This window comes from Argiope bruennichi, chromosome 8, assembly GCF_947563725.1.
Source record: "Argiope bruennichi chromosome 8, qqArgBrue1.1, whole genome shotgun sequence".
Lineage (NCBI taxonomy): Eukaryota > Metazoa > Arthropoda > Arachnida > Araneae > Araneidae > Argiope > Argiope bruennichi.
The window spans coordinates 73,209,372-73,281,460 of NC_079158.1; the positions used below are offsets into that span (position 1 = coordinate 73,209,372).

The following is a 72,089-nucleotide window of genomic DNA, read 5'->3' on the forward strand; positions in this document are numbered from 1 at the left end:
AAATTTTCAAAAGTGTCCACAATTTTGGCATTATGGTGACTTTTTCTATTTCCCATGACATACGTAATGACAAAAATGTAAATTTCTGCAGGATCGATGTACAAGGTGTATATTTTACATAAGGTTTAGTATATTCAATGTTCCGTAGAAGACAGTTTTAAATTAACAGCATTTATATTTATTAAGGAAAATTAAAATTTCAATGGACATTTGTAGTTTCTATTTTCATGGTTTTTGCGAGTATGCATAGTTGAATTAATGTAATCGGCAACACTTCTATACAACGTGTCACTCTTATTCCCACATTAGTCATCGAAGTGCAGCAGATATTGTTCCCTTATTTGGGAAGGTGAAAATTCAGGACTTAACTGGGGAGATGCAGTATTTACTCTCAAAATTAATGTTGTTGATAGATAATAATAATGTAGTTGAGATTTGAAGTACTAAAATAACCGCCATACAGTCTAGACCTGGCTCCAAACAGTTTTCATATCTTTGGAGCATTAAGGAACGCTCTAAGGGAAGAAGATGCATGGATGGCAAATATGTCTAATAAGAAGTAGTTTCTCACCTTTAAGTCATTTCATGTTGGAACTACAATTACGCATGAAGAAATGTTCACAACATTTACTCTGGGCACCGGCAATGATAAACGTACCTCTTGGTAACCCTGTACTTGCAATTTATTTTGATGGAAAAAAAAACACCTTAACTATTAAACGAATTAAATCAAAATAATATTGTTGAACTTTGAAGGAGGAAATAGGTGAATTCAGGTTCAATCTGGTATCGTACCTGATTAAATGGGAATTCACCTATTTCGGCATTTGGATGGGAAATGAGATGAAACTTAGAATAATTTGAATTATTATCAGATCTGAAAGGTACCTTTTATTTTTATTTAAGTTCTATCAATCGTAAGTTTTCAACAACATAATAATACGAAAATATAAATATGAAAGTGTTCTTGGTATTTTGCTTTGCAGTTTATACAAGAAATAAGAAAGAAAAATTAAAATACCAAGACAAAACAAAAGGGAACAATATAAGACTTATGAAATTTCAGTAGTAGAAAATCTTTACAGCAATTTGAGGCTAAATAAATGTTGGGGTAAGAAAATTGTTATCCTAAATCAATATATACTGATCTTAAATGAAATAAATTGTAATTATTGGTTCCTTCAAAGCGTCTGGATCTTGAAATCTATACAAAATCTATCTTCCTATCTATCTGAATCTATACAAAATCAGGATGCCACACTTGGAATCCTATTGTGTAAATACTGATATCATTATTTTTTAAAGTTTCCATAAATTTGACGCTCCTCAGAACACATATTTAGGCATAGGGCTAACAAATTTGCAACAAAAAATAATATTTTTTTGTTTAGTTTTGCATTTATATTTTTGCATAATTTAAATAATAGATTTCAATGTTTAAACGAAATTCAAATTGTTTAAATTTTTTCATTATATATTCCCTGCAAGCCATTTGAATATGAATATGGTTACTATGTCAACCATATTCATATTCAAATGGCAAAAGCAAAGGGGGGTTTGTTTACATACCACAAATTATATTCAGAGCACAAAGTGCTATCGTATGAGATATTTCAGTGAATTCATTTTCAGATTCTTGAAAAACCTTAACGAGTTCTTGAGCATGTTCATTAAAAACCGGCAAGAAGCCTCTCAAAATATCAGGATGGAAACAACGGTTTAGCAGCTTGCGTCGTGGCTTCCATATAACATATGGACTGGAAAGGAAACAAAAATTGTTTACATAGTTTTTTTAATTACTGAGTTTATTACAAAAAATAGATTAAATCCTGATACATATTTAAGAACATATATTTTAGTTAAGAGATAATTGCCAATTTTTAATTTATTTTTTTTGCACGTTAAATTATTAATAAGCTTTTCAAATATAATATGGGCCATTTTGTTCATAAATAAACAAAATAAAGCCTTATTTATAGAATAAATAAATTCATTCTATATTTTTGTAAAGTGCCTTGCTAATATTATAAACCCAGGTTAAACAAGAAAATGTCATTCTGAAAGTATAAAATACATTCTTCATAAAAGCATACAAAATTAGGGGCATAACAGCATACAAAATTAGGGGCATAACAGCATACAAAATTAGGGGCATAACAGCATACAAAATTAGGGGAGATCGAATAACTGAATAAAAAACAATTATTCTAGAGCTAAAAAAATAGTTCTAATTTAAATAACAGATATCGTAAAAAGAGTTGCTAAAACTAAAATAAAAAATGACATTTCTAAAGAGCATACCTCGTAGCTAAACCATTACCAAATAATGGTCTCATGAACTTATAGATCCAACTCTTTTCTTTCATCTTATCCCCTCTCAATGCTTCCTATAGGGTAAAAATGATTAATTTGTCACGTTATTTAAATCACTATCCTTGTTTATCAATGTGTATTTGTCTTTGAAACGTTTGGTTTACAGTCGTGTTATAGGGTGAAATTATATGTCAGATCTCAATTTTCCAGATCTCCAGTTCCTTGGTTATTATGTCTTCTTTAATGTAACTTAGAGAAAATTAGTATTCATTAGTAGTTTCAATAAATTAGGAATTATATGTTGATTGCAAAAATTACACTAACGTATAACTTAAGATAAGTTATGAGTTAGTTTAGTCACATTAACGTCCGGTTTTAAAGCAACACTAGGTCTATTTTCGGAGGGACTTCTTGATTTTGAGTCGTTGCCAGATGATGAAGACAACACTTTAGTTGGCACCTCCTCACCAGCGGGTTGAAGTTTGAACTCGAAGAATTTAATGTGCACCTGACCCGCTGATACGACGGTTCTTCAATGAAATTGGATCTAGGAACGGAAATCCATCGTTTTCAAACCGAGACCTCACCACCAGACCAACACGGTACATGTGTTGGCTCTGAAGATGGAGATAAAGTTTTTTTAAAGTGAAAGAGAAGATGTTCTTCGTAACTTACTTTTGTTCTAAATCCATAATACCATAATATAAAATGTCAATTCATATAATGTATTTGATCAGTTACAATTTTTGAAAGAATCTTTAATGTTGTAACACACTAACGATTTATTGCAATTCTATTTAGGATTTTACCAAACAGTAAAAATCCGACATATTGCCTGTTTTCAGACGCCTAAACTTTCTACACTTATGGGCATAAGTCGGATTTGATTTTACTAAGAAAAGAGAGTAGATAATAAATGAAGGAAGTGTTTTTTATACTAAGCGATATATAGAAACATAAGGCAATTTCGAATTACAGCAAAATAGAACGATTATTACAAAAAATTTGAAAATCAGCGTCCTAGTAGAATCGTTAAATAAGGAAACTCGATAATCAATGGTCTCCAAGGAAAAGCTGATTCTTACTCTCTACGTATCACCTCTATACGGATTAAAATCGGGCAGAAGTGATAAGCACGTAATTTTAAAATGAGTAGTAATTTATATTGATTCAGAACAATAAGGAAACAGTTTAAGTTCAAATTTTCATACTTTCAAAAACTAAATCATGTTAGTTTGATAAATCTTAGCGCTTTTACTTACCCAATAAAATTATATAATACGAACCTTTACAGCCTCAGCTTTGACAAGAAATACAAAAGGCGTGTATAAAATCCAGACACAGAACAAATGTTTCTTCTGAAAAGTTTTATATACATTTCTCAGTACATCTACAAATTCTGTAGGAAAAAAACAACACAGTCATTAATCAAATATTGCAAAGAAGAATTTTTTTGTTTTGTTTTTCAGAATTTAATAAAATAAAATGCCTTGTAAATTAATTTTCTGTTCTTACCTAAGATACTGCTGGAAGTAATTCTGAGTTGATGAATTTTATAGTTATTGAAAATTGAATATCTATAAAATTCATCAACTAAATTATATATAGATCTTTAGTAATCGTTTTTTTCACACTAAATTATTAACGAAAATATATTATATATACTAAAGGAAATCATCCACTTAATTAATAGGAAAACAAGAGTATGAATTTAAATTACTTATACTAAATACTACTATTTTGAATATTTGTAAGAAAATTATAACGCAGCATAATTGTTTATTTTAGTTATAAGCATAAGATGGACTTTTTTCGTTGAGATAGCTTCATTAATCATATTAAGAACTGAAATGCCTCTTAAATCTTATACGAATTTTATTTTTCTACTATTTCTATATCTTATATTTAAATACATCTTTAGCTCATGATACTTTATCTGAGAATTAATAGTTTTAATATGGTACGTATAGATATTGCAATTTCGTGTCGATTGTTGGCACATTAGATTATATACATTTAAATATAACAGTATATTAGTTAGAAAATGAAGTAATATTTTTCAGATTTCAATGAATTTCCGTAAATATCAACATTTTTTTAATCGAAATTTTGTTTTCCTCCGTATAAATCAGCAATTGTTTTTAAAAGGATTAATTTGATTTCTACCTTTTCTCTTTTTAAAAAAGTGTTCATTATTTTGCAAAAAAGTGATATTAATGACATTTCTTCGATTAACTTGAACATTAGCACATTTCAAGTATCACCTTATGAAATATTTATACATATATGCATACATACATATTGATAAAACTAAACATTCTTGATATTCATTTAAATTTGAATTTAAAGTACTTTCTTTGTATTTCGTTTCATTATATTAAATAAACTTAATCTGTAAGAGATATAAAAAATGAATCATAAAATCGAAAATTATACTTTACTTTATTAGATTATATTTGTATTATGCCATCAACATTATAATTTTTATAAGCGTCTTCCGCGTGAGAAAATTAAAAACGCGGTCCTTTATAATAAATTTTTAAATCAAATTTCCCACATTTTATATATTATTTTTAACACAAGTCTGAAACTCTGTAGGTATCTGCAGAATTTTTTTTTTAATGGTTGCTTCTTTTCGTTATCAGGGGCATGGGATATCATTCTCACTTTGACAGTGATTGGTTACCACTTGCCGTACGTTTTCAAATCATCAAATCTTACTTACAAAGGTAGAGATTATAATGTGGCAACCTTTTTAAAACTTGAGCGCCAATGTCACTAATTAATGAGTGATCGCGTATAGCACACAACCAAAGCAGCTTATCTTGACTTAATGAATTTATAAAATCAATGATATAAATTAACGTATCTTCGTAATTGCAAGTAATAAATGATATGAAATTTGACACAGACATGTTGAAGTTATATTAGGAGGGAAAAAAATAGATCACATTTAAAATAGAAATAAGGAATGAATTTATTTTTAAATAGATTAAGAATTCTATAATTATTTTTTCATGAAATACCCAAATAAGTCTAAGATATTAAAATATATTGAATACAGATTAGGGTATCTTAAGTTCAAAATTCATCAAGATTTTATTAATAAATGAAACCTTAAATAAATGAAACTTCAAAAATAATAAATACTTACTGAGATGTATCGAGTATTTAGATCCTAAATGTCTTAAATCTATCAATTCCCCAATATCTCCAAGAATATTAAAGACACTCGGTTTTCTTCCTGGCATCAACCTGCTATATTTATATCTCCAAAAAGAACATTTTAAAAGGAACGCGAAAAACATCCCTAACAATATGTAAAATATAAGCAGCAGCATTTTATATATCTTGCACACAAGAATTCAAACTAACTCTTAATGTATACTTCGTTAATATTGTTCCCTTTTATAAGATAATATTTCATAACACAACTGAAAGTAAGCGAAAATTTATATGTATCTTAGACTATCGATTCACGTGACCTTAACTATAATCTTAAGGGAAGCGGAAAACTTTATAAAAGAGTCATATGCATTCTTTTCCATTCTTCGTATTAAATATAATCGATCTTAATTTTTGATTTTAAAATATAATTTAATGTAATGTAAAGATACTTACATTTTAAATTAGCCTGAATGCAAGAAAATAAAGGAAGTTTTACCTAATTTAACTAAATTTTACCTAATCTTTTTCTAAAATTTAGCCATTTTGCAAATAACTATTCAATTCAAATGTAATCAGGTGCACTTTTAAATAAAAATGAAGCGCTTATATATAATAAACTTAGAAAGCAAATATTAATTCCTTTGTTTAAGAAAGTTTCGTATCATGGTTGATTTTCTCTATTATTTCCTTATTATTCTAATGCACTAGAGATGAAAAATTTGGATAGTTTTTTTTTTTTTAATTAGGAAAGATTTTTTTTTTTTAAAATTTGATCCATTGTTACTTCAAAAATAAAGCATTTAATTTTATTAACTTACAAAATTTAAAACAAAGAATAAATGGATTTTTTTTTTTTTTTTTTTTTTTTTTTTTTTTTTTTTTTTTACAAAAATGTTAAAATTTCTTCCTAAAATTTGGCGCTTATACAAAGTTATCGAAATGCCTTCTTAATTGCTACTAGGGCTTAATTGCAATGAAAAACTGTTATGATTATCGACTTTTAGTTCGATTCCTATTGGAAGACTGCCTATTGTAATTGTTCTCATGACAAGACAGCGGGAAAATTTCTTCAGTTCTTCATCGACAATTAGAGTAATTCTATTTTAATTTTAAATGGCTTTGAATATGTTATAAGAAACGTAAATGTCTCGAACTCGTTCGTAAATGGCTCATTTAACTCAAAGAGGTTCGCAGTGGGGAGGAATTGAAATTTCCATTTCGCTATAACTTTCTTAACATTGAAGATAGAAAAATAAATCTGATTTGCCAAATTAGTAATTTATTAAGACAAATAATTTTTTTACTTAAAAGTTTTCCATAACTGCAATATCTTAAAAAGTTAAGGATTGAAAAGTTATTTTCGAGTCCAAATATTGACAGTTTCTATCATCAACAACTTATCTTGCCAGAGAGTAATTAAGATGTAAAGGCCTTCCTTTATCTTCCAGTTTGCCGAAAGGAATTTTTCATTCCCTTGTGGGCATGAATTATTGTTAAATGTAGAGAATAAATGAATTTACCATGTATGTAAAAAGATAGAATAACAAAAAATACTTTTCGATATAATCGCTTTGAGATTCTAGCATTTGACATATCGGTGGACCAAGTCTCTGATCCACAGATAATAATGTTGACGCCAGTGATGTGAAATGGGCCTTAGCCTTCCTTTAAAATTTCTCAGGGATGGGCAGATCAGGTCTAGATCAGAGATGGACAAACTTTTTCGATCGCGGGCCAAAAATCGAAAAAAAAAAAGGTTGGCGGGCCAAGATCAATTTTTCTAAAATTTTAAAAACAATATAAAAGTATTAAAGTTTAAATATATGTTAATGAGATGAATGAAATTGAGATTTCATTTTTAAAAGTTGCTTATATTGAGGTTCGAAGTGAGATGCACTGATTCTAAGGAACGAGGCTAAATGCTCCTCTGTCATTCTACTTCTGAAATAATTCTTTCGAAGGTTCATAGTTGAAAACACTTCTTCACATATATAAGATGAAACAAACATAGCACAGATTTCTGGTCTTGAGATATTAAATTCGGGAAACTTACTTTCGATAATGATTTGTAAAACTCTAACTTTTGCATATTTAGAAACAACTGCTTGAAATGATTGTTAGATTGCAACTCAATTAATTGAAGCTGCAAATCGATCTCGCTGCTTCACAATTTACGTTGAAAGGCATCGCAAAAATATTCAATTCTGTTTGAATGGCACTGAAATCTTGAAATCTGCTTTCGAACTCAACATGCAATTTTTTCAAGCCATCTTCATTATTCTTAAGCTTCTCTTCATTTACTGAGGGTATTGAATTTAACATCGGGAAATGAGACGAATCGTTTTTAGCTAGTTGCCCAGCAAACAGATTAAGTTTTAGTTTAAAAGCTTTGAGATGAGCTCAGATATCGTCGATAAATTGATTTTTCTCTTGCATCTTGACATCCAAGGTGCTCATATGACAAAAAAGATCTATGAAAAGTCCGAAAGCCATTTTGTATCTTCTAAAATTTCGCAATGTCGTCTTTCAGCTGCCAAACTCGCTCAAAAACACATCCTGCACTAACCCATCTTACTTTCATGTAATACAGTACATCAGAATATAACGTTTGCATGTACTGAAAAAAATCTTGAAATTCCTCGTGAGTAAATCAAGGCAAATGCTCCAATGAAAACCCTGATGATCAAACATCTGTCAGTTTGACACGTATGCGGTAAAACTTGGTATATGTTTAACATAGGTAGTTCTAGTGTCAAGTAAAATTATAGTTACTCCATGCAAAAACATTAAAAATTAAAATTATTCATTTAAGTGAAATTCTTTTGTGCCTTTCTTAAAATTATAGAATTGTACATGATATTAACCGAGATATATATTTTCAAAATGAGAACACATATACAAACATTCATGTATTTATTATTTAATTAATTATTTTTATTTTAATAAAGATAAGTAATATCTATTTGTATATCATTTTCAATCATACTTTTTGATAAAAGTTCAGAAGTTAAATCAGCCTAACTTGTATTAATAATTTTTCTGGCCCTTTTTAAAATGCACTTTACATAGAATAATTAAATAAAGCAAACATTACAGATGTTCTGTATCATTTTATTGTTGTCCGACTATTCTACGAATATTCTATTCTGTATTCCTCACGCGCAGACGCACATTCTTCTTTATTTGTAGAAACTAAAAATATCCATTCATAAAATAGCTAGGTATTGTATAAAGCAATTTTTATTTAATGTAACACATATTTAATACAAAAAAGCAGCAACATTACTTTCAAATCACTTTCTTGGATCGTGGTCTAAATTTAACATAAACTGGTGATGAGGGATGTAACGCAACTTGCATTACTGGTAAAACTTTATGCCTTTCTTCTAATGATTCAATGGTAAAATTTTTCAAGATAGTTGCAAGAAGTATCTTAATTTCCATCATTGCTAATCTGTATCCTAAAAAATATAAAAAAGAACATTATATTCACATTAAATTGCATATTTCACTTGAAACATATATCGTTTCCTGCGAAAAATTACTATTGGACAATAATAAACACATAGTAATGCTTCTTATATCATAACAGTATTGGCAGTTTTTAATTTATATAAATCAAAACCCTTCCACAGATGTCTTTTACCCGTAGCTTTACACGGGAATAAAAATGACACCTCGTTGTTAATTAGCTCTGATTATCACGTGGCTTGTTGTCATTGAATACAATAATCTCCTGAGTATCTCCAAGTTGTTATTTTAACAGTATATTGGCAAAAGTCTAAGTATGAACAAGTATAACCGAATTATTCTTTTTCAAAGTGTTTGCTGTTATTTTTGTAGTCATTGACTCTACATTTCTGAAACCCTGATTGAAAAAATGTGTAACGCTGCAGTTAATTTCTACGTATTTCGCATTGAAATGCATTTTGTATTGTCTAAAACGAAATATTGTTATTTAAAAATAAATGAACAATACTCAACTAACACCTTCCAGGAAAAAACATACGGCCATTCAATCCAGATTTTAATAAAACTGTAATGAAAAGGGTTGAAAAATGCGAAATATTAGATGATGATTCTGAAATTAGCGATGCATCAACGATTATAAGTGATCATGAAGAAAAAAATGAACAAGAAAGTGAAGAAAATTCGGACATAGATTCAGAAGAAGAGGAAGACTACATGGTTGACATGGAAAATTATTTCTATGGGTAAGGAAAAAATAGTTTCAAGTGATCCAAGAAGCCATTAGTCAGTTCCCATTCCCGGAAGCCTCAGCATAATATTTTTTTGAAGCTGCTCAGAATTCGTTTGAATTTTCAGTGGCTATATTTGACTGAAGATAAAATCTGGCACTACATTTTCTTGGCCGACATGTTGCTTATGATTGTAGAATATACATATCTTAAATTTACAGCAAGAGAAATATAGAGATCAAGAGAAGTCATATTTGCGTGATTTGGATAAAGTGGAACTAGGCGGCTATATAAGTCTACTGTTTTACATTGCTGCTTTTATATTTGAATAATGCAATAAGAATAAAGAAATATTCTTCAAATAATATTTTTTTTCTTCATTTTTGTTTGTTAAATTTTAACAATTATTGACGTTTGTGCAATTTCGAAAAATCTAAATGAAGTAAATACTCATTAAATGATTGTTTATGCTTTCTTATAACATTTTTCCAGCATTTAATATTATAACATTTAACATTTTTAATATTAATATTTTTTTTAATATTGTTAGTAATTACATGATTTCCAGTATATATTGTGTTTCCAAAATAAATTTCAATGCTGTTTACAAAAGACAAAAAAAAAGAAAAGAACAATGGCGTTTTTTTGACTCCATGTCCCTGGAAACGTGAGGAAATTCATGTCAGCAGTTACGGTTTAAGACATTCAATTACTTAGAAATCTGACAACGCTTCTTACTTTGAAAATATTATATATTAATTAAAGAGTATCACTCGACTATTTTTAAACAAAAATCAATAACCTATTTATGAAAGATGCATAGATTTTAAATAGATGTAAGTAGATACATAAATATAAAAGTTTTATATTTCTTATTAAGTAAATATAAACTTTCTTTCTACAAATATTCGTTATTTTTAATTTGTTAAACTTTTGCATTTTCACATTAAATTAAATCAAGCATGATGGAAATTCCAACTGAGTTCTGTAATACCTGTTAACATTCCTATTTCATCGATTCAAAATTTCTCTTGAAGTTGTAACTGAATTCATTCAAGAATACTTTACGTTGGGGGACGTTTCAAAAAATCGTCTTTTCCTTTCAAATATTCTTTTGAGTCTGAAATTCACTGAAGGTATTGCAATAAAGGATTATTTACAACTAACTAGCAAAATAATTTTTTATTTATTTATATAGTCATCAGAATGTTTAAATACCATTATTTAGATACAAGAAAATTTGAAAACTCCCCCTAAGAATCTCTGAAATATCTCCTTAGAAAATAAAATTGTTGGGATATTGGGAAATATGGTTTTCAAAATTAAGGTAATAACGCCTGAAGAATATCAACTATATTATTCTCTTAAAGTAATAACGCTTGAGCAATATCAGTAATATTATTCTCTTAAAACTAGAGAAAATAGCTTTACCTAAAATGCTCCTTTTAAAACTTTATTACAAATCAAATACGTGACCCTACATTAGTATACTTTTATTAGCATACTTTTTAAGCTCTATAAGTTTAATTTTCATAACAGTTAGTTTCAATAACCTGCACTCAAAATATTTAATATACTAAAATATACTCATATTTAGTGTACTCAAAATTCATATTTAATATACTCAAAATAATTTATTAAATTTTAAAAATTCTTTTTCATATATTTATGCTTTCTATGGAAAACTAAATTTAGAAAAATGTATCTTCATATAAGTCCAGTATTTCTTACCAATGCAATTTCTTGGACCAGCAGAAAAAGGAACATATGCAAATTCAGGTATTTTTATTAAATTTTCTGGTGAAAAACGATCTGGATCAAATTTTTCTGGATCGGGAAATACATCTTCGTCTCTGTGTAAAAAGTAACTTAAGACAAAGCATGACGCTCCTTTGGGTATGGTATATCCACCTGAAAGTTAATGTAATTACCTTAATGAATTCTTTAGCTTAACTTTGTTAAATTGTTCTTGTTTATTTGTCCCGAAATGGTTTTTATATGCTAATAAAACACCAGGATATGAAGCCATTACACAAATATATAATATTTGTTTTTTCTATAAGGATGATGTATTATTTCTGCTTTTCTTATATTTTTTCGGGAGTTTCTAAACATTAATTAATGAATCAATCTTGGAAATATCAACTGATACATTTTTTCTTAGCTTAAAATCTTGATTTACAGAGTGTTTATACAAATACAAAAAAGTTTAAAACTAATTTAGTGCAGGTCATTCATTTGGTAATGAAATAATACAAAAGTTGCACAGATAAATTTCCTCTTAGTCGAGAAATTTGAGGAAAAATAGATAGAAATTGAATCAAACTAAGTTTTTCTATATAAATTTAATACTTTAAACCAACAGTTGTTTTTGTGACGGTTGAATGTTGAGTGTAAGATAAAGAATCTAAGTATAAAATTAAAATATTATTTTTATACCATAACGAATTTCCATTTGCTCCTCAAACTTATCTGAGAAAGAAACCCTGTCAAATAAAAAAAATAATTAAATAAGTAATTAAATATATAATTAAGATAGTTCAATCATACGTAAGACTTCCCTTCTGAAACAAACTATAAGTATGATTTTACAAGAGAAGAAAATTATTCTGAATTTCTTAATCATTGAAAAACGAAAAGAGGCATGCTTCAAGATTTTACTTTATAGATGATATAAAATAGAACCACGTCTCATACCTCCGTATCTGTAGTAACAGATCCCTATATTCTGATCACTGATCGATTTGATGGACATGTTATGGGAATTTAATTTAACAACAAAATATTTACAGAAGATAAAAAAGAAATAAGCATGTATAGAATTTACAAGCATATAAAAAATATAATAATATGAAACCAGTTACTACGGTTTTCTACTATGAATTGGAATAAAAAAGTATCTAGAATAATAATATGCAGGCGGATATTATGAATTAAAAAACTATAACACGTGAGTTATGTTATTATTGCTTTTATTTATAGAATGATACAACTATAAATTGATATCCAAAAATTGCATTTCAAAATAAAGTACTAAAACGACAAGCAATGTATTCGTCTTAAATAATAATAAATAAACAACCCATAAATGATATTATATTAGAAAACTAGTAAATGAGCTGTGGATTCTCTTAATCGAATTTTCAATATATAATTGAAAATAGCTAAACAAATCGTTGGCATCAGATAATATTTTATATTATTTGTTCTGGTTGTTTTATCTTCAAAGCCTTTATTCTCTGGGCATCATTAAATATTAAACGGACTGAAAACTAACTGATTATATAGTATTTTAGTAATAATTTGTAAAATAATGGATTATATAAATGAAAAAACTTATCGAAACATTTACCTAACAGCTCAATTTATAAAACCCATGCAATTCTTTTCCAAACCTTTATAAATATTCTTCTTCTTGTGTACAGCCGACCACCCCTGAACCAGTGAATGCAGCAATACCTTTTTAAATATTGCTGGAAAGTCTTGACAAATATGCTTGAAACATCTTAGAATTATCCATAAAACAGCATTCGAACGACAGTTAGCACATGAGACAGTCGCTTTTATTTGGAACCAAAATTATGTAGCGGAACAAAATTTTCACCAATACGTCATCACTTCCAATTTGAAAGCTCAAGAGCCTGTAGGATTATCTCCACAACATCTCTGCAAGTGATATGAGGCATCCTCCTTTTGTGCATACAATTTAATAGAAAAGCTTGCAGCACTGCATTCTGCAAACTTAAACTTCCCATTCTACCAACTAACATATTCATCAAGCCAAATGGAATGGAATGAAGGAAAAGCTATTGATTTGTCAACATTCTCATACAAACATCTAAATCTAAATCAAATATCCTTTGAAAATGAAGACAACATCAATAATGGACTCCAAATATACATAGAGAAGTCGGAAGCAAAAACGGTTAGTGGGTTTATATGCTCTGACAAATAGCAACTTCACTCACACATGATCCACCTGGTTCTCTTCAGGCAGTATAGTCTCCCAGGCAATAATTCTCAAGTTTCAAAAAAAAAAAAAAAAAAAAAAATTCTGTTTTTTCCCATGAAAAATGGCAGAGCATTTTAAAGCACTGAAATTCTCGTATTTGCGGAGTTCATAGAGTTAATGAAGGAAGTTAAATAACCCTAAAATAAATGTTCTGCTTGAATCTTCATCCGTTAGTCAGTCCATCAGTTTCAATAATTTAGAATACCCTCGTTACACATATAGGATTTTATTTCAAAATGAACTACCAATTACTTTCTCAAAATGGGCCTTTTCCCTATCTAGAGCTTTTCTTCAAAACCGAATATTTAAACTTGTTACAAATGGCATCTTTTTACTTACTAAATTAGCCTCACTTTACATATTTATGTGACTTTTCATCATTAATGTTTTTAATGTCCCCATCCTTTGCATTCATTCACGTCTTTATTCAACTATTTTTTTGTATAAATTTTTAATTTAAAAGAAAAGCGGATAGATTGTGCTAGTCTGTCCCAAGGACTTCACAAAATTATTCTCTGCACTTCGAGTTAAACAAAAGAGAATTTCTTCAGTAAAATATATAATACTTCAGTAAATTATTTAATACTGATTCAACAACAATAAAAAAACGAAAAATGTTCATATAGAATTTTTATCAATATGAAAGTTAAGAAAAATAGAGATAAAGGCCACAAATGATGTAAGAGAATAATTGTGTTCAAATATATAATTCTTTATAGAATAAAAGTTATATTCCTAATGTTTGAAAATATTATATTCTTATATTTCTATTATTTATTGTTTCAATTAATACTAAACTTTTCTAAGCCATGGAATATTAACATGCAATTTTCTGATATGTACTGAATAAAAGGAATCCTTACAAATGGTGGTATCTTCTTCGACGTGTCTTCCGAACATTGGTACAGCAGGATACAATCTAAGTGTCTCCTTTAAAAAAAGATATAGATAATTTACTAACATATTAAAGAATTAGTAAAATTAATAAATATCATATTCAATAAGGAATATTCTTTCAATTGATGCAATTCATTGATATCTAAATCATTGAAAGCACTATGAACTGATGTAAGAGGCCTAAAATTATCCATGAATTTATATTTATGTGTATGTGTGTGTGTGTGTGTGTGTGTGTGTGTGTGTGTGTGTGTGTAGTGTGTGCGCGTCTTATTAGAATTAGTTATTTTACTCATTATAGCACTTAGTATTTCTTATTAGAATTACTATTAAGCAATTAAGCAAACATTTCAGCACGACAAATTTTAATTTGAGTGGCATCACACTTGTTACTGTTATTATTTTATTAACTACTTTTTTGTCTTATAACGTCTGCGTATCGTTAAGAAAATAAATATATATAACATTAGCGTCTCTCAACACCTGTAATGATATTGTTACGAACCTGTGATGCGGCTTCCCAGCATAGCTGGTTCCATAGGCGGTCCCAGATCTTGGCGACAAACTTGGGGACAATTTGGCGACTTTGGTGCCAAAATAGATTATACCCGAAACATCGAGAATTTTCCCGATCCGTCGAGTAGGAACGGAGATACGCCTCGACGTTCCTGATTGGTTGAGAGGCGTCTAGCCCCGCCTCCTGATGGTCTATAAAAGTAAGCAGCCGCAGCTTCCGGGCAGTCGTCGTGAACTGGGACGGTGAATTGAGAAGAAGTCGGAAGCGGCAGAGCAGAGTAGTGTGAACCAGTGGTGAGTCGAGTGGTGAACTCAGTAGTCGGAAGCGAAGGTCGTGGAAGAGTGGTCGTGGACCAGTGGAGTCGTCGTAGTTGTGAACCGACGGTGAATCGAGTCGAGGACCAGAAGAGTAGAAGAATAGTCGGAATCGACAGCAAGAACTGGCCTTCCAGAGATTAGCGGAGCAGCTAATCTCTGGAGTCAAGTGAGTGCTGAATTAAGTTGTGCGCTACGGTCTGCATTAGAATCTGTTGTCTGCACGTATCGGCTGAAGATAATTGTGTGCTGTATATAGTTGTCGTCTTTATGTTGTCCTGTGTGTCTTCGTGTAAATAAACGTCGTTGTTTCATTTTCTACTGCCGCCTGCTGATTGAGTGTTCTCCACACCATATAACTCCCACTATCCAAACGAACTCCGGAAATTCCGTAACAATATGAATATTTTTTGTATCATTTTTAGTATGTAGCTTTTAATAAATTTTCTGCTCTTTTCATAATCACTATAACAAAATTCGGATCCGAATTTTACCCAGACATTTAAGCATTAGAATTTTCTTATACATTCATTTACGCATAATATTCTTGGAGCACATTTAAAGATTATTAATGGTATATGAAATGCCACTTTCATAATTTCTTTTTTAAAATAAATCTTAAAATATGCCCAACCTTTATGACACAATCCAGATAATAAAGATCATTCAAATCATTTTCAGTAATATCTTTATCAATATTTTCGCCAAAAATCCTATCGAGTTCTTCGTCAACTTTTGCTTGGATATCAGGGTAAAGACCAATCAGGTAGAGTGCCCAGGAAACAGTAACTGCCGCTGTATCATGGCCCTAAACGTAAAAAGTAAATAAGAGATATTATTCAATAAAAAAAGAAAAGGTACATTATAAATGCCTGAAGATTAATATTATACGACAGTTTCTTTAGCATATAATCGGTATACTGAAATCGCATAGAATTTTCAGTTATATCCCAATTATTTTCACTTTTTATCCTCAAAATTCATTTATGGATTAAGAAATGAAAATCTATCTATAATACCTGCTAGATTTGTCCCTTAACGATATTTTCTTCTTCATTAAACCTAAAGCTCGTATAATCTGTGCAGACACATTTTTGTCCAACAACCTTAAATTTTACAAAGTATTGATTACCCTAGGATGCATGCCTTTTTATTTTTTTACAAAAATTACATATGTATTTTGAATAGTTGCATATATTTATTTATTTAAAAGTCTTAATTCTAAATTTATTTTAAAAAAGTCAATTCTTTATTAAAAATTTTAAAAAGTCTAATTCTTTTCTGTCGTGAATTTTTTTTAAAAAAATTACAAGGAGCTAAATGTCTATATTAGGATTTAAACAATATCCCAGTGACAATTGTCGCATTATAACAATTTTAAAATAAAAATAAAATTCACTTTTTAGCAATATATTTTATATCATGCAAAAAATATGTTGATAGAATTATTCATACAACAGCAGTTCTGGTACTTTCCTAATTCTCCAATTTAAATCTAATCCTACTATCTCTATTGCTATATATCGATCCTTTCTATAAATTTTTATCAAAAAGGATTTAAGTAAGGATTTTCAAACACTCATAGTTGTCTTTTGGAACAGACATATGGAGCTTATAAATGGAAATAAAAACGGGTCCCAAACAGCTTCATAAGACACTGAAGGCTTAAAACTGTGTCGCGTAAAAAATCGAAAAAAAAAAATGTAAAAAAAAGGAATTGTACGAAAGTTTAAAGAATTGCACTGACAAGTATTTTGGATGTTCCGCATTATTTATTGCAGCATAATATGTTGTGACGGAAGCCATTTTGTTTGAAATAATGTCTTTTTAAAATTGGAATTATAGAAAACGGTAAGTTTCGTTTAGAGTTCTTTATCGCTACCTTTCTGGCAAAAAAAGAAAGCAAAAAGAGCTCGTTGACATTTTATTCTTGTTTCATAATCCATAAATGCAATGTTGTTATTTTTTGGACGGTCTTTCACACCAAATAGAAACAATAAACAATGCACTCATTTTTTTTAATCCGAAAACTTCTTTTTTAGCCATATTGGAAACTCACTTTTGGTTTTCCGGAATGCCAGTATTAGTGAATCCAATTACAAATACATATTTTTCAATGGCAGGAATATATACTCTTCAAACCAAGTAATTTTTTATTGAATTTCTATGATGGTGCAAAACATGAAATGTATAAATAAAAATTCGAATAAAAAAATGAAAAAGAAAAAAGATTTACGACAATAAATGCTGTTAAGCCTCAAATCGCTATTGTGTTTTCAGATGTTCATATAAAATTGAACGACATCGTCAACAAAACTTCATTAATTCTTCCCATGTTGAAATTTTCCTAAGATCTAAATGAAGATATACTAAACTATTTTAGGATTTTACATAGAAAATGCTTGCAAGTACTAAATTAAAGGCAATTCAAGAAATAGACATATTTTATTTTCGAACAGTAAATAAATCAAATTATGGGTGGAATAATGATGTTGGAAGTTTTTACATATTCATTTGTCTTTATAATGTATTTTAGTCTAGCAGAACAAACATTTATATTCACTAAAAAGTTTTGATAAATTTCTCAATATCCCTTTTCTATGCATCCTGTTGCATGGCAAAGGGACATCTTCATATTCCCTTTCTCACTATATTGCAGCATTTTCTCCGTCTTGTGTGGAGAGTATTCGGTTAATTTTAGCCGTTTAACAACTTCCAACAAGAAAAATAATACTGACTCTTTTTACAAGTTCAGTTCATCCAGGTGCCTATTGAAACATGCACTGCCATATTTGATCTTATACTGAATGAAAACAAATGGCACTTTCACGATCGTAACTTCGAGTGCTATCATTCTTATACAACAACCAGATTAGTTCTCTGGAAAAGTTTCTCTAAAGTTTGGATAATTTAGGTTTAACTCACTCATTCCTAATATCATTCGAGTCGAGGAACCTCAGAATCCTGGAGAGCCGTAATTTCTATTTCAGATATAAAAATTTCTCACCCGGTTTAAAAACTGAAGTGACAGCCAGAGATATATTTTAAGCAATTGATATAAAAATGGGGACCTCCCTTAACTAATAGCAAATGCATGATCGGGAATTCCTTAAGAACTCTAAAAGAATCGTTCCTATTCAAGAAATATAAATGGACGAATACACAAACAAGGAAAGCAACACAAATGTTCTTTTAATTACATTTCTCTAAAGATAAAGGAAATTTAAAAGTGATATATAGCTTTTACTGGTACCTGCCATCGATTTTTTTCCTTAGGAGCACTCGGGACCTGTAAGAATTGATAGATAAATTTAACAAATTTTTGATTCATTTCGACAAATTCTGAATGATGCATCATAGAATGAGTGAAATACAAGTGTTTGGTGCCTTTCAAAAGTGATAGAGTTTAGCCATATTTCTTAAAGAATGTTTCCAAAAGGAAGGTTGGTATTTTTCCATTCGGGAAAAGTATATTGCACTTTCATTTGTACAATAGATTTTTAAAAATCTTTACCCCTAAAGCAAATGTGTCTACTTCATGTTTGACGTCTTCTTCTGTTAATTCATGGTCAACTAAGTGCAAATGCAGAAGTACGTCTAATAATGCTTGGCGCTTTCCTTTGTCAGTTTCAGGTCCAAGAGATAAATAGCGTTCTTTCTTCTCACGAATTACCTTTAGAAATATCAAACATATTGATTCAGTTTCTTCATAATTATACACTCTTAAAAATTAATAATTAAATTTATACCTAAACAATATATGTATATATTATGATATATATCGTTATTGATTATCGTCTACGATTTATTTGATTTAAAAGTTGTGTAGATGTCTACAGTGTGCTAACCAGTAGACAGATTTATAAATATTTAATTTTTACATCAGGAATGATTTAAAGAAATGACAATAAGAAAACCTGATTTAATCATAACTAATTAAATTTAATTTTAGTTAAAAATATTTAATTGTAATTTAATTTTAGTTAAAAGAATCTTTCATTTTAATTTAAACAGAATGTAGTAATTTTAACCATATATCCATACATTTTGATAGAAAATATCGTTATGTCTATAATGCACAGTTATGTCGGGTACTTCAGATTTAATTCATCTGTATTTACTACATTTTTTATGTTTATTTGAAGACTTATTTTCTTAAGACATCAATATATCAAGAAATTTTTAAATTCGCTATGAAAAGATTCTATGAAATATATGTAATATTCTGTGAAAATCAAAGTAAGCAACTTTTTCTTTGTAATATATTATTTTTTCGAAATGGTATTCTTAAATTTAATACAGTAGAAGTGTGAGATTTAGGAACATTTGTATATTCAAAAGAAGCAAATAGTTTAATTATTTAAAAAATAGTAATCATACTCCAGTGGATGACTATAGATCAAACATCACTACAGAACTCTCTTCTCAGTCACAAATATTGGCATAAATTAGCAAAGAAATACTGTATCATACGATTGGAAGTGAAAGTCTCCTCATTAGTCTTTGGTCAAAATTAATGGAATTTACATAGTAAATGATATTAATGGAAAATGATATTCATGTACCTAAAAACCAGTTATAGATACGATGTCTTGACTCTGTCAAGAAACTTATATATCCCATTTTCCAGTAGCATACATATATCGTATAATATTGTATGCTAATTAATTAAATAATATTCGCAATATCGTACTATATTGTTAAATATTGAATAATATAATATCCCACAATATTATACATTAATGGGCAGTATGCTGTGTTAATTGGTTTAACACAGCATGACCAGTAAGAACAATTATTTATCTATCTTAATATTATATGTAACATTTCAAACATGTACTGAAATATGCTATTTTTAAAAAAAAGTTCGAATTCCTTCATATTCTTGTATATTTTTGGTTTATGAATTACTGCTTAAGAGAAAATGACGAGGATTATTTTATCTCAAAGATTGGTATAAGATTTAAGATATTATTTTTAGTAATTCAACTGATTCTGAGTACTGGTTCTGGTGGTTCTGAGTACTGGTTCTGGTAATTCTGAGTACTGGTTCTGGTAATTCTGAGTACTGGTTCTGGTAATTCTGAGTACTGGTTCTGGTAATTCTGAGTACTGGTTCTTGTAATTCTTCGTACTGGTTCTTCATTCGCCTTTCCAAATAATAAATACTTCTTCAATATACATACATTAATTTAATGTATTATTATTCAATGAGGTGATTGGTAATACATTAAAGGAGTGTTGAAAAATTTTTCTCATGAGTGGATTCGTTTTTATAGAACCAGGTTTAATTTAAAACTGTATATGATTAATAATTCTTAAAGTTAAGAATATTCCTATTAACATCAGAAAATTCTTTTAACTAAGCTAACGAAATAGGGAAGTGAACAGTAAAATGTTTACAAAAATATACTGAAATTGCCGAAATAATTTTAATTCCTTTGATACCTTTTCTGTGAATTCTCTCATGAATTTAAGGTGAACTTTGGCTTCTTTGCTGAATGGTGTATTCCAAAATATGACTTCTGGCCACAGCCAAAATGAATATATTCTGTTCAAAAGAATTTCACTCATCCTTTGTAGAAAATAAAGGGCTTAAATTAGCTTAGAAAATAATAGGTAGAAAAAAAAATTCCTTCAAAAATATATATATTTCTCCAAATTTAATTATTACATAATTAAAATAAACGAATTGCAATATTCATTTATTTAATTTGGAAATAAATTCATCATTAAAAATTACAACCTAAAAGTTATGCTTTGTGTTACTAAAGCAGTAATAATTATCGTTAATAAAATAAAATAAACATTATAACAATCTAATAAAATAGAGAAAATATGTTAATGTAGATTTTTTGTGCTCATTAATGACTAAAAAGGCTTTTAATTCTTTTTTTTTTCTAGCCAGAAACAGTTTTAACCGATGCAGAAAGTGTTTTCAGGAAACGTAAAATTTGAAAATAAAATAATGAAAATAGATTTGGATTATTGAAACCTGTTAATTTTTTATTGAAGGCATAAATTTAGCAAAAATATTTTTTAAATATATCAATTATATTTCAATCAGGCTTTTCATTTTAAGGTAGTCTATAGGTGTTTTACTTTTCTTGGGGAGGGGGCTACATTAACAACAACAAAAACCTGAAATTTCACTTTTTTTTTTTCATTTTTAAAGCTTTTTATCAGGCTTTTCATTCTATTCAGAAGAACTCGTCCTTTGTAGAAAATAAAAGGCTTACATTAGCTTCCATAACAATATAATGAAAGAATCTTCTAGAAAAACATTATCTGACTCTACATTATCAATATTATTTCTTTATATAGTTCAATTGCAATACAGTGAAATATATTTTTTTCATTTTTTCAATTTATTATAAAAATTATTATTATACTGATTATAAATTTTTTTTTCAAAAAAGTGACTATAAAAGTTAGATACAATAGAAAAGATGAATATAAACAGATATTAGATCAATCAATATAAGAGTGAAATCATTGTAATATCATTAAGAAATTTTTTTCAATGCATTTCACTTACCTTTTAACGGATTTAGCATATTTTGATTCATTATTTCCTAGAGTTTTAAGCTTTACATCGAAAACAGTTTCTAAAATGAAAGAAGGAATTTATGCATTATGGATCAAGATTTATTATGTGGATTATGGAATGTGGCGAATTAAATTGAGCTAGGATAGAACCTGGGACCTTGTGGTTTACAGCCCAGTAACATGACCACGATACAAAATCAATTGCTCTGGTAGCGTAGCTGTTAACGGGTTTATAAGTTTTCACCACAGACTCTCCCTCCAGTGAGTTGAACGATATGGCAGTTGAGTGGTAATGAATAAGCTGTGATTCTAATGCGCCTGTACCCATTTGAGTAGCGTCAAGCGTTATGGCGAGTGTTTGTGGTTGCTATTGCTGTGTCAAGTGCGTCTGACGACTTTTGGGTTGCTGCGTCAAATGAGTCTGACGACTTCAGTTGCGGGTAGATGGCGCCACAACATCTGTACGAAGGTTAAGGTTCATCATTCGAGGTCACCAATTTGGCGAATTGTGATGAGCGAGGTTAAATCCTGGGACCTTGTGGTTCGCAGTACATAACCAGGAAACAAAAGCATATGCTCATGTAGCATAGTTGTTAACTGGCTGATATGCTATTCACAATATAATTATTATATGAAATAACTGATATATATATATATATATATACATACTAATGAAAGTAATTATGTGAATTTCCGAAAGTAATGTACATTCTTGAAAACATTTTTTAATCTTAATCTGTAACTTAAATCAAATTATTTTTTTATTTGGATTTAAAATATGAGTAAAATAGATGATCATGTTTTTGTAAAAAATGCTAAATACAGTTTAATATTGAATATTTTTATAACTCATGACATACATAAAAAAAGCGCAAATTGCGGTATGAAATTATAAAGGTTGCAAGGTTCACAAGAGGGTTAATGTAATGGAATGTTCACCAGAAAAATAGTTCTCAATTTTTGAATTAACAATACTTTTTACAATTATATTACAATCATAGGAAAGTGAAATAATATTATATCTATAGTCTATGGATAATTCAAACAAAAAATGTGTAGTACCTCATCGATTGCGTACTAAAATAAAGTTTTTGTTCATAAGTGATTACAATGTAGTCAAAAAAATATTCGTTAATGTTTCCATGATTTCCATCTCTATTTTGTCATGAAACATACCAGACAAGACATAAAATCCCATTCATCTTTCAATAATGCGTCGTAGAATATTTAATTTATATGGGTTTCTTCTTAATTCCTCTAGGGGTAATTTCAATTCTAACTGCAGGATTATAGTTACTATGCAAGTAGATCCTTTATGCTGAATGACTTCCCAAACATAGGGTTTCTTTATCTGCGATTGTTTGAAAAGGCAGGTGTAAGAGATTCCCCAGCAACATTCTAGATTTTGAACAGTCTATGACTTATATTTTAATACATTAAATGCTACATCATTGTCTGATGACTGACAGTAAAAGATATGATATATCATAATTTCCTTCTTTGCGAATGTTTGAAAAAGCAGGTGTATGAGCTTCACTATGAACATTCCAGGATTTTGAATCCTCTATGACTTATATTTTAACAAGTTAAGCGCCACATCATTGATTGATGACTGACAATATAAAATACGATATAAAAAAAATAAAATACATTCTACGCACAAATTTTTTTTTATCAAGAGAATCATAATTACTAAGTTATGCATAAGAAATTTAATTGAAAGTAACATGATCAATATTCCTTGCAAACCAGCTCGTTATGAATATGATTTCTATATAAAAAAAGGTTTCTGTTTACTTACCACAAATTATATCCAAAGCACAAAGTGCTACCGTATGAGATATTTCAATAAATTCATTTTCGGATTTACTAAAAAACTTAACGAGTTCTTGAGCATGTTCATTAAATGTCGGTAGGAATCCTCTCAAAATATCAGGATGAAAACAACAGTTCAGCAGCTTACGCCGTGGCTTCCATATAACATGTGGACTGGAAAAAGAACAATTATGTTATATAATTGCAACTTTTTTCTTATTAATTATTGTATTTCTTACAATAAATATAGATCAAATTGTGATTCATATCAATAAATAAGTATTTTATTAAACTACTTATAAACCATTATTTGTTTGGTGCGTTTTAAGATTTTAATAAGGTTTTCAAATATAATGGGTGCCATTCTTTCCAAAATAATTAAAAATGCTGGATTCATAAATATATTTATGCAAAGAGTTACGCTATTAACATAAAATTATTTTAAACATGAACATCTTATTTTGAAAGTGTTGGTATATACTTGATAAAGGCATGGAAAATGAAGAGAACTATGAGAACTGAATAAAATACAGTTTAAAATCTAAGTAAATTTTTCTAATTTAAATTAAAGATGCAATATGATGTTTTAAAATTAAAATAATATAAAAATATATAATATATATAAAACACATACCTCGTAGCCAAACCATAACCAAATAAAGGTCTCATGAATGTATAAAGCCAGCTCTTTTCTTTCATCTTATTTCCCCTCAGTGCTTCCTGCAGATTAAAAATGAATATTTTATCACCATTCATTTAAGGAACTATCTTTTCTAACAAAGTTTATTTGTGATTGAAATAAACCTTTTTTACAGATTCCTGTTATTGCTATAAAATTTATCTGTCGTATCACAACATCCTGATCCTTATATCATTAGTAATCATTTCTTCATTAATATTAACTTAATTTATTCATTCAATATTCAGAAGAAACAGCTTAATCTTTGGTTTTAGAGCATTAAGCGGCTTTTCAGGAGAAGGAAACTCCAGTAAAAAAGAGACCAGTAGTATCAAATGCACACAATAAAAGGTGTCAAATAAATAATATGGTAATGCATTTTGAAATGTTTAAGATTTAACGAAGAAATTTGAATTTTAAAATATAGCTACTACAAGTATAATATATTGCAAAGAAAATATTTACAATTTATGACAGAATTCCATAAAATATAATTGAATTTTACGAGGATTTTGCCAGTGTGAATGCAAAGAAATAAAAATTGTTTAATAATGTTACAAGAGGACCATAATAACTCAGAATACTGTTAAGGTTTTCACCGCCGAGTTTGCTTTGATAGTGGGTGTATGGTGTGAGAATACAATCACCAGGCTTCTGTAGAAAACAACGACGACGTTTATTTACACGAAGACACAGACGACAAATATTTACAGCTGAGACGAACACAGGGCAGCACATAGCAGCACTCTGCAGCAGACAGTAGTCCACAAGTAGTAATCGATCACAGCACACAAAGCAATCAGACAGAAACCAGCAGGAGAGTGTGATCCTCGAAGCTTCACTCTACGGTTTTTCCAACGGTTGAACTCCCCCTTGCAGCTTGAGACTGCCGACCATTTATAGTTCCCTGGAGGCGGAGCGAGATCCTTCTGGGGCAGTCAGGAGTATCTGGGCATATCTTAGTTCTTATTGGACGGATTGTGAAAATACTCGAAGTTTCCAGCATTATCCATTTCGTCGCCAAATAGTCAACAAATTTTTCGGCAAGCTATGCGATCATTGACGCGACACCTGATCAGCACTTACAGGGCTGATCGTACGACGGTCTTTCTTATAATGACGCTATTTGTGCTGGAAAGCAAAATTACAGGATTTTAACAATACAAACAGAATCTATTTACACTCATGTCTATAAATTGCGGATATTTCAGAGAAACGCGGAAATCGAACTCTAAAATACATATATCATCCGTAAAATGACTACACACATCTTTAAAAATCATACGCAAATTGCAGGTAGCCACCGGATGACACCGATAGTACTTCACAATGACGAGAGCATAAGAGAGTGATGTATAAGGAATACAGGCATAGAAGTAAAATTATTCGCAAGCGCTTTATAAGCCTTTCAGTGCAATAACCGCATAGTTATGACACAAAGGACACATTTGCACGATTTCTTACGTGGTAGAATATCGGCCGTCTAGAATGTGGGCGTACCCAGCTGGAAGTATCCGAGGAAGTTGGAATCGCCCAGAGTGTCATCTGCAGGCTTTGGCAACGATTCCAAGATGATGGTAATTTAAGTATACGTTACAGCAAAGGTCGCTTCCGAGTTAATACGCCGAATGAGGACCGGTATTTGGCAGTTACTACCAAAAGAAACAGACGGAGCACAGCATCAGACTTGTTACGTCAGCTCTCTTCAGCCACTGGTACGACAGCTTCAGAACAGACCACGTACAGACGCTTAGGGCAGATTGGTCTATATGCTCGTAGGCCTGTCAGATGTGTTTCACTTACTGCACCTCACAGTCGCCTGCTCTTAGCCTGGAGTAGAGAGCATGCATTGTGGACACTGCAACAGTGGGATTATATGATGTTTTCAGACGAGTCCAGGTTTAGCTTGCAGTCCGATTCTCACCGAACTTTCATATAAAGAGCGCCAGTTACCCGTTACTACCAAGAGAACATCATTGAACGATACCGTTACGGTGGTGCAGGATTGCTCGTTTGAGGAGGAATTATTCTGGGTTCCAGAACAGACCTGCATGCTCAAATTGTAACCACGACAGGCGAAATCTAACGGGACGTCATTCTGGAACAACTTGTATGTTTGTTTTGGGGCGCCATGGGCGCAGAATTCATATTTATAGATGGCAACGCCTCTCTCGTCTTCACCATGCAAACATCGTAAACGAATGCCTTCGATAGGAGGATATCACACGAATGGACTAGCTAGCATTCTCACCGGACTTGAATTCAGTAGAGCATGTGTGAGACATGCTTGGGCGACGAGTTGCAGCCCGTCAACCACCTCCTAAATGTTTACCGGAACTTCGGAGAGAATTGCTTAATGAATGGTGTAATATTCCCCAAGATCAGATCGATAATTTGATACTCAGCATGCCTAGGCGTAGTACGGATTGTATTGTATCATCTGGGAGATATACTATGTATTAACCATCATACCATCCAACCATATAATATTAATTTTTGTAAATAGTTTTTTTTTTTTTTTTTTTTTTTTTGTAATCTGACTCTTTCTTTTCCTGAACTTGCATTTTCCTTAATTTATGTACATGAGTGCAGAACACCAAATATTAAGTGAAATAAAATATAATCTTTTCACTACGGTTTCGGCCAATTGTTCCGACAAATCTTATACCAGTTTCTGTTTCAAACGAGGGATGCAGAATGTAAACCGAGAACATTTTTGGCGATAACTCGTTTTACAGGCTTCATCCCTTGTTTCAAACAGAAACTAGCTTGCCAGGATTGAATTTGCGCGCCGGGTTGGTCTAAGCATCTAATGAAAGGGTCAATGGTATCTTAGAGACAATAATATTAGTTGATATTTTCGTTAAATTATGAAAAATGTGCGTAAATACCGTAACTAGCGAAAATATCGAATACTCTTTTTTATTAGGTATTTTAATTTCGGAAAAAGTTATCTTCAGAAAAGAGATTGAATTTTGCTTCTGCACTGAATTCATGCATTCATTTTTATATTATCTTTTAATGAAAATCTAATGTTATTTTGCAAAAATGAACAATATTTAAACAATATTAAACAAAATTATATATATTTAAAAGATTCTTTTAAAAGAAAACTCTAATTTTAGAAATTAAGCTCTAATGCACTTATTTCTTTCCAATCTGAAATAATAATTACTCTATATGGTTCACAGCTTCTGAACTCCAGAATAAGCAGTCAGTTCATTCAAAAAATATTTTACTTTATTAAAATAGTTCATAATTTTTTTTTTAAACTGACAATTTTTTTATCAATAAATTGAATAAATTTAATTAAAAAAATGAATATAAATACATCCTTTTAATTCAGGAACTCGGTAATGTATATTTCACGTTATTAGTAATATTTTAAACAAATCATTTGATAAAGGTATAAACTAGAAGATCTATGCATTATATCTTATTTTTTTTATTATTTTTTCAATTTTTCAAAGTACTTCTAGCGTTTAACCAGCATATCATAAGTAATATATTATACTAAATGTGCAGTATGTTCAGAAAAAAATTTGATCCAGGAATGATAATGTCAATTTACCTTTTAAACAATCGTATATTTGTAAACAAATGTTGGAAGTGAGAAAGTGTTACTAGAATAATAATAACTGATATGGTGAATTACTTGAAGAATTGTTTTCTTGTGCAAGTTTTCAGAGTCTTACAATATAATATTTATTTTGTTTCTTATTACAGTATGCTTATTTACTCATTTGACTGAATGAGCGAATGACTGAATTCTTGTATAATCCTTTTTTCTAATATTTATTTATGATTTGGATAAAGTAAAATAGTTTCCAATAAGGTAATAAATAGTTGAGCAATTTGATGTATAATTAGAGAACTAAATTTATTCTTTAACATTGTTGAATCCTTTGATATTAAATTATTCAAAAATATTCGTTATGATTCTATTTTTGTTTTATTTTATAAAATTTAATTGAAAATAAAATAATAATTTTCATATCATAACAAAAACATAAGTACTACAGACCTTTACAGCATCAGCTTTGACAAGAAATACGAAAGGCAGGTATAACACCCATATACAGAACAAATGTTTCTTCTGATACATCTCATTTCGGCTTTTCAGTAAATCAACAAATCCTATAGAAAAAATTTTAATTCAGTTAAATAATATTATAAATTTTTTAAATTCAATAACTTTAACAGTATTGATTTAGCAAATTAATTTTCTATTCAAACCTAAAATGTTATTTGAAGCAATATATTGTTGAAAACAATAGTAAATTGGTGAATTTTATGCTAGTCTAAAATGGACACATTTTAGTTATTGCTTTTTTCGCACTTTATTATTAATGAAAATTACCTATGTTTTTTCTTATGCTGACCTCTATGACTCGAGAAATTAATAAAGTACTAAAAACACCTTGGTCTGAGTCATTCTAAGCAGAAACGACTGGCTGTCTCAACGCAAAATCACAAGCACAAGGAACCACAGTGTTAAAATGAAGACAAAATAGGACAGGAATTGACTTCTGCTTTCCAAGGTCTTCTAGGAGCATCAAAAGTGGAAGCAGTCATCTGAATTGGCCCATCATCACCTCAAAGATCATCTGCATAAAGGCAAAAGCAATCATCTGAACTGATACACCATCGCCTCATCATCATCACAATCAGCAAATCCTTATGTAAGAAGACTCTGAAATTTCTGTAATATGTTGATCTTGAAAAGAAAAAAGAAAAAAAAAAAAAAAAAACATAGTGAAAGCGAAAATTCTAATTCACATTTTTTCCATTTAGGAAATTTTTTGCATTATTATTATCTCAAACCTAATTTTTTACAGATATTTGACAAAACTTTTATAGTTTCAGTAGTGTTTCGAATCTAACAATCACCACATACTTCATCTATGTTACAATTTGTACAAGAATCGTCTATTGCTTTTTTGTCACTGACCGTATCTGTTTCCGGTGGAATAATTGTCATTTTAAGATCACCAAATTCTTAATCGGATAAAGAATTCATGTATTCAACAGCTTCCTACGCTATTAGAAATTTCCTGGCCATTTTGCAACAACAAAAATGGTCAAGAAACTCGCAACTACAAAATAAAGCAGCAACTGAACTAATGGAAAGACAAGAAAGCACTAAAAACAAATTTCACAAGCATATGCGCTATACGATACACAAAAGGAGACTGATACCAATGATCATTCCAATTTTTTTGTTGATCCTTGTCTCCTAGCATGAAAAGACAAAGAGATGCAGTGATCCCTGACTCCAGAAAATGCTATTTAGAAGTATGGGGGATTTGAAAATGGGTATCGGATCGTTGTCTTATTTATAGGACAGATGGAAAACGCATGCCAAATGCTTGTAATATTTATTTGTTTCATGGGCACTTTTAATGTTTTGAAGAACATTGATAATTAATTAAAATCTATATATGTTTAAGAAAAATCCTAATTTTATTATTATTTAAGGAATTAAAACTTTGACATTATTATTTTAGAGATGAATTTAAAGTAATTTCTTTGAATTAATTGCTTTTTAAATTCCATTTTCCCCACTAGTTAATTACATTTAATATATTTGTAATAAGTTAAAAAATATTTAAATAGATTTTATTTCTTTTATTTTATTCTTTTTATTTATTATTTTATTCTTTCATTTTATTTAATTAAACTGTCCTATAAATAGGAAAGAGGTCCAATACGGTTTAACAGAAAATTCAAATACCTGTTGATGTAACCTTGGTATGTTTGCCAAAGTATACCATGTTGGGGTATATTTTGGTTATACCATAGTTATTGGTTAATATATCGTGTATGATATATTAATCAATAACATGGTAGATTTTTGGCAAAAATTAAACGATTACAATGACAGGTATTTCATATTTGTGCTCTAAAAAATTTTTCCATGCCAAATATATTCATGACCTTAAAAAAGGGTTTTTCCGTTGAATATTTCACTGTAGTTTCTATTATGTAGGCAATACCCCGAGAATATTTGAGGCATCTCATCTTTTAGTATACTTTAGTAGCTTTAAAATTATATTTTCAGTTTTCATGTTGCATCAAAATGAAGTTGGGTAACTCCTTTTTTTCCCTCAACAGTATATGGTGACAAATCTTCAGACTATAGGAAATAAACCAATATTTTGCTTTCAGTGCACAAAAATTAGAAGGAATTTAATAGGAAAGACATTTACGCAGTCATAAAATTAAAAATAATAAATTTTTAATTCACTAATTACTTTTCATGCAGTTTTTCTTTCATTCACATTAATTCGTTAGAAAATTTAACTCAGAAGATTTTTTTTTCAAATTTCAAATTTTTTAAATAATATTTACATTAACAATCCCAAATAAGATTGCAATATTCAAAATATTATGTACAGATTGATCTAATTTAAACTATAAATTTATTCTCTTAGTTAACGAAAATTGTCATTTTTTGAGTTTAGTAATTACAATACTTACTGAGGTGTATTCCATCGTTAGAGCCTAAATGTCTAAAATCTATCAGCTCCAGAATATCTCCAACAATATTAAAAAAGCTTGGCTTTCGCCCTGGCAGCACCTTACTATATTTATGTCTCCATAGAGAACATTTTAAAAAAGATATAAAAATTACACCTATCAATACGCAAAGTATAAGTATTAGCATTTTAAAGATTTTGCATGGAAGAATTCAAACGAAATCGAAATATATGTCCCCTTACAATTGTTTCCATTTATAGCAAAACATTTCTCTATATATAGGAGAGTACAAACAATAAATCGAATTATATCTCAAATCATCAATTCAAATGACCCAAATTGTAAGCAATAACAGGAAACATTTTAGCTTAAGCCTTCTTTCCTATTATCCTATAACAGATATAATAGACTGTTTTCCAGTATGACATAAATAATTTAAATTAAAGCCAATTCCTATCAAATTACCCTAAATTTGTTCAAAAGAAAGGAAATTTTGCCTTTTTAATACGTTTAATACAAATTAATTTAGGTTCCAAAATGTACAATTTGAAATAGATACAAGGCTGTTACGATCATAAAAAAAGACATTAATTCCTTTGTCTCAGAAAGATTCATTTCATATTTTTTAATAATTTCCTTATTGTTCAGATTCTTTAATAGATTCCTTATTATTCAGTTCTACATATTAAATTGTCTAATAATGTTTTAAAACAAATGGGGAATATATATATTTTTTTTTATTTTTCCTTCATTATTATAAAAAAATATATATTTAATTTGTTAATACTGCATAGAAATTAAAACACCAGATGAATGTAAACAGCATAATTTCTTTTTAAAAATCATTAAAATTACTTATCTTAAAATTGCACTTCTAAACAATTATTGAGTTACAACTTTGCTCTCAATTAAGCGTTGGCATAGATTAAATAAAAAAATTAAATTTAAAACCGTTTCGTTGTGTAATTTTTAAAGATAAATATTCCATTTGCTATTTCTTATATATTGGCAAGATCAACATTTTAAAAATTAATATCATAAAATTAAAATATAAAATTGAAATCTGTTTTCACAAATTTCAAGTTATCATGTGAAAACATTATTATTTTTAAGTCATTGTTTATTTATTTATTTATTTTTTTTTTTTTGAAAATTTGGTTTAAACTGTTTTGGAATGAACACGTGCCTATTGTACTGCACAATCGTTAATTTTTAGAAAAGCGATGTTTTTTTTTTTTTTTTTTTTTTTTAACCTCTCAAAATCTTTTGTGATTCAAAACTTTTTTTTTGTCATCTTGAAAAATGGAATATATATATAACCATATTAGTAAAAATAAAAAGGAATAAAAATACAATCAAAAATAAAATAAGAATCTGGCCTGAAGACTTTCACAAGAGTCACCCTCAGGCAGGGATTCAAAACTAGGTATTTTTTCTGTGAGGAGTGTGACATTTTGTCCAATGATATTGACCCTTCGTGATTCGAAAATCCACTCAAATGGATTTCGTACGTGTATATATATATATATATATTATATATATATATATAGCTTGAGAGATACATAATTAATGAACTTTCTTTTAATTAATTCCGTGGTAAACATTTCAGATTAAAATCTGTTCCAGAAGGAATTTTGAATTATAGAATTATATAGCTGGTTTACAGAAAAACGCCTTCTATTTATTTTTTTAAATGGTAAATATGGCAATATATTGTCATTGAGATATCATTTGATCATAATAGGATTTATAATTGATCATTTTCCAATATGATTTGTCATTTGTTAATATGATATTTACATTCTAGCAGGTGAACGTTTATATAGGGACTTCCTCGCAACTTTTTAAAATTATGTAGGAATATTCTAAATTAAATACATTTCTTTAAAAAAATTTTATTTTGTTAAATTGTAAAATTAAAATTTAATTTACTGTTATACTTACGAAATGGTAAATATTTGATTCATTATATAAAATGTTTTAAATACTGAGTTAGAGATATTTAGAAGAATTCTTTTGAAGAATCGGTCTTTTATATTTTAATTATATATAATTAAAAATAGCAATCGGTATAATTATTTTTGAATATTTACCCACAGTATTTTAGACATAAAAATAATAAATTTTTTATACGTAATCTATTACATAATCTGAGTCATTATTCAGTTTGCTTGAAAGCTGTAATTCGACAGTTGACTTCAATTTTAACACTCTATTGTACTTTAATGCTTTTGTTCCATTGTGTTGCATAAACCAGTGTTTTAATTTTCATATACTGATGATGATCTTATCTTGGAAGATATAATGGAGGGAAATATATGCTCTTTTGAAGCAATAAAAGCCAAAAATAGAAGAAAAGTATTTTCTCTATCTATTTTATAAAACCCTTATCAATACTATCAAGTTGTTTAATCAATAGTACAATAGAAAAGTAAGGAAATAATAAAGGAAATTAAACATGGAATGAACTTTTTTTAGACAAATGAAATCGTGTTACCTTTCCAAGTTAATCATATATAACAGTCTTATTTGGAAATGAAAATGTTGAGTCATGGTAAAATTTTAATATGCTGAATAAAAGTCAAAATTTTCTCTCATTTTAAATATTCAGAAAGAATGTGCAGAAAAGTAAATTAGCTTTAAAATCTATTATTCACATTTTCTAAATAAAAGAATAAATTTTATTATATCTATTTCGGACAATATCAAGAATGAATACATATGCTTACTTAGAATTTATTTATGCTTTAAGATTATATTTTCGCTCATGTGAATTGATGGTTATGGCATATATAAATTTTTGCTAATTTTCATTTGTATTAGGAAATATTATCCTATGAAAACAAACAGTTGTTACTAAAAATATATTTCGCGATCGTTTGAAATCTTCCGGGGAAGTTCTATAAAATAGTTTTTGCGTCTTTTGTAAGATGTTCTTTTGGTTCAGTTCAGTTCAGTTCAGTTCAGTTATATTAACATCCAATTCTAATGCAACTCTAGGGGTGTTTGGAGACGGACTTCGTAAATTTGAACTGGACGACAACTGAGCATGAAAATAAATTGTTTTGTCTCTTTATACAATTTTCTTATCAATTACAAATCTTATTGGAATATTGTCTAGAATACAAAGTATTTACATTTTATAACTGTTTATAAGGGCACTCCTAAGCAGTTTGTTAAAATTATGTAGGAATATTCGAAAGAGGTGATTAGACACATTTCTTTAAAAAAATGTACATATTGCTAAATTTTAAAATTAATATTAATTTAGTTTACTGTAATTCTTACCAAATGGTAAAATATTTATTATTAAATAAAATGAATCAAATATAGAGGTTTAGATATTTAGAAGAAATTTTTTCTAAAACATTGACATTTTTCCACATTATCTTAACCGTTATTTCGCATCTAGAATATACTTAAAGTTTCAAGATCCAATATATATAAAATATATTACGTTTATAATATCCAGGAATTCAGAAAATGTAAGAGAAACTTCCGACAATCAATAGAAACGTTTCATTCAAATTTATGAAATACTTTTCTGACATCTGCGGATAAAATTTCCATTTAAATGCAACATTAAAGAGGAAATTTCTAAGTCTGACTACCTATCAAAACACGATATAAATAAATAATAAAGCTGGCTATTAAAAAAACAATTATATTATTATGTGGGATCAGGAGGCTGTTTTGGTTCGGGGTTTTTGAAACTTCATAATGCGCGAGCAGAATAACGAAGGGAGGTATTAAAAGGTATATTATATATATATACAATGAAAATTATAAGCATTATGGAAATTACAATTGAAAACTATTTCTGAAACAATCTAAAAAAACTAAAATTATTTCTGAATCAAACTAAAAAGGCAAAATTGTACTTAGAGAGCGCTAATGCTGCTACTACTAAACACTTATGAGCATAATATTATATATATATATATATATATATATATATATATATATATACACTCATGTCCAAAATTAAGGTCACAAAAATGTTTTTCAAAGTATTTCGAAATAGAATACCAGTAAAATTTAAACAAATTATATTTTATATATTGTGAAGGATCGCTGAAGCGATATTAACCTTTGTTGTGGGAAAAAATGTTGTTTAGCATTAGTTTTTGGGGAACTACTGAAATTAGACCGTTTAAGCATTTGGGATTTTTACTTGCAATTTTGTGAATATTGCATTAAAACAAAACAGTTAACCTGTTTCCAGTGAGAATAGGTTCTCATAATCGTTTAGACAATGCCTTGAGATGGAGAACCGTTGGGAGGATTAAAGCTGGGCAGTCTCAAGCGGAGGTGGCTCGACGGTTACAAGTGGCACCGAAAGTGGTATCCAGGTTGTGTAATCAATTCCAAACAAGTGGTACTGTAACTAGGAAGGCCGGCCAAGGCCGTCACAGAGCAACGACGCCTGCACAGGATCGCTATTTGGCATTAAGCACAAGACGGCATAGGCTGACAATGGCTCCTCAACTTGCTCGAGACCTTTCTGCTGCGTCTGGAATAAGAATTTCCAGACAAAAAGTATACAGACGTCTAGCAGAGAGACCTCTTTATGCCCGGCGACTAGTTGAGTGCATTCCTTTGACTGCATCCAACAGAAAAGCCCAGCTGTTGTGGTGCCTAACACATCAGTCTTGGGCACAGCAAGAATGGGGACGTTTCTTTTTAGTGATGAGTCGAGATTTACCACTCTGAGTGACACTCGTCGAATCTCCATCTGGAGAGAGCGAGGAGCTCACTATCATCCCTCCTACGTAAAAGAAATCGACAGATTTGGTGGCAGAAGAATCCTGGTCTGGGTGGCATAATGTTGGGCAGTCGTACACCACTGCACGTCTTCGATGCGGGTACTGTCAATCCACATTGCTATAGAGATGAGATCCTTGAAGTCTATGTGAGGTGGTTTCGGGGTGCATTTGGTCCAGGCTTCATGCTTATGGATGAAAACGCACACAGAGCCCAGATCGTTGAAAATTTTCTTGAGGCAGAGGATATTCGACGTATGGACTGGCCCTCGAGGACTCCGTATCACAATCCTATTGAACATGTTTGAGATGGTCTCGGAAGATCCATTACACAGCGTACCCCCCTCCTAATACCCTCCAAGAGTTAAAAGCCACGCTTTTGGAAGAATGGGTTTTGTTGCTCCAAACATTTATTGACACCCTCATAAACAATATGAAAGATCGTTGTAAAGCCAGTATAGCAGTGCAAGGTGGTCACATTCCATATTAGACAGGCTTTTTCCGAGATAAAGGCTTTATCTCTGATTCATAATGTAACACTTTCTGATATATCCTGTTTCTTAATTGTTATGTGTCTATGGAGTTTAGGACAGGATGTGATTATCAGAATTGAAATTTTGTGTTTATTTTTATTTTGGGTTAAGTTCCTTAACGTGTTGGGCAATTTTGCTTTTTATATTTACGTGTAAGATAAAACGATAACTTGAAAAGTAAGAAGCTATTTCGGTAAATAAATTTTAGTTTCTGGTTTTGACAGTTAAACTGAAACTTTCTATCAAATTTTTACTATCATTAGGTGATAAGAAGTTCCTTAAAATGCTTTCTAATTTTTTTCAATAAGTCATGTGACAAAAATGCACTGCATTTTGTACACACACTGTTTTCCTGATCCTCCTATTAATTACTTTTCTATGTATAGACAGCCAGACAAAATTCAAAAAGCTCCTAAATCAGTTTTTGTCGATGGTATTTCCGTTTTATTTTGTATTTTTATAAAGAAGCGTTTATGCATCTGGGATATTCAGACAAATCTACCGCATTTAATCTATAAAACTGACATTTAAATGTCATAACAGTGACTCAATATGCAAATAATAATTCTCATGTATTTATTCTCTAGTACCGTTTTAATTCATTGCAGAAAGAATCAGTGCATCGCTTAACACAGCAATCAATTCCAAAAATATTTATTAATAGTCGTTTTTGGCAACATCTGCTTCCATAGGAAACATATCACGCTATTGGAATGGAGATTACTCGGCCTCGCAATATTTCCATACCACAGGTAAATAAAAAAAACCAACATCCCAATAGCGTAAATTCTAAATTATAGTTAACATCATTTCTATGAATGTAAATTTAATTATGCAATTATAATTACATCCAAATTCTAAATATAAACTTAACCTCATATAAGTGAATGAGATATTATAGCTAGCAAAATTAAAACTGAGAGAAACAAGTAATTTAATTTGAGATTATTTCAAAATGCTAATATATTTAAATAAAACTGACAGAACGCAGGAGTTTCCGATTGCAATTTTATAAGCCGTTAAAACCTCTAATATGATATTTTTTTCGAACTTTCATGAGAAAGGTACTATAAAACCATGAAGATCAAAAATGTTTTAGAAATAGAACTGTCCTGCCTCAAACAAATTCACTGCTAGCCAAGTGGGAAAACGTGTCTTCCATTTGAGATCAACCCATTACCAAAATAAACCATCTCGGTCAACTGGAATAAAAGGAAAAAGTGACTTGTTTCTGCAATATTGCCAGGAAACAGTGCAAAACAAGTTCATAATATTGAAAGAAAGCCAAAAAAGTATCGTTCACAATTATCCAGCATAAAAATACTAAGTACATAGTTAGGAAAGAACAATATTTCTCTGCCTTAAAATGCGCGCTCACGTTTGTAGAAGCATCTGTAAAGCTCTTTAGCGATTTTTATTTTTCATAATTTTCAGGAAATGCCCAATTTATATCTTCTGTCAAAATTTAGCTGTCCAAGTCGTGACATGCCAAATATGAAAGCAAATGATATGAGATGAGTTAATATGAGTCAGTATTCGGGCTTCCTATATTAACAATCGACTTTCTGTTCCTTATATATTAACAGCATCCCGCCAATTAATCGATAATGATGACACACTTATAGATTATTTCATAACTAATTATCAACAATAATATGTGGTTAAAATTCCACAATTATTTCTTCTAGAAAATATGCTATAAAGCTTCGAAAAAGATTAATCCCACTATTTCTTCTCAAACTATAAATTTAAATAAATGATGTTTTATCTCAAAAATAAGGAAAAAAATTTAAGAATCAAATCAAAATCAAATTAGCATCATACTAATATTTCGAAATGAAAGATCTCCTTTCTTTTTGATTGTTAACTCTTGTCCATCTAAATATTAGTAAGTCTTAGTCATTTTAACATTCCCTTAGTCCAACTTTATTTGACCAATTTTTTTTCATTAAATTAGAAAAATAGCAATTATCATTATAGCCAACTCATTATCAATTGTTCACCATGTGTATTTTAACACGTGATGCATATTTGTTACATTTACTTACCGAAAATGGAAAATTAAGAGGCCATTTTAGAATCCTTTATTTTGATTGTTTGCGATAGTTTAGATGTGGATACATTTTTTATATAAAACTTTTTATAAAGAAAAAATAAAAATAATTGGAATAAAATGGAAGCAATCAAATTTATAATACTGCCCTATATATTACTACATATATTCGAAAGCAACGGTTAATTCCTTTGAAATAATTTCTGATTTGGATATTCCATTAATTATTAATATTAATATTAAATGTAAGAAAAATAATTGCATATCTTTCTATAAATTTTAAAATAAATTTAAAAAAATAGATTCTTAGATTTTTTTAAAAAAAATCTATATCTTGAATTGTGTAAAATAAATTTAAAAAAATATCAGGCTAACTTTTAAAAAATTTAGTCATGATTGGATATCAGTGATCGGAAAAGAATTTTAAAGAATCCTTCAGATATAAATCATCAAAACATTTATTTTTATAAATAAATACTAATAAATTTTACGCATAATGAATTATCCTCCTAATAAAAATTAGACTTTTAATATCTTCTAGATAATGCTATTATTAATTATACATTTTTGCATCAAATTATTAAAGAAGAAAGTGCTTAAAATTGAAAAAAAGTATTCAACTCTAAAATGTCTAAAAATAAAATATATTTTATATACAAACACAGTTTTGATTTCAATACGGTATATAATTCAATTTCCAAGCATGCATGAAACTTTCTATTACAACAGAAGACGGAAAAAAATATTCTAAGTATAAACAAATACAAAAGATGTCTCAAACGTAATAATAGAATTTGCTATGAAAAAGGGTAATATTTCAAACAAAAAAATCTGAAAGAGTGCGTGAAAGTATTTTTTCAGGCTGAAATCGCAAACATGTGAAAACAATAGCCTTTTCTGAGAAAAAACGAATTATTCGTTTCCTGATATTTTCAAGAATTTCAATGTTGCGAAGATGTGTTCGAATTGGTGTAGTCTCATAGAATTGGTACTTTCCTTTTGTACTTTTCATTTTTTAATCCGGGATGTTGAATTTCCTGTTATAAACATAAAAATTGTAAAGCTACAAAAAGTCAGGTCTGGATCGAACCATATAATTTTAAATCATATTCAAATTGTAAAACAACCACTGATCATGATTTTCTAAACTCATCCACCACACCAAACTGATAATGCTTTCCCTTCATAACCCACATGCATGGACCGTTCTTGCGGGGAAACATATTTTGGATCTAGAAATCGCGAGTACCGAAGATGATACTTTACCAAATAATTTTTGTCATGAATAAATTTTGTCATTAAATAGTATTAATTACAATGAAAAATGTATTGGATACTCTTTTCTTTAAGTAAATATTTATTTTCAATAATTTCTTTTTAAAAATAGACAAAAATGTCCGGTTTTTATCTTTTTAAAATTCTGTAGAGCCTTGTTAAATGAAAATTTATAAACTGTATTTTTTAACAGAATTTCTTTTTCAAAACATTCCAATGCTCAAAGCAAATTTCTTGAAACAGCGTATTCTTAAAATACACATATAGAATCATTTTTCAAAATACAATATTTTTTTTTTTTATATAAATTCTAATTTTCAAATAAGGCTTTAACTGACAATTGTAATAGTTGTATTAAAAGATCATTAGTATGATTATGAAATTTTACCGATTCGATCATTCATGTTATTACATATTTCTTATATATGAAATGTTAATTACATCAGTTGAGATATGTATTTCATATGCAATTTATATAACAACTCTGAAATACAATATATGGTTTTGCTCAATAATTGCACAAAAAATCAATCATTAAGTTCAAACTTACTTAACAACTTTTTTGCTTTGAAAAAGAGTCATTTCAAACAATCTAACTAAGTATAAAGTAAAGAGAAAAAAAATTCCAGACAATCTTTGATAATATTTTTCCTAGTAAAAAAGTAAAATAAATTGTTATTTGAGTCGATCTTATTCTTAGCAAATTTCTATCTTGAATTTCTTACCCATTTATTATATCAGATTTTTCATTCGACTTCTGTCTCTATTCCATGCTTTCGAATATACAAAAAATTCCACCCTAGTTCTATTTCATTACATTCATTCGGATTTGTTGGAAAGTAAAAGTGATAAAAATACTATCAATAGATATCGACAACTGTTCATTTTTTTCTATTATAAATTCCTTTTCTATGTCCTTCTTAATAAATCAATAATATGAAAGGATATCTTACCGAAGTCTTTTTTTTTCTTTGCAATTTCTGCTATAAGTCAATTATGATTAAATTAGTATTTTTTCATTGCATTTTGAAATTGACTCACATTTTTATCCCCCGATATCAGTCCTTAAAAGAGATAAGGCCATAATTCTTGTATTTTCCAGAACTTTCACGTTTGAAGTCATTGTCAGAGGTCCTTGCCTTAGCAACTATTAAGAACAATTGCAAATCTACCTTCCTGTAGGTAAGACAAATATTTCAGAAAATCATTTATTACAGACATATTTAATAATATTAGTGTAGGATGAAAAATATTTTACTTACATCATAAATATCCATTACGGTTATGATATGAACCGAGAAAGGTACATTTCATAAGAACGAGAAGGTCATTTTTGGACCAAATACCTCAATGTCATTGCAGTTATAACTGATAATTAGTTGTGAAATAAGGAATGAATAAGGTCTTGGGATCTTTCGTCTAATTCAAAATAGTGATTAACACTCGAAAGGAGTCTTATTTCTAATTACTCATTAAATCATCATTATTCATCCTCCTTGCGTAAACACTTCCTGAAACCAGCTTTACTAATTAAGATGGTTTCTATGCGAAATTTCTAATCAGAGAAGATCAGGCCAGATTCTTCAATGACCTGTCACTCACCAGCGTTTGCTTAACTGATCGATAGAACGAGCTCATCCATTTAGGGAAACATTAGCCCAATTTGTAAATGGTTGCTTTAATAATTATGTCGAAATACGGATGCTCATATCTGATATATAGAAAATGACCTAAGGGATATTAATTCCATAACTTTACAAATTATTACTCAGTTTTCTGGTGTAATAAGTATTTATTATTCCAACGAATAAATAATTATTTCTTAGAGTATTAAAATTTAATATCAATTTAATGTGCATACATTTCTTTTCTTAAGTTAGAAAACGTCGAAATGCATTTAAAGACCTAAAGAATTGTCAAGAAAATATCAAAATGTATACAGACAGCCGAAAAGCAAAATAATTTTACAATTCGAAACATTCATCTAAGTTTATACCAGGATATGTTAGCGAATAAATGAAATTTTGTGATGGGTATTTGTGTTGCAACTACTGCATAGCGAAGCTGTGAGTGTATCGATTTTTTTAAAAAATATTACAATGTAGTAAAAATCATATACATTGTTTTCTTCTTTAAAAACGAATTGTCTTGCAGATGGGTGAAATTAATGATGCGTATACATACAATTAAGAGAACATGGAACTGCAAAATTAATTTCTTACTTTTATATAGTAGTGACTAAAGAACAATTTAGCTTGACTTCCTCATTCATCTGCTTTTGTTCAGACAGAAAATCCTCATTCATTTCATTTTATATTAATAGTATTTCTCCCCATATAATTTAGACTATTTCTGTGTGTTTGTGTCATATATTTCAGTATATACTTTTATGCTTTATATATTTGTCTTTAGAATATTTAATTTTTATTTGATCATGCTTCTCCAATTGTATATCATTTACTGCATGATTCCGTTAGTTTGTGAACAATTTTGTTTTATTTTGTGTTTATATTTGTGTATTTTCTTGTTTCCCCCATTTTTCTCTGCAATTGTCATTGCGTCCTTAATATTCGAAAGTTCTTCCACTATCATTTATGTACTTATTTATGTTTGTAAATCTCGTGATTGATACAAACACAAGGAGTTTATACCTCGACATTCAAAATAAAATATATATATATATATAATAACCATGTTATTGTTTATGACAAACACATGAAACTAGATCCTACAACGATTATGTATTGGAATCGATTCGATAACATTAACGCAAAGGAGTCCTTTGCTGATCCTTAACTGTCAGTGCAGAAGGTTTGTTAAGTCTTTTGTTTTGAACAAAGCAATATCCACATATGTAGATAATTTGTAAAATATGTAACGAATTATATTACTTAAGAGGCTTTTTGTTAAAACATATATTTCTGGAAGTTTGCGAAGAATGTTCATCATGAATATTATATTCTTTATGGTATATTTTTCATAATTATATGATATTTTTGGATGAACAGAATTATGACCTCATTCTTGAAATCCCATATCTTGTAAGGAAGTTACACTTTTAGAAAGGACAATATCCAATAATTAAATATAAATTAATTTATATCTTAAATATAATTTACAATTTTTATATATGTCTATTCTTCACGATTATATTCCATAGTGTGATTTTTTAATGAATATTTGTTATCAAAATAATGTTAAGAATTTCAGTGCTATTGTCAATGTATCTTGAATAGAATTTATTTTAAAAACAGAAAAATTCAAAAACATATAAAGCTTCGGAATTTTTTTATAGATTTAATCATTCTTAAATATCATTATGATAAATTTAAAAAGTGCATTGTAGTAAGTTCAAAAAGTGAAGACAATTCCAAATAAATTACTAGAACATTTATTTTTATAATAATACTTTCCAGAAATAATGATAAGCAATATATGATAAATTATTCTTAACATACAAAAGTAAAACATTAAATAACTTAACAAATATATAAAACTGGAAACAAATATCTAACAAAAAATATTTAGAGCGAAAAAAAAAGTATGCCATCCGTATATTTCAGCAATTATTTGAAAACTGGCATAAGAAATATAACAGATTCCACAGTTCTACTTTCCTATTTCCCACAGTTAACACTTAACAACTGTGACAAATGCCATTTGAAAAATAAATTCTAAATAGGTTGCAAGATTCTCACAAATTTACTCATCTACAAGATCTTGTAACAGTTTTCATCAAAAAAATAAAACTCTGTTTTCACCACAAAAACTTTAAACTTGCTAACTGTTTCTATTTAAATATGCATGAGAAGAAGAAGCGAGTGAGAATGAATAAAAGATTTAAAGGAGAAGGAATTTTTAATCTTTCAATTGATGAAATAAAGCTTAAAAATGCGCAAGCGTAAGTAATGAATGTTGTAAAAATAATCTGGCTCTATGTAGAATAAACAACAGCAACGTAAATGATATAGTTATCATATTATTGACTTTAATGAAGAATAATAATTTAGAAAGAATTCGATAAAGCAAAACTTTTCTTTGAAATTAATTGCTGACTTCATATTAAGTTGGAAAACATACGACTTCCCTCGGCTGGAGATTTCAAGTTATGGTATGAAAATTAAGGCAAAAGGGCTATAGCATGTTCAATTGAGGAAAAAGCCAAAAGTTTAAACTACAACAAATATATTAATAACATAAAAAATCCACCTTAGTAATAATAATAAAAACAAGAGTGCTCTAGTAGCCTGGCGCTGCGGAGTGCAGTGAAAATGTTGGTGTGAGCTTTTATAATAGAAAAGGGTGGTATTGCTACAAGCTGAAAAAATGCGTTGAAACAACGCTATTATTGTCGTTACTTATGTCACTTGCCATTGACAATCCCGCTAATGAATTCAGCGATTTAAGACGCGTTTGTGCTGTAACTTTTGAGGATAAAGATCCTGAGCACTCTAAGGCAGAAGTCTGACTTCTAGCTCATATGAAGATGACACTCACAAACTCATTTGCACAACACCTTTTTTCGGGGAAGGGAGGGCTTATTCGCACACCTCACAGATAGAATACAGAGTAAAGAACTTACCATGCTCGAACCAGGAGACGAACCCGGGATATTCAGATCACGGAGAAGACGCGCTACCCTTAGGCCAGGATGTCGGCCGTTGAAACAATAAAACAGACAACAACCTTGCAGATTTAAGGACTCCGAGGATCTGAGGGTTCTGTGTTCAAAATCTGATTTTAAATGATTTCAATGAAGGAAATGATGTGCTTGGAGTTAAAAAGGTCGAAGAAAAATGTCCTCCCGCTTGTGAGCCTCAAATATTTGGTGACGCAGATGTCCACTCAGGTGTCATCATTCTCTTCTGGCTAGCATTCAAAATTAAGACATTCAAGATAGCCACCATATTGCTTCTAAATGGAATGAAAATATGATTGAATTTATTATAAAAACCATTTTGTTAATGTTAACAGAATTTACTGCTCTAATATTATAATTTTAATGCATGCCTTTAACCCTATCACTTCCAGTGGGTCGGTTTCGGGCGGTTGATTCTGTTATAGGGGAGGTGAGTATTAAAATCGGCTGCTGTTTTAAACACTCCAGGAGGCCCGTGTTATTCCTGAAGATTCCCCTGTGCCTTAAGATGATAGAGTTGAGGGGGGGGGATTCACTAAATAGACTGATTGCACCTAATTTATGTTTTGACATTATTTTGAAGTTTATATTTCTGTTTCTAGTGTTTTGATATGCAGTTTCTATTATCACAAATTTGGAAAGATTTTATAGCGATTTATAAAAGAAATTTTCCCTTGAACTTCTCTGTTAAACATGAATAATTAAGGATACCGACACATTTTTTTTTTCTTCTAATAAACATCAGAAGCTCTTTTCAGTATTAAGACTATTGTAATGATATAAAGACAAACTATTGCATTGACATTGCTGCCTATTCATATTGCTATTTTCTCACAAAATGGGTAGCGACTCTTGTTACTGTGGAGGGAAGTGGTTTTATATTCCCAGCATCTTATTCTATCATCAAAGGACAGTCGGAATTTTTGATGCCCAGTACATTCTAAAGCCATCAAATAGGACTAAAAGACCCTAAAATGTTTGGGAGTTTTTTTTCCGTCCTTCATAGAGTGAGATGATATAAAAATGTCGAGTTCTTTCTACGATTGCTATTCTGTAAATTATCCTCGCAATTTTGATCCACGGTCAGATGGCGAGGACGACAGCTGGGCTGGTACCCCCTTTCGAAGCTTCTATACAAGAACACCAGCGGGAGGACGTTTGGCCCCGATGGATTTAACGTGCACCAGACCCGTTTGCATGACGGGTCTGGTGCACGAAATCGGGTCTCGAACTTAAAACCTTTCGGTTCCAATGCCAAGACCTTACCACAGGGCTACCGCAACCAAGCATGAAAGGTATTAAAGGTTCAAGATCATTTTCATGAGACACATATGAATCTGTAACTGTCGAACATCAAGAGATTGCCGACCACACTACAATGATATGCAACTTTAGGATTGAATTGCATCCAAGTTTAAATTCTCATTTTCAAATGAAAACACTGGAGTAAAAAGAATTTTATCAATGTAATGTGCATTCTCTTAAATGGACAGACTATAATACAGAGTAAATAGATGGCTCCCGCGCACCATACATAATAATAATTTAGCCATGTCAGTTATATTTTACCATCATAAGTCAACAATATTTTAAAAGCATTCCTGCACAATAAACATACAGCATGTTAATTCATTAGCTATACATTCATTCGAAGTGGCAAAATTTGTCGAATAAAACCGACATTAATCAGTCAGGTTTATCAGGTTGAAATTGACATAATCGGTGGGCTGCGTTATAGTTTTATTACTCGATAACTTTTGAAATGGAAGCAGTTGGGGGAAAGAAGTATTATTGATAACTTATGTAGGGATCATGACTTTATGTGGAATAGGAATTGGCAAAATCAAACCAGTGGTTCAGACTGTTTGACTGGTTCATTTTCCTCTTATTTTAAATATGTATATAAGCCCCTGCGAAAATCGTAGTAATGAATGGTAAAAGATGCCGTGTTTAACTTTCTTTTTTACATAGGATGGCTGATTCCTAAATCTGGGTGGCAATTTTTCCCGCGACTGTACATTAGGTTTATTTAACAGTAAAATAGGCAGAGTTTTATTAAATTTAGACTACCGTTATTTTACAAATAAAATATCAACTGCAATTAATGAAAAAATGCGATACTGTCGTTTTTTAAGTATACTAAAAGAGCTCATTCAAGAATTCGTTAAACATGTTGAATAAATTGGTACCTAATTTTATAAATTCTATGTTCAGTATTATGGCTATGAAATCTCCCTTTTCGATTTTTTTTTTTCTATTAGATTGGAAAAAATACAATTTCAAGTGCCTCTAAATTCTTAGAGGATTTTATTTTCTAAATTTCTTTGGAAAAAATTGTTTTAGTAATTCTAACTAATGAAAATGAATATTTTTCTATAAAAATGCATGTTTAAGTATACATATACAAATCTGAAAATTCTTTGCCTTAGATATCAATGCTCAATTTCCTCTCTTTAAATAGAATAGAAAATGCCTTCACACATGCGCATTTACAGAAAACTGTATGTCATATAATCATGATTGAGAACCAACCATCTGGAAGCTCTTCCCTTTCCTCCCTGTTTAATTCACAGTAATATTTTTGAAGCATGTTGGTGTATAAAATAAATTCTTTTGATATTTTGCAATATTTACTATATAAATCTCCAACACTGAGAAATCTAGAGGGTAAATTTCACGACGACATTTTATGGCTGTTTAAATGGGGATACAAGCTTGTAGAAAGCTTTTCGATTCCCGATTAAAGCATTGGTATTTTACTTTAAGAAAATTCCAAACATTTGATAAATATTTAAATATTTTGATTAAGATTTAAATACATAAAATTTGACAACGAAGAGTAGAACATCTTCATATAGTATTTTATTGCAGAATTCTAGTCATCCACAATATATAATTGGAAGAAAAATACTATAAAAATCAATATAGCCAGGTAAAAGTAAGATTTTAAATCAAGAATGACAATTCATCTGTATATATTCAATAAAAGATTTTATTAAAGTAGTAAAAAATGTTAACTTGTTTTTAAGATAAATTTTTAAGTGGAAAATGAGGAATAATGCAACGAGACCTCAACTTAAACTGCACAATTCACATCCAACTCATTTAAAAATTTTAGAGGGCCTCAAAAATTTACTCACTTGTGATCACGAAGTATAGAAAGAAGGCAAGATTATAAATAATTATAAACTGAATTCGAATTGAAGATTAAAATTTAAGAGAAATTTCAAAAATGATAAAGAACAATTTCGAATTCCCTAAGTTTACTGCATTTCTAAAGCATGAAAAGTGCAGCCAATTTATATTATATGTACCATCACTAAAACAGCGAAATGAATCAACAGTTCTGATTTATCATGTTTTTACTCTATGAATAAACTAGCAAATAAATTCTAACGATATTTAGATTAATAAGAATATTTTAGGTAAAAATTGATTTACATTTAAGCTGAATTTGCGATTTATTTATACTTAGGTTAAAACTAAAAATGATTTTAAGTAAAGAATATAAATTAGTAATTCATTTTAAGAATTTTAATTTAGACTACGAATATGTTAAATATTTTCTAGAAATTATTACTAAGTATCAAAACTAATAAATCTGAAAAAAGATCAGAATATTTGGCAATTAAATAAAAATTAAACTATAAATTTTATTTGCATGTTTGATATACAAGATAGTTTACAAGATTGTTACAATATGAAAAATAGAATATGAATGCATTTGAAATAAGAATTTTTAATAGAAAGTAAATTGGGTTTTGCAATTTTAAGTAAAATTCTTAAGAATTCAAAGAATTTTTTCAAAATAAACCGACTCGTCAGTTCCGAATTCTATTTCTTAAGAGTTGCATACATTTAAATAAATTACTGCCCAATAACTTATATAGCGGATTTTTAAATTTCAACTATTGCATTCAATTGTTTAATACAATTCAGAATGAACATTAAATGTTGTATTTAATATTCAAGAAAATATTTTTTCCAAATTTAATACCGAAGAATTCTGAACAATAAGCTGCTAAAAAGGTTTTATTTTCATTAACGAAGAATGAAAATTAAGAAATAAACACTAGGTTATTGTAACATTCATTTACCATTTTTCTCGAAATGTTGCGTTTACAAAAATTTACCGAATAAAGAACCTTCCAAATTTATCCACTTTCGATAGGGGAGTAATGTAGAAAGTTAATTTTTCGATTTTAAGTTCGGATGAAGATAAATCCCAATTAAAGACATTGAAATTTCTAAGAACAATGTTAAAAAGAACTTGAGAAAAACCGCAATTCACCAAATTCTACTATATTTCTAAAGCATGACCAGAATAGAAATTTGTCATATCTACACTTATCAATAAACTAACAAATTCTAATAATTTTTATTTCAATTAATAAAATGATTTTAGCTAAAGGATAAACAATTCATCTTCATCATTTCTACTTTTCATTTGAATAAATTCAATACTCTAGCGACTTGGATGTATGCATAGTCTTAAACTAACATTCGTAAACAATTTATGATTTCCCCTAAACATCTCCCATAGAATACATTTTCTGTCAGAGAAGTGAATAATATTCAGAAATTAAATACAAAATTGAATTCAAAGTACATAAAATTTTATTTGTATGCTTGATAGACGAGAACAGGTCTCATTTACAAGATTATTACAACATAAAAATGTACAATATAAGTGCATGAAGAATCCAGTATCAAGACAGTAAAGGTATCAAGACAGTAAAGGCTTATTACATAAATTAAATTAGCTTAAGAATTCAGTTTCATAGGTAAAGCATTCGTTTAACATAAATGTAACATACTTGAATTGGAATATTTTATGCAGCATGGGTTGCTATAACTAGGTAAGAAACACATAAGTTGAGGCATTTAATAGAATTTCAATTGAAAATTCATTTAAAAATTTTATTTCAATGCGTAATGTAACACAGAATATGCAAAAGTATAATATTCTACTAAATTTAAATATTTTAGAAAATATATTACTATGAAAAGCTGATAGTTCAGAACACTAGTCTTTCTCGTGTTATTGGAAAAGGAGCGACATGCCCTACATTTAGATTATTTAACAGTCATCGCATCCATTCACTTTTTCCTTCAACAAAGCGACACATTATATTCGAATAGAATTTTACGCCTATTTCATATAAATCATTAAAGAGCATCGTATTTTCTCTAAAAGCATACTGATCACCGTGGTGATCAGGCACGATGATCAAATGCTTTCCGAGAATCAAAAAGATATTTTGATTGGCTGGCCGGCCGAGCCAATCAAAGTATGCTTTATCCGCGGATGCAAACTTTACATGAAATTAAAATTTTAAGTAACAAGATATTTAGAATTTTAAATTTACTATTAATCTTACCATTACTATTTTATTTTAAATTTAACATCAATAAAATATTAATTTAAAAAATTGCAAATGGATGCAACGAACAGATTTGATGTATCTACACAGACTACGGTAAAAAAAAATTGAAATGTTAGAGATTTAAATCAATAACCATTGATATGACTAAATTTTGATTCATAATGCGATGCATTATGAAATTCACATATGAAATAATGAAAAGAAACTGAAACTTTATAACAATTTTAGAATATTTATAATTTCAAAAGTCAAGTATTATCAAATTTATAATATTACCATAAAACGTCTCTTCAAAATACAAAACTGTTTCATGTGCGTAAATACGCGATTTGCGGTTGATTAATCCTTTATTGAAAATATTTTCGAAATTTCAGATAAAGTAAGAAGACAAACATTTATGCTAACTGTTGGTTTTGATTTATCCTCCATACACAGACATTTTTCTTAACAGGTTACTATTCGCTTATTTTAAATTAGCCGAACATGCATATGATTGTTATTATAGCGAATTTCATAACTTCATTTACTTTAATACCAAAATTCTTTTAAATTTAGATATCGCAGAAAACAAATTAAGCATAAAATATACATATGTTAAGCATATAATAATTTTGCATATTTAAAACGAATATTTGCAAGGCGAATATCAGGATCATTATGAAATGCAAAATTCTTTAATATACTAGAATCGTATACATAGGGTTATAAGAATATACTGAATTATTTGATTACTCATTTTTAATCACAAAACGAAATGGGCAAGTTCATGAATTTGTTTTCTCAAGCATCGACATTCAGTACAAAATGATACCAAAAGACTAATTTTGAAAAATATGTAGGTAAAATAAAAAACAGGTCAGTTTACAAAAATTTGCATTTTTTTTAAAATTTTTTCTATGGTAAACTGATTAAAATACTCTTAAATCGTCTAATGGCGAAAATATTCGTTTTCCCCTCACAATGAAGTAATGCACTACGCAAATGAAGTCTTTATTTCATAATTGCGATTCCCGTCCATATTGCTTGGTCAACAAGAGCTTATTAGAGCTCAACCAGTTGACAAGCAGATAATTATACAGAAATTTTAAAGCAAATTTTATCTGAAATCTAAATTAAACATTCAGTTTTGTGGGAAAGTTGTTTTAGATTGCTAAAATTAAATACACTACCAAATTTTAAGTTTTCCATATTAAAAAATCATTTTACTAATGTACATTGAAAAATAAGCACTTTAAAAACGAAGAAAAAAAAGAAGTATTACATTTGAAGGGAATAAATGAAGACCAATATTTTAAAGTTAATATAAGAATAAAAGTTTCCAGACAATTTTAAGATGAAATATTGAATTGCCAAACACTTGTTTTTGAATCGGATAGTTTACATACTTCAAGCTATGCAAAGTTCGAAAAAAAATAAGTATTCAGTATCTTACTCTTAGAATAAAACATTTCAAAGATGTATTGATATCCTGAAGTAATGTTGACTACATACATAATCACATTTCCATTGTGCAGATCATTTATGTATTCATTTTTAAGTACTAATATAAATTTAGGCGAAGCGAAAATGAATTTTACAAACTCATCTGCTTAAATTGGATCTCCAATCATAGTTCCATTGAAAAGGTTCCGAATTGCAAGGTTGGAGGCTCCAAATGATATCTTGTGCCGTGATCACTTGGGTAAAAATATGTAGACATCTGAAAAGATTCAATTAATAGATGAAATCAAACTATCGAGAATGCCATTAAATGCCAGAATATAAAAGGCCTAATTTTGATTGTTAAATCCACTCCAATAATTCAATTATCTGAAAAAATAGTTTAATTGCTATCAATAGAAGCGGAATCTATATCTAGGATTTTTCCCCATCAACAGCTCGTATTATGAAAGTGTGACTAACCATTTAAATACAATTTTAAAATTAAGCATTTTTTTAAATTCCAGAAACTCGAGACATGCGTGGTTTTATTCTATATGAAAGTCAGAAATGGCAAATAATGAATGCTCCAATAGCTTCCGATCGTCATTGTTTAGATTTTAGAATACGGTAGATTTTGCTAAGCTCTCGAAACTTTCACAGAACCGTTTAAAAGCGCCAAAAATAAACGCATCCTTGCATAGGAGAAAAAAACAAAGGCCCGATGATAAGAAACGAGCACAATTCCTTTCGTAGAGATTGCAAATGAATTTCCGAGACTGCGGTTTATATATTTGAAAGTCAAACGAGTTCACCTTACTTATTATTGTATGCTGGTAACCGATTAATGAAGGATTGAAAATTTCAAATATCAACTGCAATACGTTTGATTTGGCCCAAAAAATAACTAGAGGGGAAATGACACAAAATTATGAAAATACATTTTTGCTTATATTTCATAGGCACATGTCTGAAAAAGTTTCACCATGCATTTCCCTATTGACAAGAAACCCTACATAGGCCAACTATTGTTGGGCAATTAATTACTTCATCTATTTACAGAAATCGATCTCCCAGTATAACACGAGTGGTAATTCGTTTCTTATGTTCAGAGGCAACTAAAACTTCAATGTTCACAGAAAACTATGATTAATGCATTTTTGTGCCTTCGGAATACTTTCTAGAGGGTCTACACAAAAAGTTTGGAAATATGCTATTCTGATAATTTTATTATAATGATTCAAGAACTTACCATGTGAATTTGATACTTCAAATTTTCTTAGGGAAATTAGCGGGTACCGATGGCTTGTATATGGAACCGAGAAAGTCGTATTACTGATGACGACAGCACACTTATCCAAGAAAAATGCATGCATAATGGTAGTAAGTTGTCTGAACTATGAACACCTAATGAAAAAGCATTTTTATAGGTCTAATTATTTCATAACCAAAAGCGTTTCGATACAATTTTCAGTTCGATTTGACAATTAACAAAATTCGCGCAACTTACCGATATCACTTCAGTACTATTTTTTCCACCAATCCAGATATCTCGCATATTTAGAATTTGCGGCTAGAGCCGAAATTGTATTCACTGCACAGACAAGTGGTATTAAGCCGTTGTTCATTTAAATGGCCTCGGGTGAATTTATTGCAGAATGCGCTACACTAATATCAATTATACGAGATTCTGCCTCTTTTTCGATTCATAAGACGTTCTTTCATGACTAAACATGAAGAAATTTATCAGAATACTTTCAGGTTTAAATAAAGTAATTTAAATTTATATTATCTCCAAAGTTCTTGCTATTATTAATCTAAAATCTGAAATTCTCACTCTTTTTTCTATTCATATCTTGAAAACAGCGTAAGAAGTAATGGTTATGGTTTCCCCAGAAACTCAGACCATGAGAAATCAACATAATTCAGACTCACTTAGAAGCCACTTTCCTGGAATATGCAGGGATAATAGACGTTTCTTTCACTTTCAATCCACTTTGTAGGTCATTTTTAAAATTCCGATATTTTTCTTTTCTTGTACAAAGTTGACAAGTTAAGTTTAGTCTAATATTTCAGGCTTCATAAATCATCCAATAAATCTTTGGTCTGTTAGTCGGATTCCATAGGATCCGAATTCTAATATGCGCTTGTTGAAGTTCCATATTATCTGTTGTACCGCGATCACTTGCTTCAGAACCTTTCAACATCTGAAAAAATTAAAAATGATTCGATATGAAATATATCAAGTATACTATAAAATGCAAGAATGTATGCATTTTACTTTTGCACTTTTATCTACATCAAAAATTCTAAATTCTGACAAGGATTTGCTTGCAACTTCATTGACAGAAATTAAAGGTATCCCGTTTTAATCAGGAAATCTTAGAGCTCATATCAGTTCAATTTTTTCTTTTAAAAAATTAAGCTATTAGCAATGTTTGAAATATATTTGTTAAACAATTCATCTAAATATTTGGTTTTAAAAGAATTCTTCCAAATCTTTTCCGAGAGCTATAAGCGTATGCAGGAAAATAAATCATGCATCTAATTTGTTAATTAACCACTAAGCATAATTGCTGATTACATTTGTTGTATTAAGTTTACTCGCGAAACGCTAGAATACTCTTTAAAGCGACCCACAAAATATTTAGTGGTAAATTATATGAAATTCCATTTAAGGAACATTCAATTTTAATTTTGGACAGTTACATTTCAAATTTTATGGAATGCCATATTTAGATGCTTGTAAAATAGAAAAGCGAATTTGAGGATCTTACCAAGAAGCATATTTAATAACTACAATTTATAAAGGATCTAAAAACGTTGATCGTTTAAATAGTAATACATTTATCCATTCTAGAAAGTAGGTTTCCCTCAGTCCATATAGACACAAAACGATTATCTGGAATCATTTTTTTCCTGCTACAGGTGCGGGTCGAAATGATTTTAAAGTTACTGGCCCGTGCAACCCAAGTGATGACATACAAATAACCACCATAGTATAAAATGTATTTCAATATTGGTAGTTCTTGCGTTGGAGGTAGTTCAAAAGGTTACACATACAAAGGTTCATAAAGGTTTCCCGGAAATTATGTTTCACTTCTCTTTGCAGCTTCCAGAAAACTAACTTTTGAAACGAATCGAATACAATTTGTTTCCAAAAGCCATGCAGCTTCGTCAGCTTATTAATATAATTTTCATACTTACTGTAGCCTTGAATTTCTTGTACTTTGTCATCTTAAAAGAAGACTTCCTCGCATCCAGCATTGGTGCATATAGCATGTACATGGAACCGAGAACACAGTACTGGTGATTGACGTCGTGCCTTTGTTAAATAAAACGGCATGGACACAGGTAAGCTGTCCACCCTATGAAAAACTAATGAAATAAAGTACATTTTATAGCTCTAATTACCATTGAAAAACTATTGCATCCCATCTTCAATTCAATATGGCAATTATAAATAGTATAACTTACCGATATCACTTCTGTACGGAACCGAGAGAAAGTCTCCTGGCCATCCAGATGGCTGCTATCAACACAATTTTTGCCAAGAGCTGAGAAGGCAGTCATTCCACATATGGGGGTAAGGCGTTGCTTCATTGTTCCAACAAACATCTGAAGTGTCCACAGACAGCTGCTCTAATAACAGCAGGACTTGTTTAGTTGATAATTTCTGAGAGGTAGCATTTCTTTTAAACGAATGAAAAATCGGATGGATTCAAAACCAAACTCCTGGGACGAGTGAGGCAGTTTAATAATTAAGGTCATTTTAAGCCTAGGAACTTATGAAATTAAATATTCATTCTGCATATTTTTAGAAACGGCACAAGAAATCAATAGATATGGCTCTTCCCTATATCATTAGACTATACCAAGTAAAATCTACACAATTATGGCACTTTCGTCACTTGAAAGCCACTTTTGTAAAATATTCAGAAATTATTTCTTCCGTATTCAAAATACCAAATGTTCAGATTTCAATGCGTCTTAAGTTTTCCTAAAGTTAAAAAATGTACGAATGGACGGCTAGCAGTTTAGTGTTTGATTTTAAATTTTGGAAGACGATGAATTATAAAGATTCTCCCGCGCTTCCTTTTTAATAAAAAAATTTGCTCTCGAATGGAACAACCTCCTTTGCCATAAAACTGTACCAACTGTTTAAACTTTATGCAAAAGGATACGATTTTCTATGCATCAATGGATAGAGAAATGCAACACGAAATTTACCTACTTTCGTATACATTCAAAATAGTTGCGTTTAAAGACTAAAAATGGTTCTCTAGTGCTTAGTTCGATTACAATTACAAACAATTTCCTATCCCTGATCTAGCCTATTACTTTTCATTCAATTCGAAAGGTAATTAGAATTCATCCGCATTCAATACACGAGATCATTCAAACTTCTGTTTTCAAATTTTGATATGGAACAAACTAAATTATTTCTCATTTCTGGACTGTGGTTCTTCAAATAGACTAGGATACTTTATTCAGTAGAAATTATACTTTATTACAGCATAAAAATATCTAACCACTTTAGGATTAATTGATACGCGAACACGAATCGAACGAATTTTCCCGTACGACGTGCCATATTGTAACGTCAACTAGGGGAATAAATTCATATATAGAAAGAAAAGAACGGCATCCACAATATTACTGTTCATGTTAATTTTAAATTGAAAATTGGTGGGGAAAGGTGGTTCGAAGAACGAAATGCTTCATAATTTAAGATTACGTATACGGAATTAATACTGACAAAGATGGCAAGAACCGCGAGCTGAAATTTAAAAAATAAAAGGCAGCTTTTAAACGAGATGTAGAAATTTTGGAATAAATTGTTTAATTTCCAATAAACGAACAATTTTTATTGCCATTCTACGAATAAGTAAATTCAATTCGAAAAATAATTCTAAAGTTTATATATTGGATATTTCAAGCAATTGCCTTTTTAAACGAGCTAGTAGATTTTTATATTGAGCTCAGTTCTAAAGAAAACGCAGTAAACCAAAGACTCTGGAAATCAAATATATAATTTCACCGTAATATGAATTCGAATACATTCTGTTCATCAGTATGTTATTCAAGTGCAATTTGTCGATCCTTATTATACCGTGAAGAATTCCTATTATTCATAAAAATCAAAATGCATTTTAATTGTCGATTTGGGCAAAGATCTAATTACAAGAGATCTCCGAAATATTGTCACAAAACGAACAGCAATGGAACAAACTATTTATCTGTTATTATTCAATCCGGTTCGATCTTATTCCTACGTAAAGTGGAAACTTCGAAACGGAAAGACTTATTCTGTCAGATACATACATAGCAGTCAAATTTATGGGATTCAAATCCAAAAATTTTAAAAATCATCAAGATCTGGTTTAACCTTTTACAGGGCCATTTTTTTTCTAGTCATTATGTTAAAATATTTTTAGGCTTGAAATTAGAATAAGAAAAGGGATTCATTTAGCTTAGATAAATTTAATTTGATTAATTTGGTTAATTAATAATTAAGTGACAAACCAATACGCATTTTGTGTGAGATGAAGAACTGAAGCACTTAAGTTCGTCTTTCCAAGAAAGATTGTCATAACTTATACCAACCTACGTAATTTCATACAAAGATTGATAAGTTTGGTGGGAAGCATACTTCCCACGGCCCTAGAGAGGGTTAATGTTAAACTTATTTCGAAGTCGAATAATCATTCTATTAAGCATTCTTAACTTGTTTCCCTACTCCCCAGCAACGTTTCAAGCTCATCGCCGCCTATATTCCAACTTTCTATTCAAATAATGGCCGTAAATGTGGAATTAAAGAGTTGTGAATAAGTAGAATGAGCAAATCCTTGTACAAAGCACAAATGCGGCCCCGTTTTCCTGCAGCATTTTCTAGTTCCTCGATGCACACACACACCTATACCACCAGCCTTCATAGCCACAGCCAACTCGCACACAGGCATTACCCACACCTATACCACCAGCCTTCATAGCCACAGCCAACTCGCACACAGGCATTACCCACACCTATACCACCAGCCTTCATAGCCACAGCCAACTCGCACACAGGCATTACCCACACCTATACCACCAGCCTTCATAGCCACAGCCAACTCGCACACAGGCATTACCCACACCTATACCACCAGCCTTCATAGCCACAGCCAACTCGCACACAGGCATTACCCACACCTATACCACCAGCCTTCATAGCCACAGCCAACTCGCACACAGGCATTACCCACACCTATACCACCAGCCTTCATAGCCGCAGCCAACTCGCACACAGGCATTACCCACACCTATACCACCAGCCTTCATAGCCGCAGCCAACTCGCACACAGGCATTACCCACACCTATACCACCAGCCTTCATAGCCGCAGCCAACTCGCACACAGGCATTACCCACACCTATACCACCAGCCTTCATAGCCACAGCCAACTCGCAGACAGGCATTACCCACGCCTCCACCACCAGCCTTCATAGCCACAGCCAACTCGCAGACAGGCATTACCCACGCCTCCACCACCAGCCTTCATAGCCACAGCCAACTCGCACACAGGCATTACCCAAGCCTACACCACCAACCTTCAAAACCACATCCGACACGCAGGCATTGCCCAAGCCACCACAGCCTTCAAAACCACAGCCAACAGACAGGCATTGAGCAAGCCTCCAACACCAACCTCAAGACCACCACTCGCACCTTCATTTCACACACCCCAACACTAACCCCCGAGACCACAAATATCACACGAATTACCCACGCTTCTAATACTAACCTCCGAATCAGTTCAAGTGCTCATTCCCCACGCTGTCTGCTCTATCTTCCATGGTTCTCATAAATATCCAGATCGCTAACCCCATCCAGTCCATAATTCTAGCACCTACAAACACTACCCGCTAACATCAACTCTATGTATTACGTAAATATCCGATATCACAGCAAGTTAAGACAATCATGTCTTGCCCATACCGCATGGTGAAGTAGCTTGCATACTTTATCACACATTGACTATTTTCAAATTCTACAAAGCTGTCACTCCACTCGCTGCCAAATGAAACATTGCACTAATACGACTCACTCACCGACACCCACTCCAACCCCAAAACAAAGTACATTAATTTTATTCCGTGAATCATGCTTGTACATAAGATAAGAGGTCTTTCGTGATGCACATTACTAGGGAATTTTTCCGATTCGCATGATGCATCTCAACTTGATATTAGAATGCATGTCAGTATCCTTATTGCTTCGTGAAGACCAAATATTTTGCACTAACTAAAAAACGAAATTTGAAAATACTGAATCCAGCGGTTTTTATGCTAGTTCTGATTAACACGTTGTATTGTAGTAGAATAGAAACAAAGCATGCGATTTGTTCAAAAAAATTTTATAAAGTAAATATTTATAATTTTTAAAATAAGTTGCCTACAAATATTACCATTATTGCGTACCGCTTCCTCGGTCAATATATGAACTTAAATATTAAATTTCCTCCGATTTGGGTGTCAAATTACCCAAACCCGACACCTAGCAATTCTCGAACATTTCTGAACAATTCGATTCATTACGATTATATATATTGAAGAAATCAAGTTTTGGTTGAAACACTTTGTATCAAATATCGCAAGAATGATTTGATTCTCAAATTTAATAGTAACTGATGTACGATTCTGACTGAAACTATACCGTAATATCGCAAATTTCTTCCTTGGCTTTTCTTAAATTTACCGTTTCAAATTTTCGATCTCAATATTCCATATTTTTGTGCTCATATCAGTTGGATACAAAACTAATTTTCTAAATTTCAGTTCAAATTTTAAAATGTTAAATTAACAAGGCATATTTCTGACTGGAAATTATTAAAATGCCTCTATTGAAATGTTCCGATAGTTTATATAAGCTTGTGCAAGGATTCATGATTTAAGCAAATAGATAATACTAAACAATGAAGCTAGATAATGCTAATTAAATGGCACTCTTTAAAGGATACAATTAAAATGCAGAAATACTAAATACAAATTTATTTATTCCATTAATGTCTATTACATGAAAGACGTTAAAATAAGCAAAGATTAAGAATGACAGACTAATATAGAAAAGCAAAAGAATTTATATGAAACTTGTTTATGACACTAAAAACCTGAACAGACAGATTTCAAAGAGCAAGAGAATGTTTAGGGTATTTATTGGCAATTTCAGTACGAAATATGGTTTCCAAATGCGAATTAGCTAGGAGTACTTCAGGCTTAATTAAAAAAATGTTTAACATCCTTTAGTAAAGTTAGAATTTCAATAATTTTCGAATATTCTTCTGTCCTCACTTGATTCGATTTTCCGTTACCACTATCATTAACTAATCAATTCAAAAAAATTTCGTCATTCCGACTTCATCCATTTCACTTTACTATCCGGAATATCATTTATATAATGTATATTTTAACCTCGTTCTCCGAAATGTTTCTGTATTTAGCACCATTCTCTAAATATTAAAATTCCCCGATCTATAACGTAAAAAATCAGGCCATGAAAATTTTAGTACCTGAACTAAAAGTTGATTCTTTATCTTCGTTCATCTTGCATTTGATAAAAACTCAAACATCAAGAATTAACTGCGAATCTTATTCGAAACGGGCGCGCCTCTTGATTGAGTAGAAGATTTTGACTTAAACTTACCTACTTAAGGAAATGGATTTGTAATTCGCAATACGAAATTTGCCATATCAATTCATAAACAGAAGTTTGAATAACAGCCTGAAATCGGAAATTTGTTTACTTTAGAATATACCGACTGAAATAAGTAAACGCTATTAGGAAGAAATTTCAAGGATCGTCAACGAGTTCCATTAAGTTTTCCTTATAACTCCGAAATAAAGCTACACTAGAACATAGTTGAATGTCTTGACAAAGTTACAATCAATATTTAGAGGACGAGCTGATCTCTAAATTAACTATCGTGAAAATTAATGGAACCAAACTGTAGTTTGAGAGATTTATTTTGGAAAATTTCTTAAACTTTGATATATTATTGTATCAAAAATATTCAACTTCCGTTTTCAGTTTGAGGGGATGCACTTATTGCCAGATTATTGGTTTGAGATTTATTCATTTTTGAGCGAGTGTTCGATTTCTCTATATTTTAGACTGTTCCTTCAAAATGTTTGACACCTCGCAAATTCATGGAAGACGCTAAAATCTGAACTTCTAGTATTCTGAAGGAATAGGGAAGAATTCATAATATCCAAATATTCGACAGAAGTAACCTCCAAGCAGCTAGGGCACCACAATTATGTAGACATACCTGGTTAGTCCAATGCGATGCGACAGCAAGAAATTCAGGAGAAAATATCGCCCTCCATCCAAAAACAGCACAACACTACATTAAGGGTTTTCCTTTCACAAACAATCTTGGAACTAGCATTACATTTTGAGTCGAAAATTTGGAAGAATGATACGCAACGGCGATAGCTTCAAAATATACAGTTCATCACATAAGGAGAGTCTGGCATAAAGATGAAGGTGTCGCTTTCACATCGTAGTTTAAATTGTCTGTTGTGAAATGACCTGAAAGAGAAATTGTGGTTACCCTGGCACAAGTTTTAAGTGATAAGTTAAGAAATTTCTTTTAGAAATGGGATGCGTTGTCCTACTTTATATCGATTTCTGTGGAAAATTTTATGCTTAACGAATATTTCACATCGCGAATAAGATTTGTGGGAATTAGAATCGTTCAGCGAAGTTCTAGTTTCTTATTTATCTAGGCAGCCAAAAATACTGTTATTAAAATTGACAGTAAAAACTCCATACTTTAGTCTCTTTATATTCATAAATAGTGATTTTTAATGGCAAAAGGACCAGAATTAGATAAATTGCGTCAAACTGATGCACCATCTATGTTACATACGTAATAGAATATCATTAAAATATGTGAGCGCCTCATTACATAGCAGAACACGAGCTTGCCTTAACATTACAGCTTTATGCTTCTATTATCATTTTAAGTAAAATGAAGGAATGTATTTTATTCAGCTTTCATTGTTATAGAAATATTGCCGTACAAATACGTTTTAAATGTTTCATAAAACACTGAAAGCCTGGCAAGTGTCAGGGTCTTTCCTGTGGTAGTGCAATAAGTTTATTATGCGAAAAATATAAAGCTGAAGTTTTACTTACAACTAAGAAACCATTTATAATCATATTTTAATTATTTTATTTCGTAAGAATCGCCTATGATTCACCCGAGGCTTTAAGCGTCCGTTCACAAGATGTGATGAAATGTAAATTTAAATTTTATTATAACATGAAAGATTTCCAAAAAAATACGACTTGAAATTAAAAATGCGACAATTTTGCAAAATGTGCTGTTAAAATTCAAACCAACTAAGGAGACAAAAGCTGCTAGCCTATATTTTAAGAATAAACAAACCTAATTTTGTTTTATCCATTATTCATTGTTTAGCCTATTGTAGTAACAATACGAATCAAGAATTTATAAGTATTGGCATTTTTTCAAATTCTGCATTTCAAGACATCTTGGCACGCCAGTCATTTTGGGCCCACGGCGTCAAAGCCCTGTTCAAGCACTTGTTCTCAGTAACCCTTACAACCAATTATTTCGGATTATTAGAAGCTTGCATTGTCGAAATATGTGCCCTACACTTCGACTATATTAAGAAATTGTCCTTTCAAGACAAACCTACCATGGATCGTGAGGGGCATTACTTTCAGAATATAACGGTGTTTAGACAAAGATTTGGACCTGAAGCTGCCAATTTTGGTAAAGTGATTTTCGAGAAATGGCATTAGTCGAAAGAGATTTATTTACAAAATTTGATTTTTAAAATTAAATTCCTACCAAGATTCATTTCTAGTAATAGAAAATTTTCCTTGACAAGTCGAGAAATTATGATAAAACGATAACTTCACAAAAATTTTAAGAAATAACTATTCAGTCATAATTTTATTTGTGTGCATTTAATTTATTCAACTTTTTAAAAATAGTAACTATGCTTATACCCTGTAATAAAACTCAATTTGTTTAGTTGCACATTTCAATCGTATGCTTTAAACAATTTAAATCTAATTTAAAAGGTTCAATTTTATTAATTAATCCCGAAGCATAACTTTCACTTCAAACAAATTTAAACTGGCATTGATTCTGCAAATCAAATGACTAAAATACTTTGAGCAGAATGCGTTGATTAATAAAATAGGGCTAGATAGACGATTCAAACTTAAAATACATGCTACTATGAGATGTAAATTTGCCATATTATTTTAACAATTTTTTCATCCATTTCTTCATTGGACATATAAACAATCATATTAAAGTCAAATGTAACTTTTTGGATAGTTTTTCTAATTTTCCCTATACTATAACTTATTTATTCTATTCCGATGCAAAACAGAATCTTTAGCTTTCAACAATGTTTTCAGTCACTCGATTAAATATTTGATGAAATAACGAAGAGAGTTAAATTTCTGAGCAATATGATCAATTGTTAAATATTAATGAAATAAATTTAAAAATTACCAAAATTTGGAAAAATTCACCCGACTGAAATTGGCATTAGAGTTTTTTTGTATTAAAGTATTTTAAAAAATACTCACAAAACTCGTGAAATTCAGCTTTTCTAATAAGAATTATCGTTAACACTTCAAAAAATACCCGAGAAGTTGCATTACCACCCTTAAAATTATATGTCCCAAATTTGGTTACATTAGGTCAAATGGTCCGTCTTATAGAATGCCAACACACATATTCATCTTTATTATTAGAGATGCAGAAATTAACAAGCAGATTTAAATTTTGGGATGTATCAAATCCCTAATACAAGAACTTATTGTTTTATTGCGCGAAAAACATGCATTATTTTATTTAGCTCAAAAAAATGTTTTCGAAGTTCAAGAGACTTGAAATAACCTTTTGCCAAGTTCCGGAGGATTTTACAATGCTCCTATTTTACACTTAAATTGAGCTACAATCGTACATACATTCGTTTAAATGAGTAAGTAAAAGAAAGATGTTTAGAATTCAAACTATCTAAAATGTAATTATCCGAGTATCTGCTTTTTATCTATAAAGGTGCTTTTTAACACTAACAGAAATATTGAATCGAGCATTAAAACTAATAGTCGAACAACGAAATCTTAAACTTTTTCAAATTGGCCATTTTCAGTAAAAAGAAATTTCTAAACGTTTCTATTATATATAGAAATGTTTAATTTACTTAGCCACATTTGTAAAATGAATCATTAACAATTCATTTTTGGCGAAGTTCTCTTATGAATGAAGTCCGGCTTACAAGAACTGAAATTCTAGACTGCTTTTGTCTCAATAAAATATTGCGGTTTTTCCCATTGAATTTCCCAATAAATTTCACAAAACATGAGTGACAAAAAATGATACTATGTTTTACAGCACGCCATTTACATAAACCTAATAATCAAGCTTTGACATTTTGAATTTGTTCCTTCATCTAGTAAATGATAGCGTCATTTATATAGTAACGGTTTATTCAATAATTGCACAAATTCTGCTACATACTCTATTTTTAAGAAGTTGTTTAAGATAATTAAAATAACCTTCGAAAAAACATTATGAACGAGTACACAGAACAATTCTTCGAATCTTCGATGCATAAAGAGTAATTAAAATTTATTTTTATACTTATACGAACTCAAAACAACTAAGTAACTTACCCATTATTATTTAATTCAATATGATTGATAAGTATTTCTTCAAAAAGATATGAATATTTCATCTTCGAATATGGCACCATAGAGTTGAAGACAGCTAAAATATTCCATTTTCGTTCTGACTCAGAAGAGACATTAATAGTTTACACAATGTACCCAGTTTAACTGAATTCAGAACCATTTTATAAAATTCATTTAAAGTATCTACCTTAAAACACACGCAACAATAAAAGGAAGACCAATCAATTCTTTGAGTTTTTATAGGTTTATAGGGATCTAGAAATTTCTTATAAAGCTTCCTCTTCTTCCAAAGATTCGTGCGAGGTGGCTGCTCAGCTAGCGCGTACGAAGTGAAGTAGGAGATATTTTCTAAAAGTTGCTCACTTTTTGAAAAAAGATTCAAAAATATTTATCCAAATTCGAACCCGAAAGAAGCATACTCAATAAATATAGAAATTATTTTTTTAAAAAAAGCAATTATCATGCCAAATTTAAAAATGAATATGTCGTCTTTCATAGAAAATTAGGATAAGGTGAAACAAAGATGCCCTATTATTCATTCAATCAGCAATTATAGGTTATTACTTTATATGCTATAAGCGGAATTTTCGTTTAAGGAGCATCAAAAACATGATGACCCAGTAGCATAGGAATCAACGATCGTATACCATGATATTGTTTGGCTCCGAATCCCAGCTAATTCTTTGCTGAAATACTCCGATATACCTTCTTTAGATACTGCAAATAGAGGATTATGTGCCGGTGTCCTGGCATAGGGGTAGTGTGTCTTCCCCGTAATCAGTGTGTCCCGGATTCGAGTCCCGGTTTGGGCATGGCTGTTCTTCTACTTCTGTGTTCTATCTGTGAGGTGTGTGAATGTGCCCTCCTGTAAAAAGGGGTTGTGGAAGCGAATGAGTGATGTGTGAGTAGTCAAGTCGTACTCTTGGCCCTAGTTAGCTCTACGATAAAAACAAGATTCCCCCTTAGGTTTAAATCTGCTGTCTTCGAACAGCTGGGTTGTCCGTGGCAAGTACCATAAGAAACAACAACAGAGGGTTATGTACACTACTGACCATTAAAATTGCATCACCAGGAAGGAATGATCCGACTAACATCAAAACCATGTAAAAGGAAAAGGAGGTTAGGATATGCAAATGATTAGCATTTCAGCGCATTTAGATGACGCGAGGGAGAAACGACATCTGAAGCACTGCGTAAAAGAAATATTGTTAAGGGGATTTCTCATTTGGAAAGGTCTTCGTAAGGATGGAGTTTATTCAGAATATCGTGTTATGCAGTTACTACACAAAATCACCTCAAGTGTCCGATAATCGAATATGCGATATTAAATATTGATATATCAACATTTATCATAGAACTACAACTGTAAGATCAAGAGATCACATACGATATTTCATGTATTCAAATCAATTCATCTCAACAGAAATCAGAATAAGTGCTCTCCCCAAAGTGGCACAGAGTTGTGGATCATGAGGAAACGTACGAATGCCCCATTGCATGGCATGAGTTTAAAAAAATGATTAAATATAGATTTTTTATTCCTATTTTTTCCTATTCCATTTAAAGTCCGTATTTGTTGCTTTAACAATATATATATGAGAGAAATTGGAAGCATAAAACGTTTTTAATTAACGGAGTCAACATTTTTAATTATCAGTAACTAAGTTATGGTAACGCAGATGAAAATATGAAAATGTACTTTTATAGCAATCATACGTTTTCAGCATTCTTACTTCCCTAGACGTCTACACCTTGTATGCGTAATATTGTTGACAACAATAACGAACGTATTTAGATAACTACGCATTTCATAGCATTTATCAACTATCAAAAATCTCTTAGATTTGATGGGTGTACCTTAAATTTAAAATAACTTCTGAACCAGAATTCCACTGAAGTGAAGATCAAAAGAACGTGGTAAAAACGAAACTGTAAAAAAATAAGGGAGATGATTCTATCATTAAGGTGTTGTTGCAGCACTAGTTCAGCACAAGTGGCAAAAATAGAGGGGCACCAATTTGAATATGGTATTTTGCTGCTATAATATTGGTATGAATTCGGATTCTTTCGATTTGTTAGACGATTAAGAAACAGTTCTTTAGTAACAAACGACGACTTTTATCAAACACGAGGAAACAAATATACAGTCAAGATGAACACACGTAATAGACAACAGCACACTACAACAAACAGTAGCTCAAAAATAGTAGTCGGTAATAATAACAACCACAGCATACAAAGTGGTAGGACAGAATTCAGCAGCTTCGTAGTTACTCTCTACGGTCTCTCCAAACGCCTGCAATTCTCCACTGTCTCCTCGCTTTAGATGTATCCAACTGCCGATTCACTACTATACGACTAGCTGCTTCTCACACGACTCGTTGCTGCCTTTACAATAAATTCCAGGACTCGGCACGCAGTTCAATTCAGTAATCGCTTGAACTCCACTCAACACTTGCGCTTCGCTGGACTAATCCAACTAGCTCTCTATGCGACTCTATAAACGACTGTCTTCAGCTTAGACTGCATACCTTTTATAGCTCTCTCGGTTCCTATTGCTCTATCTCCAACATTTTGAAAGATTCGAGCATTATCTATTTTGTATTCAAAGTCGCTAAATTCGTCACCAAGTCACCAAATGGTCACCGAATTTATCGCCAAGCCGTGAGTTCACGGATTCGGCATCCGATCAGCATCCAACAGAGCTGATCGTAAAACGGTCTTTCCAGTGATTGGAATAGCCGTGCTGGGAAGCAAGGTTATAGATTTTTAACAAAATGTAATTCTACAACATTGTAGTTGATATCAGGCTACAACATTGTAGCTCGATACACATTGTTGTATATCGAGCAATTATGATGCAGTATGTTTTTATACATGTGGAAATTACATCTATGATGAAGTACCGATGGAGTACGAACTTCTTTTTAATGCCCCACCAAAATGATACTTCAGCTTTCTTGTAAAGCCGCTGGGACCTATCGAAGGAATTTTCGTCAGCCTAATAAATGTAGTTATTAGCTTTTATGTTTCCAATTAAAAAAATATGTCTCATCTGTCTATGATATTAGCAGCAGGCACCTGATATCTTCAACATATCTGATGGAGAAAAATTTTCAAATTCGACTTGCTGTTGCTCGTTTGCTGGTTTGCAATGTCTGGAAGTCTTGGAATCAATAAGAAAACATTCCCAGAATTGAGCACATGATATTGGTGACTATCATTATCGAACAGCACTTCTTGAAGTTTGTAGTGTCTGAATCGCATTCTGCATTTCCCGAAAATATTCAACAAGAGTAGACGGTCTTCCTAGTCACAGTCTATTCCATGTCCATCCAGTATTTTCAAATGTTTTTAAACGCGTTGTGTATAGTTTTTATGGAACACGGGGTAAGACTTAGTTCAGAATTTATCCGATCTCCTTTCTTCGTTAGCGCTTTCCACATTCAGATAAAATAGTTCTGTCAATTTACGCGTTACTTTTTTTAAGTGCAATCTTTTTTGGTTTGTTTGTTTACTTGATTGAAGAAGCCACAGGGTTATCAAGCAACACTTTTCACAAAATATTCCGTTATTGTTCCTTTTACTGTTTATCCATATGAATTGTATAAAGTGCCCCAATGCATCTCCTTTCTGCCTTGTAATTTGTTTTTTCCCCATAATTTTCTTTGCAAATGTTTTACAGCAATAATTTTAAGCATGCATATATCATTTCAATGTTATTAATGGTTTTTCTATATGATGATCGATTTATGCAAGGGAAAAATATGGGTGTATGTCAAAATTTTTCGACATTTTTTTAACCTTGAAAGCTTTATTGTTTATAACAAATATATATAATTCTCAGTTAACTCTCAGAAAATTGACAGTCAAAAATTACTCTTTTTTAAATTAAAAATATATTAAATAAATTACAATAAATAATGGCTAAAATTTCAAAAGTATTTTCTAAAATTAAAAAAAAAAATCTGAATTCAATCTAGAACCCATTTAACACATGCCAAAAAATATTTGAATTATAATTATAGAAAATTCCGTAAATAAGGAATGTTATCCTTTCCTGAACTGTTTTTAAACCTTTCTTTCTAAAGAATTCATCATTTCCTTATTTGAATTTACAACTTAATAAAACATGTTGATAAAATGTAAAAATTAATAATGCCTTAGTATTATAAAAAGTAAAACGAATGCATTATTTAATATAAGCTTTCTCCGAATGCATTATTTAATATACGCTTTCTCCGAATGCATTATTAAACCGAAACCTGAAATCGAATGCATTATTTAATATCTCATGAAATACCTCAATGATTAAAACTTAACACATGTAATAAACTGCATTATTAAACCGAAAACTTAAATCGAATGCATTATTTAATATATAATGAAATACCTCTATGATAAAAACGTAACACATGTAATAAACTGCATTATTAAACCGAAAACTTAAATCGAATGCATTATTTAATATATAATGAAATACCTCAATGATTAAAACGTAACACATGTAATAAACTGCATTATTAAACCTAAAACTTAAACCGAATGCATTATTTAATGTATGATGAAATACCTCAATGATTAAAACGTAACACATGTGATAAACTAATCTTCTACAAGTATAATTCAAATACACTCCCATAACTCTTTAAAGTTTTAATGTCTAGTCCTACTGATGAAACCAATCGGGAGAGACTCATCAAATAGCATTGATGAGCAGCGACCTTTCCTTTAAATTGACGATGTTAGGATATTATATGCAATCTTGATCAGATAATGACTAAAAGCAGATGCGTGACTTGAATGATACCATCTTTACTTTAATGATATTAAAAGGAAAACTGTATAACGGGCGATATCTTTATTTCAATCATTTTTATGTTCTTCCAATTTCTCATTTTAAAATTCTGGTCAGATAGGAATGAAAAACATTATTTGATACTCGAATAAACGATTGTTTTATTTATTTATTTACCTTTTTTTTCTTTTTTGTCCATTGTTATGGATTTCAGATTTTTTTTTTTTTTTGTACTTCTCTTAAAAAACGCATGACACAATTTTATATAACAAATAAAACAATATTTAACTGCAATTGATATTGATTATATATAATCGATAGCTGCATTTTATTTTATTTTCATTACATTTTAACTTTTATTTAATTTTTTTCCCCTAGTTTTACAAAAATGTTTTTTTAATGCCTAAATGTTTTTTTGTTTTTTTTTTTAAATCTCCAACTGAGCCATTTTTTTTTTATTTTACAAAAGACAAACAGCAATGAAATAATATTATTCCCCCCTCTTTGTTTTCTGCATCAAATTTATATAGATTTAAAATAATAATAAGATGAATTCTTTTAGTATTTATTCCGACATTTCAAAATGAATTTAAATGCATAGTTACTTAAAAATACACGCTCAATAAAATTGTAATATAATTATAAGCGGAGACGAAAAATCAAACATATATCTTGTTCAACACTAGTGTTTTGTAATTCAAATCTTTCGAGGCTCTAATGTGAATTTCAAAACGGAGTAAAATGAAATATCTACACTCATGTCCAAAATTAAGGTCACAAAAGTGTTTTTCAAAGTAATTCTAAATAGCTACCAGTAAAATTTAAACAAATTATATTTTATATACTGTGAAGGACCGGCAACATGATATTAACCTTTGTTGTGGGAAAAAATGTTGTTTAGCATTAGTTTTTGAGGAATTACTGAAATTAGACCGTTTAGGCATCTGGGATTTTTGTCGGCAATTTTGTGAATATTGAATTAAAACAAAAAAATTAACATGTTTCCAATGAGAATGAGTTCTCATAATCGTTTAGACGAGTAAATGAGGTGGAGAGCCATTGGCAGGCTTGAAGCTGGGCAGTCTCAAGCGGAGATAGCTCGATGGTTACAAGTGCTACCGAAAGTGGTATCCAGGTTGTGGAATCAATTCCAAACAAGTGGTACTGTAACCAGAAAGGCAGAGCAAGGCCGTCACAGAAAAAACACGCCTGCACAGCTGCTGCGTCTGGAATAAGAATTTCCAGACAAACAGTATACAGATGTCTAACAGAGAGGGCTACCAGTTGAGTGCGTCCCTTTGACTGCATCCAAGAGAAAAGCCCGGTATTTGTGGTGCCTAAAACACAGAAGTCTTGGGCACAGCAAGAATGGGGGGCGTGTTCTTTTCAATGATGAGTCGAGATTTACCACATAGAGTGACACTCGTCGAATCTTCATCTGGAGAGAGCGAGGAGCTGAATATCATCCCTCCTACGTAAAAGAAATCGACAGATTTGATGGCATAGGAATCCTTGTCTGGGGTGGCATAATGTTGGGCAGACGTACACCACTGCACGTCTTCGATGCGGGTGCTGTCAACGCACATCTCTATAGCGATGAGATCCTTGAAGCCTATGTAAGGTTGTACCGGGGTGCGTTTGGCCCAGACTTCATATTTATGGACGAAAACACGCTTCCACACAGAGCCCAGATCGTTGATGATTTTCCTGAGGAAGAGGATATTCGACGTATGGACTGACTATCGAGGTCTCCGAATCACAATCCTATTGAACATGTTTGAGATGGTCTCGGAAGAACCATTGCACTGCGTAACCCCTCTTCTAATACCCTCCAAGAGTTAAAAGCCGCGCTTTCGGAAGAATGGGCTTTGTTGCCCCAAGCATTTATTCACACCCTCATAAACAGTAAAAAATCTCGTTCTGAAGCCTGTATAGCAGTGCACGGTGGTCACACTCCATATTAGACAGGCTTTTCCCGAGACAAATGCTTTATCTCTGATTCATAATGTAACACTTTTTAATATACCTTGTTTCTTAAATCCCAATTAAAATATTTTCCACGTTGTTATGTGTCTATATTCTTTCTTCAATTTTAGTGTACCTCTGTGCCAAATTTCGTGGCAACACAGTGAATAGTTTTTTCATTTTTCTCAGATTTTATGTTTGTGACCTTAATTTTGGACATGAGTGTATATACTTAAACTAATAAGAAAAATGGTGCAAAAGTTGTCTAGATCTAAGCACTGGTCCGATATGGCCAGTTCTTTTTTTATATGAAAGCTCCTGACCTCTAGATCATCAAGTGTCGTTTGTCTTCTTGCATCCTAAAAAAATCGAAAGAATTTTTTTAAAAATGCAATTTTATAATGCATTCTAGTGAATTTTGCAAACCAAAGCCACTGAATTGATTTCGATAATTTTGGTTTCATATAAAAAAAAACTTAGGAAGTGACCTTGCACAAAGAATGGAACGATATAAGGCTTTAAAAATAGTACTTATTTTATGGCAATTGAATATCAGATTTAAACGTCGGGGAGATCATCAAATTCAAATGACATAAAATTTTTAATTGGAAATTTTAGCTATAATTAGTCCTATAACCCAAATGTCATGAAAGGTATCTTACACATATTAAGATTAAAGATGTCAAATTTATTTCAGATTTCAAGCACTGATTTGTTTTTAATCATTTTTTTTCTTTCTAAAAAAATACATTAATGATTCTTAGTGAATATTCCAAATATATCATTATAAAATTGATGTCTTCTAGGTAAAGGGTAAATTGAGAGTTCTGGAAATGAAAGGGAAAATAAATTTTAATAAAATTAATTGACATTTTTTTGAATAAATAACTTATTCAAATTAAAATTGAAAGCGAACAAAAAACGGAGTTATATGATATTGAATTCTGCTTTAACAATTATAATTCTATATTCATTTGAGAACAATTTATATATATATATATATATGTGTGTGTGTGTGTGTGTGTGTGTGTGTGTGTTTTAAATTCTTTTGATTTTTTTTTTTATTCTTTCTTAACATAAACATATTCTTTCTTAATTCTCACTTATAAATTATAATTTTTAATTGCAAATTTATAAAGTTAAATATAAGTGCATTTTATTTATATTTACTTCTATACAAGAACAAAAAATTTGACTTAGCAAATGCTTCATTGAAATTGCAATGCATTTCTGTGCAAGAAATGCACAGAAACGTAATATTTTCTCTTAAAATAAGTAGACATTTTGTTTGTTAACCAGGGGGAAAAAACAGAGTCATGTGGTATTGAATTCTGCTGCAAGACCATAATACTATTTTCATTCGAGGACAATCTATATTTTTTTATCTTTGGTAAATACAGCTAAAAGTGAATATGAGTGATAGGTTAATTTATTTTAAATTTCAAAAAATGTAATTCTTGAATTTAAAGTATAATTAATAGCATCAATGTTTTAATTTCTTTTGATTTGATTTTAATTTTGTATTCTTGTTTAACCTAAACATATTATTTCTTAATTCCCACTTAGAAATTGTAATTTTTTTAATTGT

General features: G+C 30.3%; 2 protein-coding genes and 1 long non-coding RNA gene across 3 annotated transcripts in view; all 3 read right to left on the bottom strand.

Annotated features, from left to right (window-relative positions):
- The window catches only part of LOC129981618 (cytochrome P450 4V2-like), a 22,641-nt gene extending 16,964 nt beyond the window's left edge, over positions 1-5,677 (bottom strand). Inside the window, exons 1-4 of the mRNA XM_056092530.1 lie at positions 5,468-5,677; positions 3,600-3,712; positions 2,302-2,387; positions 1,570-1,757 (exon numbers count right to left, since the gene is read on the bottom strand). Of these exons, the coding sequence (XP_055948505.1) occupies positions 1,570-1,757; positions 2,302-2,387; positions 3,600-3,712; positions 5,468-5,654 (574 nt within the window). The 5' untranslated portion in view covers positions 5,655-5,677. The remainder of the gene's footprint in view (positions 1-1,569; positions 1,758-2,301; positions 2,388-3,599; positions 3,713-5,467) is intronic.
- A 3,092-nt stretch (positions 5,678-8,769) lies between these two features.
- Positions 8,770-23,837, bottom strand: LOC129980667 (cytochrome P450 4V2-like; the record flags this gene model as incomplete). Its single annotated transcript, XM_056091047.1, has 8 exons — positions 8,770-8,942; positions 11,412-11,591; positions 14,556-14,622; positions 16,055-16,228; positions 18,935-19,093; positions 20,869-20,995; positions 21,959-22,028; positions 23,771-23,837. Coding segments are annotated over 8 exons (1,017 nt in total), but the record flags the coding sequence as incomplete, so codon positions are not given.
- Positions 23,838-52,700: 28,863 nt separating this feature from the next.
- On the bottom strand, positions 52,701-54,872 carry LOC129981792 (uncharacterized). Its single transcript, XR_008785361.1, has 3 exons — positions 54,490-54,872; positions 54,220-54,390; positions 52,701-53,219 (listed from the first exon to the last, which is right to left on the bottom strand). It is a non-coding gene; the product is annotated as an uncharacterized LOC129981792 (long non-coding RNA).
- Positions 54,873-72,089: the final 17,217 nt, after the last annotated feature.